Genomic DNA, 72,089 nt, shown 5'->3' on the forward strand with positions numbered 1-72,089 from the left:
TACGGTAGTGTTGGTGCTCATGGTAGTGATGCGTAAGATGGTGGGGTGTGCTCATGATAGTGATAAGTAAGATGGTCGTTGTGCTCATGATGGTGATAAGTACGATGTTGGTTGTGCTTATGATGGTGATGTACAATGGTGGTTGTGCTCATGATGAAGATAAGTACGATTATGGTTGTGCTTATGATGGTGATACGTAAGATGGTGGGATGTGCTCATGATGGTGATACGTAAGAGGGTGGGATGTGCTCATGATGTTGATAAGTAGTAGGGTGGTTGTGCTCATTATGGTGATAAGTACGATGATGGTTGTACTCATGATGGTGATACGTAAGACGGTGGGATGTGCTCATGATGGTGATAAGTACAATGGTGCGATGTGCTCATGATTGTGATACTTAAGGTGGTGGTTGTGCTCATAACGGTGATAGGTATGATGGTGGTATGTGCTCATGATGGTGATACGTAAGATGGTGGGATGTGCTCATGATGGTGATACGTAAGATGATGTGATGTGCTCATGGTTTTGATACTTAAGATGGTGGGATGTGCTCATGATGGTGATACGTAAGATGGTGGTTGTGCTCATGATGGTGATAAGTACGATGGTGGTGAGCACGGTGGTGATGGTGGATGTGCTGATGGTAGTGAGCATGGTGGTAGTGGATGTGCTGATGCTGGGCAGCACGGTGGTGGTGGTGGATTTGCTGATAGTGGTGATACGTAAGACGGTGGTCGTGCTAATGATGGTGATAAGTGTCATGGTGGGATGTGCTCATGATGGTGATAAGTACGGTGATGGTGGTTGTGCTCATGATGGTGATAAGAAAGACAGTGGGATGTGCTCATGATGGTGATACGTAAGATGGTGCTTTTGCTCATGATGGTGATAAGTACGATGGTGGGATGTGCTCATGATTGTGATACTTAAGATGGTGGTTGTGCTCATGATGGTGATAAGTACGATGGTGGTGAGCACGGTGGTGATGGTGGATGTGCTGATGGTTGTGAGCATGGTGGTAGTGGATATGCTGATGCTGGGCAGCACGTTGGTGGTGGTGGATGTACTGATGGTGGAGATACGTAAGACGGTGGTTGTGCTCATGATGGTGATAAGAAAGACATTGGGATGTGCTCATGATGGTGATACGTAAGATGGTGGTTTTGCTCATGATGGTGATAAGTACGATGGTGGGATGTGCTCATGTTGGTGATACTTAAAATGGTGGTTGTGCTCATGATGGTGATAAGAACGATGGTGGTGAGCACGGTGGTGATGGTGGATGTGCTGATGGTAGTGAGCATGGTGGTAGTGGATGTGCTGATGCTGGGCAGCACGGTGGTGGTGGTGGATGTGCTGACGATGGTGATACGTAAGACGGTGGTTGTGCTCATGATGGTGATAAGTATGATGGTGGGATGTGCTCATGATGGTGATTAATACGGTGATGGTGGATGTGCTCAGATTGGTGATAAGAAAGACAGTGGGATGTGCTCATTATGGTGATACATAAGATGGTGGTTTTGCTTATGATGGTGATAAGTACGCTGATGGTGGATTTGCTCATGATGGTGATAAGTACGGTAGTGGTGGTGCTCATGGTAGTGATACGTAAGATGGTGGGATGTGCTCATGATGGTGATAAGTAAGATGGTGTTTGTGCTTATGATGGTGATAAGTACGATGTTGGTTGTGCTTATGATGGTGATAAGTACAATGGTGGTTGTGTTCATGATGAAGATATGTACGATTATGGTTGTGCTTATGATGGTTAAACGTAAGATGGTGGGATGTGCTCATGATTGTGATACGTAAGATGGTGGGATGTTCTGATGATGGTGATACGTAAGAGGGTGGGATGTGCTCATGATGGTGATAAGTACGATGATGGTTGTACTCATGATGGTGATACTAAAACGGTGGGATGTGCTGATGATGGTGATACGTAAGATGGTGGTTGTGCTGATGATTGTGATAAGTACGATGGTGGGATATGCTCATGATTGTGATACTTAAAATGGTGGTTGTGCTCATGATTGTGATACTTAAGATGGTGGTTGTGCTCATGATGGTGATAAGTACGATGGTGGTGAGCACGCTGGTGATGGTGAATGTGCTGATGGTAGTGAGCATGGTAGTAGTGGATGTGCTGATGCTGGGCTGCACGATGGTGGTGGTGGATGTGCTGATAGTGGTGATACGTAAGACGGTGGTTGTGCTCATGATGGTGATCAGTACGATGGCGGTTGTGCTCATATTGGTGATAAATATGGTGATGGGATGTGCTCATGATTGTGATACGCAAGATGGTGAGATTTGCTCATGATGGTGATACGTAAGATGATGTATGTGCTCATGATTGTGATAAGTACAATGGTGGAATGTGCTCATGATGGTGATACGTAAGATGGTGGGATGTGCTCATGATGGTGATAATTACGCTGATGGGGGATTTGCTCATGATGGTGATAAGTACGGTAGTGGTGGTGCTCATGGTAGTGATACGTAAGATCGTGGGATGTGCTCATGATAGTGATAAGTACGATGGTGGTTGTGCTCATGATGGTGATAAATAAGGTGATGGAATGTGCTCATGATCGTGATACGTAAGATGGTGGGATGTGCTCATGATGGTGATACGTAAGATGATGTATGTGTTCATGATGGTGATAAGTACAATGGTGGAATGTGCTCATGATGGTGATACGTAAGATGGTGGGATGTGCTCATGATGGTGATGCATAAGATGGTGTTTGTGCTCATGATGGTGATAAGTACGATGTTGGTTGTGCTTATGATGATGATAAGTACAATGGTGGTTGTGCTCATGATGAAGATATGTACGATTATGGTTGTGCTTATGATGGTGAAACGTAAGATGGTGGGATGTGCTCACGATTGTGATACGTAAGATGGTGGGATGTTCTGATGGTGGTGATACGTAAGAGGGTGGGATGTGCTCATGATGGTGATAAATACGATGATGGTTGTACTCATGATGGTGATACTAAGACGGTGGGATGTGCTCATGATGGTGATACGTAAGATGGTGGTTGTGCTGATGATTGTGATAAGTACGATGGTGGGATGTGCTCATGATTGTGATACTTAATATGGTGGTTTTGCTCATGATTGTGATACTTAAGATGGTGGTTGTGCTCATGATGGTGACAACTACGATGGTGTTGAGCACGGTGGTGATGGTTGATGTGCTGATGGTAGTGAGCATGGTGGTAGTGGATGTGCTGATACTGGGCAGCACGGTGGTGTTGGTGGATGTGCTGATGGTGGTGATACGTAAGACGGTGGTTGTGCTCATGATGGTGATAAGTACGATGGTGGGATGTGCTCATGATGTTGATAAGTATGGTGATGGTGGATGTGCTCATGATGGTGATAAGAAAGACAGTTGGATGTGCTCATAATGGTGATACGTAAGATGGTGGTTTTGCTCATGATGGTGATAAGTACGATGGTGGAATGTGCTTATGATTGTGATACTTAAGATGATGGTTGTGCTCATGATGGTGATAAGTACGATGGTGGTGAGCACGGTGGTGATGGTGGATGTGCTGATGGTAGTGAGCATGGTGATAGTGGATGTGCTGATGCTGGGCAGCACGGTGGTGGTGGTGAATGTACTGTTGGTGGTGATATGTAAGACGGTGGTTGTGCTCATGATGGTGATAAGTACGATAGTGGGATATGCTCATGATGGTGATAAGTATGGTGATGGTGGATGTGCTCATGATGGTGATAAGAAATACAGTTAGATGTGCTCATGATGGTGATACGTAAGATGGTGCTTTTGCTCATGATGGTGATAAGTACGATGGTGGGATGTGCTCATGATTGTGATACTTAAGATGGTGGTTGTGCTCATGATGGTGATAAGTACGATGGTGGTGAGCACGGTGGTGATGGTGGATGTGCTGATGGTAGTGAGCATGGTGGTAGTGGATGTGCTGATGCTGGGCAGCACGGTGGTGGTGGTGGATGTGCTGATGGTGGTGATATGTAAGACGGTGGTTGTGCTCATGATGGTGATCAGTACGATGGCGGTTGTGCTCATGATGGTGATAAATACGGTGATGGGATGTGTTCATGATGGTGATACGTAAGATGATGTATGTGCTCATGATGGTGATAAGTACAATGTTGGGATGTGCTCATGATGGTGATACGTAAGATGGTGGGATGTGCTCATGATGGTGATAAGTACGCTGATGGTGGATTTGCTCATGATGGTGATAAGTACGGTAGTGGTGGTGCTCATGGTAGTGATACGTAAGATGGTGGGATGTGCTCATGGAAGTGATAAGTACGATGGTGGTTGTTCTCATGATGGTGATAAATACGGTGATGGAATGTGCTCATGATTGTGATACGTAAGATGGTGGGATGTGCTCATAATGGTGATAAGTACGGTAGTGGTGGTGCTCATGGTAGTGATACGTAAGATGGTGGGATGTGCTCATGATGGTGATAAATATGTTGGTGTTTGTGCTCATGATGGTGATAAGTACGATGTTGGTTGTGCTTATGATGGTGATAAATACAATGGTGGTTGTGCTCTTGATGAAGATATGTACGATTATGGTTGTGCTTATGATTGTGAAACGTAAGATGGTGGGATGTGCTCATGATTGTGATGCATAAGATGGTGGGATGTTCTCATGATGGTGATACGTAAGAGGGTGGGATGTGCTCATGATGGCGATAAGTAGTATGGTGGTTGTGCTCATTATGGTGAAAAGTACGATGATGGTTGTTCTCATGATGGTGATACTAAGACGGTGGGGTGTGCTCATGATGGTGATACGAAAGATGGTGTTGTGCTCATGATTGTGATAAGTACGATGGTGCGATGTGCTCATGATAGTGATACATAAGATGGTGGTTTTGCTCATAATGGTGATAAGTAAGAAGGTTGTTGTGCTAATGATAGTGATACTTAAGATGGTGGGATGTGCTCATGATAGTGATACATAAGATAGTGGTTGTACTCATGACGGTGATACGTAAGATTGAGGGATGTGCTCATGATGGTGATAAGTATGATGTTGGGATGTTCTCATGATGGTGATAAGTAAGATGGTGGTTGTGCTCATGATGGTGATAAGAAAGACAGTGGGATGTGCTCATGATGGTGATACGTAAGATGGTGGTTTTGCTCATGATGGTGATAAGTACGATGGTGGGATATGCTCATGATGGTAATACTTAAGATGGTGGTTGTGCTCATGATGGTGATAAGTACGATGGTGGTGAGCACGGTGGTGATGGTGTATGTGCTGATGGTAGTGATCATGGTGGTAGTGATGTGCTGATTCTGGGCAGCACAGTGTTGGTGGTGGATGTGCTGATGGTGGTGATACGTAAGACGGTGGTTGTGCTCATGATGGTGATCAGTACGATGGTGGTTGTGCTCATGATGGTGATGAATACGGTGATTGGATGTGGTCATGATTGTGATACGCAAGATGGTGTGATATGCTCATGATGGTGATACGTAAGATGGTGGGATGTGCTCATGATGGTGATAAGTACGCTGATGGTGGATTTGCTCATGATGGTGATAAGTACGGTAGTGGTGGTGCTCATGGTAGTGATACGTAATATGGTGGGATGTGCTCATGATAGTGATAAGTAAGATGGTGGTTGTGCTCATGATGGTGATAAGTACGATGTTGGGATGTGCTCATGATGGTGATACGTAAGATGGTGGCATGTGCTCATGATGGTAATAAGTACGCTGATGGTGGATTTGCTCATGATGGTGATAAGTACGGTAGTGGTGGTGCTCATGGTAGTGATACGTAATATGGTGGGATGTGCTCATGATAGTGATAAGTAGGATGGTGGTTGTGCTCATGATGGTGATAAGTACGATGTTGGTTGTGCTTATGATGGTGATAAGTACAATGGTGGTTGAGCTCATGATGAAGATAAGTACGATTATGGTTGTGCTTATGATGGTGAAACGTAAGATAGTGGTTGTGCTCATGATTGTGATACATAAGTTGGTGGGATGTACTCATGATGGTGATGCGTAAGAGGGTAGGATGTGCTCATGATGTTGATAAGTAGTATGGTGGTTGTGCTCATTATGGTGAGAAGTACGATGGTGTTTGTACTCATGATGGTGATACGTAAGATGGTGGGATGTGCTCATGATTGTGATACCTAAGATGGTGGTTGTGCTCATGATTGTGATAAGTACGATGGTGGGATGTGCGCATGATGGTGGTACGTACGATGTTGGGATGTGCTCATGATGGTGATAAATACGTTGATGGGATTTGCTCATGGTTGTGATACGTAAGATGGGGGGATTTGCTCATGATGGTGATAAGTACGATGGTGATGAGCACGGTGGTGATGGTTAATGTGCTGATGGTAGTGAGCATGGTAGTAGTGGATGTGCTGATGCTGGGCAGCACGGTGGTGTTGGTGGATGTGCTGATGGTGGTGATACGTAAGACGGTGGTGGTGCTCATGATGGTGATAAGTACGGTGGTGGGATGTGCTCATGATGGTGATAAGTACGGTGATGGTGGATGTTCTCATGATGGTGATAACTACGATGGTGGTTGTGCTCATGATGGTGATAAGTACGATGGTGGTTTTGCTCATGATGGTGATAAGTACGATGGTGGTTGTGCTCATTATGATGATACGTAAGATGGTGGTTGTGCTCATGATGGTGATAAGTACGATGATGGTTGTGCTCATGATGGTGATAAGTAAGATAGTGGTTGTGCTCATGATGGTGATAAGTACGATGGTGGTTGTGCTCCTAATGGTGATAAGTATGATGGTTGTTGTGCTCATGATGGTGATAAGTACGATGGTGGTTGTGCTCATGATGGTGATACATAAGATGGTGGGATGTGCTCATGATGGTGATACGTAAGATTGTTGTTGTGCTCATGATGGTTATTAGTACGATGGTGATGGTGATTGATGTGCAGAAGGAAATGGTTGATGTGCTGGAGGTGGTGGTGATGATGATGGATGTGTTGGTGTTGGTGGAGGTGGAGGTTTTAATGATGGTGATGGTAATGGTGAAGGTGGAGGTGGAAGTGATTATGGTGTTGGTGATTGAGGTGATGGTGAAGGTGATAGTGCTGCTGGTGGTGATGGTGATTAAGGTGAAGGTTGTTGTGATGAAGGTGGAGGTGATAATCGAGGTGGAGGTGATGATTCTGGTGGTAGTGATGGTAATGGTGATAGAGGTGATGGTGATGGAGGTGGAGGAAATGGTGGAGCAGGAGATGATAATACTGGTTGTGGTGATGGTGACTGAGGTGGAGGTGATTGTGGAGGTGGAAGTGATGATGGTAATGGTAATGGTTTTTGATGTGCAGTTGGAAATGGTGATTGAGGTGGAAGTGATGGAGGTGATGATGCTGGTGGTGGTGATGGTGATTGAGGGTGTGGTGATTTTGGAGGTGGTTGTGATGATGATGATTGATGTTGAGGCGGAGTTGGAAATGGTGGTGATTGAGGAGGTATTGATGCTGGTTGTGATGTTGATTTATGTGGAGGTGGAGTTGGAAATGGTGGTGAGGGTGGTAATCGAGTTGGAGATGATGGTGGAGGTGATGCTGATTGATGTTCAGTTGGAAATGGTGCAGGTGATGCTGGTGGTGATGATGATTGAGGTGGGGGTAATGATGGTGGTGGTGATGGAGATAGAGGTGATGGTGGATGCTGAGGTAATGGTGCTGGTGGTGGTGGTGGTGATTAATGTTGTGGTGGAGATGATGGAGGCGGTGGTGATGATGGTGATGGTGATTGAGGCTGAGGTGATAATGGTAATGGTGGTGTAGGTGATGATTATGATGGTGATTGATTTGGAGGTGGTGGTGATGGAGGTGGAGAAAATGGTGGAGGTGATGGAGGTTTATATTGTGGTGATGTAGGTGGTGGTGATTGTGGAAGTGGAGGTGATGCTTGTGATGGTGATTGTGTTTGAGGTGGATTTGATTGTGATGGAGGTTGTGGTGATTATAGAGGTGGAGGTGATAATGCTGGTGGTTGTGATGTTGATGGTGATTGAGGAGGAGGTGATGGTAGAGGTGGAAGTGATGATGATGGATGTGGGGGTGATTGTGTAGATGGAATGGATGATGGTGATGTTGATTTAGTGATTGAGGTTGAGGTGATTGATGTGCAGTTGGAAATGGTGGAAGTGATGGAGGTGGTGATGCTGGTGGTGACGGTTATTTAGTTGGAGGTGATGATGTAGGAGGAGATGATGGTGTATGTGATAATGCTGGTGTTGGTGATGCTGATGCTGATTGAGGTTGAAGTGATTGTGGAAGTTATGATGGTGATGGTGATTGATGTGCAGTTGGAAATGGTGATTGAGGTGTTGTCATGGAGGTGGAGGTGATGATGTTGTAGTTGGTGATGGTGATGGTGCTTATGATGATGGTGATGGTAATAGGTGATGGTGGTTATGCTATTAGTGATTGAGGTTGAGGTGATGGAGGTGGAGTTGTTGGTGATGGAGTTGGAGTTGATGATGTTGGTGGTGTTGATGATGATGTGGTTTGAGAAGGATCTGATGGTGATGGAGTTGATGGTGGAGGTGGGGTGTTGATGCTTTTGGTGGTTATTGAGGTGGAGGTGGGGGTGATGGAGGTGATGGTGAAGGTTGAGGTGTCGATGTTGATTTTGATTGATTTGCAGTCAGAAATGGTGGAGGATATCATGGTGTAGGTGATGTAGCTGGAGGTGCTGTTGGAGGTGATGATGCTGGTGGTGATAATGGGGATGGTGATTGAGGCTGAGGTGATGGGTGGAGATTGAGGTGATGATGGTGATGGTGGTGGAGTTGATGGTTATGGTGATTGAGGTGGAGGTGGTGGTGATGAAAGTGTAGTTGATGGTGGAGGTGATAATGGTGTGCAGTTGGAAATGGTTGAGGTGATGGAAGTGGATATTGTGGTGATGTAGGTGATGGTGATGGAGGTAGAAGTCGAGGTGATGATGCTAGTGGTGATGATGGTATTTGAGGTGGAGATGATGGTGATGGAGGTTGTGGTGATGATATAGGTGGAAGTGATCGTGGAGGTGGAGATGATGATGGTGATGGTGATTGATGTGCAGTTGGAAATGGGTGAAGTGATGAAGGTGGATATTGTGGTGATGTAGGTGGTGGTGATGGAGTCCACGGTGATGCTGGAAGTGGAGGTGATGATGCTTGTGGTGGTGATGGTGATGGAGATTGAGAAGGATGTGATGGAGATGATATAGGTGGAGGTGATGGTGAAGGTGGAGGTGGTAATGCTGGTGATGGCGATTGAGGTCGAGGTAATACTGGAGTTGTATGTGATAATGGTGATGGTGATTGATGTGCAGTAGGAAATGGTTTAGGTGATGAAGGTGGAGGTCATGATGATGGATGTGGGGATGATGGTGGAGGTTGAGGTTTTAATGATGGTGATAGTGATGGAGATAGAGGTGATGGTGAAGGTTGAGGTAATGATGATGGTGGTTGTGATGGGGATGGTGATTGAGGTTGAGGTGGAGATGATGGATGCGGAGGTGATGATGGTGATGGTTATTGAGGTGATGATGGTAATGGTGGTGTAGGTGATGATTGTGATGGTGATTGAGGTGGAGGTGGTGGTGATGGAGGTGGAGATAATGGTGGAGGTGGACGTGGTGGTGATGGTAATTGAGGTGGATTTGATGGTGATGGAGGTGGTGGTGATGATATAAGTGGTGGTTATGTTGGAGGTGGAGGTGATAATGCTGGTAGTTGTGGTGGTGATTGAGCTCGAGGTAATGTGGGAGTTGTAAGTGATAATGGTGATGGTCATGGTGATTGATGTGCAGTAGGAAATTCTTGAGGTGATGGAGGTGAAAGTGATGATGATGAATGTGGGGGTTACGGTGTAGGTGGAGGTGATAATGATGGTGGTGTTGATGGTTATGGTGATTGAGGTGGAGGTAATGGTAGAGGTGGAAGTGATGATGGTGATGGTGATTGAAGTGAGAGTGGAGTTGAAGGTGATAATGCTGCTGGTGTTGATGGTGATGGTGATTAAGGTGGATGTGATGGAGGTGGAGGTGATGATTCTGGTGATGGTAATGGTGATGGTGGTGGTGGAGGTGGAGGTGATGTTGATTGAGGTGGTGGTGATTGATTGAAATTGTGGAGGTGATGCTGGTGGTGATGATGATTGAGGTAGAGGTAATGATGATTGTGGTGATGGAGATAGAGGTGATGGTTGAGGTGGAGGTTATGATGCTTGTGGTGGTGATTGGGATGGTGATTGAGGTTGAGATTGAGCTGATGGAGGCAGAGGTGATAATGGTGACGGTGATTGAGGCTGAGGTGATGATGGTAATGGTGGTGAAGGTGATGATTGTGATTGACGTGGTGGTGATGGAGGTGGAGATAATGGTGGGGGTGGAGGAGATAATGGTAATGGTGATTAATATGCATTTCGAAATGGTTGAGTTGATGCAGGTGGAGGTGGTGATGTTTATAGTGATTAAGGTGGAAGTGGAGGTGGGGTGATGGTGATTGAGGTGATGGTGCTAGTGATTAAGGAGGTGATGGTGATGAAGTTGGTGGTTACGGAGGTGGTGGAGATGATGGAGGTGGAGGTTATGGTGAAGGTGGAAGTGATATTGCTGGTGGTGGTAATTGAGGTCGAGGTGGTGGAGATGATAAAGGTGGAGGTGATGGTTGAAGTGGAGGTGGTTATGCTGGTGGTTGTGATGGTGATTGAGCTCGAGGTATTAGTGGAGTTGTAAGTGATAATGGTGATGGTCATGGTGATTGATGTGCATTAGGAAATGGTTGAGGTGTTGGAGGTGGAGGTGATGATGTTGGATGTGGGGTTAATGGTGTAGGTGGAGGTGATAATGATGATGGTGGGGGTGATGGTGATTGAGGTGGAGGTGATGGTGATGATGGAGGTGGATGTGATGATTCTGGTGGTGGTGATGGTAATGGTGATAGATGTGGAGGTAATGGTAATGGAGGTGAAGGTGATGGTGGAGGTGGAGCTGATTATGCTGGTGGTTGTGATGGTGATTGAGCTCAAGGTAATGGTGGAATTGTAAGTAATAATGGTGATGGTCATTGTTATTGATGTGCAGTAGGAAATGGTTTAGGTAATGGAGGTGGAGTTGATGGTAATTGAGGTGATGTTGATTGTTAGAAATGGTGGAGGCAATGCTTGGTGGTGATGATGATTGAGGTGGAGATAATGATGATAGTGGTGATGGAGATAGAGGTGATGGTGGAGGTGGAGGTAATGATGCTGGTGGTGGTGATGGGGATGGTGATTGAGGTGGAGATGGAGGCGGAGGTGATGATGGTGATGGTGATTGAGGCTGAGGTGATGATGGTAATGGTGGTGAAGGTGATGATTGTGATGGTGATTGAGCTCGAGGTGATGATGATTGAGGTGGAGATAATGGTGGTGATTGATATGCAGTTGGAAATGGTTGAGGTTATGGTGATGAAGATGGTGGTTATGGAGGTGGAGGTGATTATGCTGATTGTGGTGATATTTATGGTGATTAAGGTGGTAGTGGAGGTGATAATGCTGGTGGTGGTGATGGTGATTGAGGTTGAGGTGGTGGTGATGGTGATAGTGATTGAGGAGGTGGAGGTGATTGTGGTGAAGTTGGTGGTTACGGAGGTGGTGGATATGATGGAGGTGGAGATAATGGTAAAGGTGGAGGTGATGTTGCTAGTGGTGGTAATTGTAGTGCAGGTGGTGGTAGTGATAAAGGTGGAGGTGATGGTGGATGTGGAGGTGATGATGGTTATTGATGTGCAGTTGGAAATGGTGGAGGTTATTGATGTGGTGATTATTGTGATAAAGGTTAAGGTGATGATGTTGCTGATGATGATGATGGAGTTGGTGATGCTGGTGGTGATGGTGAATGATGTGGAAGTGGTGATGTTGGAGGTAGTGATGCTGGTGGTGATGGTGATTGATGTGGAGGTGATGATGGTGTAGTTAATAAAGGTGGGGGGATGGTAGGGGTGATGATGCTGTTGGTGGTGGTGGGGATTTTGATTGAGGTGATTAAGGTGGAGGTCATGATAATGATGTTTATGGTGATTGAGGTGGAGGTGGGGGTGATGTTGGAAATAGAGATGGTGATGGTGATTGATTTTTCAGTTGGAAATGGTTTAGGTGATGGAGGTGATGGTGATGGAGGTGTTGGTAATGGAGGTGGAGGTGATGATGATGGTGGTTGTGATTGAGCTGGAGGTGGTGGTGAAGGTTGAGATGGTGATTGATTTGCAGTTGTAAACGGTGGAGGTGGTGATGCTGTTGTTGATGGTGATTGAGGTTGAGGTGATGATGGCTGTCGTGATGGAGGTGGAGGTGATGGTTTAGGTTGAGGTGATAATGCTGGTGGTGGTGATGGTGATGGTGGCGGTGTTTGTGGTAGTGGTCATGATGGTGATGAGCACGGTGGTGGTGGACATGATTGTGGTGAGCACGGTGGTGGATTGTGATGATCATGATGGTTATAAGCACGGTGATGGTGGTCATGAAGGTCATGATGTTGATTAGCACGGTGGTGGTAGTGGTCATGGTGGTCATGTTGATGATGAGCACTGTGGGGAAGGTGATGGTCATGGTGGTGGTGGTGGTGGTGGTGGTGATGGTCATGATGGTGATAAGCACAGTGATGGTTGCGTTGGTGATGGTGAGGGTGATGGTGGTCATGATGATGATGAACACGGTAATTGATGGTGATGGTCATGATGGTGATAAGCACGCGGGTGAGGTGGTGGTGATGATCACGATGGTGGTAAGCACGGTGGTGGTGGTTGGATGGCCATGATGGTGATAAGCACAGTGGTGGTGTTGGTGAAGGTCATAATGGTGAAGAGCACGGTGGAGATGGTGGTCATGATGGTTGTGGTGATGATGGTGGTGAGCACGATGGTTGTGATGTTGATGAGCACCGTAGAGGTGGAGGTCATGGTCATGATCACGGTGGAGGTGGTGGTCATGATTGGTGTGGTTAGATGAGGATGAGCATGGTGGAGATGGTGATCATAAGTGTGGTGGTCATGACTGTGGTAGTCAGATGGAGATGAGGACGTTGGAGGTGGTGGTCATGATGGTGATGAGCACGGTGAAGATGGTGATCGTAATTGTGGTGGTGAAATGAAGATAAGCACCTTGGAGGTGGTGGTCATGATTGTGGTGGTCATGATGGGAATGAGCACGGTGAAGGTGGTGGTCGTGGTTGTTATGGTCAGGATGGTGATGACCACGGTGGAGGTGGCGGTCATGATTGTGGTGGTCATGATTGTGATGAGCACCGTGGAGGTGGTGGTCATGATTGTGGTGGTCATGATAGTGATAAGCACGGTGAAGCTGGTGGTCATGGTGGTTATGCGCTCAATGAAGGTGGTGGTCATGATTTTGGTGGTAATGATGGTGATGAGCACGGTGGAGTTGGTGGTTATGATTGTGGTGGTCAGATGCGGATGAGCATGGTGGAGTTGGTGTTCATGACAATGGTGGTCATGATGGTGATGCGCACGGTGGAGTTGGTGGTTATGATTGTGGTGGTCAGATGCGGATGGGCATGGTGGAGTTGGTGTCCATGATAGTGATGGTCATGATGGTAATGAGCACCGTGTAACTGGTGATCTTGATAGTGGCTGTCATGATGGTTATGAGCACAGTGGATGTGGTGGTCATGATTGTGGTGGTCATGATGATGATGATGAGCACGGTGGAGGTGGTGGTCATGTTAGGTGGACATGATGGTGATGAGCACGATGGGGATGGTGGACTTGATATTGGTGGTCGTGATGGTGTGTTGATGAGCAAGGTGGAGGTGGTGGTCATGAGTGTGGTGATTATGATGGGGATGAGCAAGGTGGAGATGGTGGTCATGATTGTGGTGGACATGATGGTGATGAGCACGGTGGAGGTGGTGGTCATGATTGTGGTGTCATGATGGAGGTGGTGGTCATGGTGTTGATGAGCACGGTGGAGGTGGTGGTCAAGATTGTGGTGGTCATGATAGTGATGAGCTCGGTGGTGGTGGTGGTGGTCATGAGTGTGGTGGTCATGATGGTGATGAGCACGGTGGTGGTGGTGGTGGTGGTGGTCATGATGGTGATGAGCACAGTGGAGGTGTTGGTCATGATTGTGGTGGTCAGATGGGGATGAGCGCGGTGGAGATGGTGGTCATGATGGTATTGAGCACGATGGAGGTGACGGTTCTGATTGTGGTTGTCAGATGGGGATGAGCACGATGGAGGTGGTGGTCATGATGGTGATGAACATGGTGGAGGTGGTGTTCATGATTGTGGTTGTCATGATGGTGATGAGCACGGTGGAACTGGTGGTCTTGATAGTGGCTCTCATTAAGGTGATGAGCACTGTGGATGCGGTGGGCATAATTGTAGTGGGCATGATGATGATGAGCGCGGTGGAGGTGGTGGTCATGATTGTGGTGGACATGATGGTGATGAGCAAGGTGGAGGTGGTGGGCTTGATAGTGTTGGTCATGATGGTGATGAGCAAGGTGGAGGTGGTGGTCATGATTATGGTGGTCATGATGGGGATGAGCACGGTGGAGATGGTGGTCATGATTGTGGTGGGTATGATGGTGATGAGCACGGTGGAGGTGGTGGTCATGATTGTGGTTTCATGATGGGGATGAGCACGGGGGAGATGGTGGTCATGATTATGGTGGTCATGATGGAGATGAGCACGTTGGAGGCGGTGGTTATAATTGTGGAGGTCATGATGGTGATAAACACGGTGGAATTGTTAATCATGATTGTGGTGGTTATGATGGTAATGAGCACGATGGATGTGGTGGTCATGATTGTGGTGGTCATGATGATGATGAGCACGTTGGAAGTGGTGGTCATGTTTGTAGTGGTCATGATGGTGATGAGCACGGTGGAGGTGGTGGTCATGATTGTGGTGGTCATGATGGTGATGAGCAAGGAGGAGATGATGGTCATGATTGTGGTGGTCATGATGTTGATGAGCACAGTGATTGTGGTGATTGTCATGTTGTTGATAAGCACGGTAGTGATTGTGATAGTCATGATGGTCGTGGTCATGATGGTGGTGAACACGTTTTTGTGGTATTGGTCATGATGGCGATGAACACGATGGTGGTGGTGATGGAGGTGGAGGTGATGGTCATGGTGGTGATAAACACGGTGTTGTTGTTGGTGGTGGTGGTCATGATGGTGATGACAAAAAATAAATAACGGAAATAGGTATCTGCGATACTAGTTACCATTTTCTACCTACTTTTTTATAGACAAAGTGAGTCTGTGGCGTTATGCCTATAAAATACCAGTGTGGCCCCGTAGAAATTTTCCGAGAGGCCCAGTACTACTCCTCGCTAGGACCTCTACAGTAGATAACCCGCCTGGGAGGGCTCTTAAGGGTGCTGGCAGAGTAATGGTGTGTAACATTTCTCCTTTGTCAAGTGTTTAACCTGACCTAAGCCAGTCACAAGTCTGGTTGAAAAACAGGGAGTGACCACTTTCATGGCAAAAACAGTTCTTTATAGAACAAGAGCTGTCGAAAGACAGCGCGCTCGACAATGCCGCTTTGACTTAGAAATGAATACAATTACGATGTAATATGTGCCTCTCAAAAGCAATAAAAAAAATCAAAATTAAAAAAGTGAACAAGATCGTGATGTGGCAAAACCGGGTTTTTACTGATTGGTAGTAGAGATTCAGTTTCAACTGCCTTCTTCTATTTTGCAACAGTGACCTTGAACATAAAGGACCCCAATCAAACACCCATGGAAGTCCTTCATAAACTCATCATACTTATCAAGTTTTGTCACAGTATGTCAACCATAACTAAATTTATTCAGTACCAAACAGTAACCTATTTAACAGTGACCTTGACCCTAGGGGAGCAAAAGCCAATCCAATCTGCATAAACTTGTCTTATCTACCAAGTTACCTAGACCATAACTCTTGGGGCCCAAAACACAATCTCAGGAAAGGTCTCTATAAACTCTTCCTATATATATATTGGTCCCAATTTCTAGACCCTTAATTAAGTTCTTCAATACCAACCATTTTTCTATTAAATAGTTACTTTGACCTTGACCTTGATCCTAGGGGCATCAAATGCATTCCCATGAAAGGTATCCATAAACTCTTCGTATATACCAAGTTTGGTCACTTTATGTCAAACCTAGCTTAAATTTTTCAATACATCAGTTGACTTTGACGCTGCCCTCCCACACATTATCCGTATAAAGAATGATATGGAGATCTCATTATGTAATGGCCCGGAACAACTGTGTGAAGTATTAAGTGAATTGAATGAAGGGTATTGAAGTTATAGGTGAAAATCCTGACTTGCTCTAAAACTTGAACCGGACGCTGACGTTGGGACGAGTGTTAAAGACCTCTTTATTCTTCGAATAGTCTAGCTTAAAACTATTCTCATATTTATTTGCTTTGAAATTTTGTCATTTTAGCTCTTGTATTTGTTTGCTTTTGATTGTGTTTCATGAATCAAATTTCTTATACAAATGTATGTTATGTTTCTATTGATTATGCATATTTGTACTTTGTCATCTGTTGTCTTCTTTTAAATAAATCTGAAACTGGAATGAGTTGTACATGTATATGAGAAATAATCAATTGTTATCCAACAACCGAGTGAAACAAAGTTCTAAACATCATGAAAACTTTTGTCCTTTCAAATGGGAGTGATCACTTCACTTTAGCGAGAAAAGCAAAACAGAAACGAAAGATATCGGCGTTCCTATTGCATTATGTGTTTTAATTCTCAGTGCTTGTGTCTCATTAATTCATTAATTCAGTAGATAACAGATGTATTTTATACAACTTTAACCCATTTCATTCAGGAAACTACGGTGAAATAGGGGCCTCAAGTTAGTTACTTGTGGCCACAACTTAGTGAAGTTTTTGCCACAATTTACTAAGTTATGGCTATAACATAAATAAAGTATTCTTTGTCATCTCTGTTCCACCGTAGGAAACACATTTTGGATTATTATAAAAGTTTGAGCGTTTGGGGAACAAAACTATTATATAAGATAACACGAAAAGAAAACAATAGTAGAAATGAATTGAAAACGATATGATACATTCATCTTTTTGGATGCGGCTAATGAAAAACAACAATATGTGACTCTATGGAGAAGAATTAAAAGAATGATATACAAAGTGACAAAAGTATCCTTCCTAAAAAGAATTGAACGTGCACAGGCGACTAGAATCGGAGGTCATGCAGTAGTGTTTGACCACTTATACAGTCGGTATAAATATTTATATGAATAACTACAGAAACAAATCCAGCTTAAAAGGTACGGACAATAAGGGTTTTTCATTAATTTAGGAACATGCTATTACCATTTTCTATATAGCATGATGTTGATGTATTTTCACAGCTTTAACGAATTTTAAGAAAGAATTACCAAAAAGTAGGGAAAAATAGGAGACCTTTCAAGTGGGAAGAAAGTGGGAAAAAGAAGGAAATGTAGGAGCGCTAGAAAGCACACTATTCAATCTAGTTCCATGCACTAGATTTTATTTCAGACTCATTCACAACTTCACACCATATCAGTTTTATTCCAAATAGTGATTTTATAAATTACAAACAGTTTCCAGGCATGTAATGGAAGTTCAAAAGGCACACATCAACAATGTTGCAGAATGCGAAAGAGAAGCAAACACGTTAAAAAAAATCTAACAGAATCTGTTCGTTCACATTTCATAGTTTATTCCAAAAACATTTCTCATTTGAAAGGCAAACATTATGCTTATACCAATGATGAAATATCATCAAAAGTTAAATAAGAGCTCTTTTGTTGTCAGCTATAAAAATTGATAAAATAAATAAAATATTACAGAGGACATTTTGCTGTCAAGCATGAGTTACGCTATGATTAACACATTTCTTTTTACATGAGTATCTGCATGCTGTTGGCAAGTGATCGATAAAAAGTATGTATGTATGTAAAATAAAATAAATGAACAGATTTTGAAACAAATGCTAACAATCTTAGTGTTCCTTTAAAAATAAAATATTTATAATTATTAGCAATAAGAACATATTTAATGTGAACTAAAAATGTTTGAATTCCGTACAACTGTAGGCCTACATAATTACAAAATAAATAAAAGCCAAAATAAGCAGCCAGTTTATTGATATTTTTAAAGGGCAAAAACAACATTTGGGTTTTAATTTGTCAATGACCCTATAAACACGTGTGTTTCTAGTATGTCACTGTCCCTTTTCAAATATTCATGCTTTTCAAAACAACTCATTCTGGCCACGAGTTATAAGCACAATACATGTACACAAATTTAGATTTGAAATGTAGACATATTCAGTATTGTTTTTTTTCAAGAGTTCCTCTTCAAACACATATTCACATGTATATAAATTTCAAGCTATGTCATGACAGAACACTTTCTAAATAAGTTTAAATATAATATTGCACAACAGTTTAGTATGTTCAATATCCTGAAACATTAATTACATTGATTTAAAAAAATAAAGTATATATTATGTAAGCGGCAACTTCAAAAGGCTTCAAACATGTTGGACTTTAAAGCAGCATTTTGGTTAGGTCAAATCAAATAGTTTTGGTTAGGGTTTAAAACAACATTTTTTAAAAACAGGTAGGGTAGGCAGGCATTAGGCTTTTTATAAGAACTTTATTGTCATAATTGGAGAATTGGTGTTGAAGTAATCTTCTGTACAAAGCTTTAAGGTTGTAAACTATATATTCATATATACACTGATTACCAACCGACTATAACCAAATGTTTTTTAGGCCTTATCGGGATATCTCAATGTTGAAACCATTGTAATATTCAAATACATTAACGTAGCATGCTGTTAAAATGTTTCTATTTTAATTGCCATGATGACTTTTGCATTATATCCAGATTAACAATTCAAACATTATATTGTTTCCTTTCAGTGTTAATTAACATTTAAACATGAAAACCTAACAAGTTAACATTACAAAATGTCAAAACATCAGCATACATGTAGAAATAATTAAGGTTAATACATGTGTATTCTATAACTTGACTAAACTCACTAAATAAGAAAACATTTCACGTAAAAACAAAAAGTCCCTCGGATTCCCTTGCGAAAATAAACTCAGAAAATTATTTTAGAATTGCCACCATTTTTTTCATAATGAAAATAGTTTATACGGCTCAATGTATCATCAAGAGTCTGAACCACCAAGCACATCTTTCCCATTACAAACATTATCAGATTCTACCAGATCATTTACGTTGACCTCAATCGTTGTAGTGTTTGCTGAACTTTCAATGTCAGCATTGTCTAAAACATGCATTGATTTATCTTGTATTGCATCACCTGTTTCCACTACAGCTTTTGTTTCAACACTTGAACAATTATTATTAGTGGCAAGACCAGTGTCTATTTTATTTTCTGCAAACTCTGTCTCATCATTTTCTACCGTTACCATTTCACTATCAAGTGCCTTTGAATTAACATATATCTCAACATCTTGCTTAACATCATCTGTCCTTTCTTTACCATCAGATCTAGACGCGGTACCTTCACTTGCTTCATTACTTTGTGCATCAGATTCACCATCATTATCACCAGCCCTTTCCAATACAATGGCTTCAACCCCTTCCCTTTCTCACCTTCATACCCTTCCACTTTAGGATATTTCTCTAAACCATTATTTACATCCGTGCCCTCACTCTCTTTTAAAACGTCATCAGCCCCTTTCTTATCTCAAGTTTCGTCAGCTTGTTGCTTGTCCTCAATATCATTGGTAACTAAGTATCCACTTTTACTGAAACTATGCCCACTCTTGTCAGTTATTTTCTGGTCCTATAACATTGGTTCCCGTTCTCCGGGCCAGTTCTGTCCGATGTTTCTGGAAGGTCATGGCTGCAAGCTTGGACTTCCTTTCCATGAACAGATTTTTCACATGCGCATTGCTCACTGGTTTCCAGTTAGCAGGCAAGAAAGATTTGGACTAAAATGTAAGAAATGGGTACAGTTATACAATCTCATTGCAGACATTTTCCAATCTGAAAAAGACATTTGATAAAAAAAGCAAAGATGGTAGAATCTAGGAAAGTGAGGAAGTTGACATAATATTAAGTTGATTTATCCAGCCAAAAGAATTATTGAAGAAACAGGGTTGAAATTCAGTTCCAGTTTGACTACCAATAATCGGTTCCAGTAACCGATTATCACTTCAATGTGTACTATTTGAAGAAATCAAAAAGAGGAACTGTATAGTATTTGAGAAACCGGTACTGACTATCGAACCATTTTATGTTGAAATGAACCATACAGAATCATTGATTCAAAATTATTTTATTACATAATTATCCAATAAATGACAAAAAAATGTATTAAAATAAATAGCTTAATGTTAGCATTACAGGCAGGTTTGTAGGTTGACGCTGGCTTGGAGACAGCTTTGAATGTCTGTAGGGGTGGTGTTGACAATATTTATCTCTTTGTGAATGTCGATGGCTGTCTTGAGTATATCCTTCATCTGGTCAGACCTGGCCCTCTCCAGGGCCGTTTCACCTCTCTGAAACAGAAAATATAAAGAGTCTATTTTAGCATTGGAAGGACTGTGGTAAAGACTGTGTCTCTTTTTGACCGATAACAAAAATAAATCATCACAAAAATTATGCTTGTTGCCGATTTTTAGCACCGATTTTGGCAAATTTCCACTGCGTTCTATCTTTGGTATAAAGCGTTTTTACCCGTTTTTTCACCAATTGTTTTGCCTTCACCTTATGTATGCTAGCATCCTATACAAAATATGGTAACATCAGAACAGAAAATATAGATTTCAACACATAGAGATCTACTGTCATAAATAAAATAGCTTATTTTGCTTTACATGTATGAAGACTTTAAATCGGTGTTCATATATAAAGGATACATGTCAAGTTATTAACACCTACATTTAAACGCCGCTATTCTGAGCAAGGTTAATTCCAAATTTTTGCTATTTCGAATTTATTTTTTGGTCCCAATTTGATTCCTTCATTGTTTAATTATTGTTTTAATCAATAATCTGAGATCACCATCTCGAAATAATCGCTATTTCGAGGTAAAAATTACAATCCCTATTTGGTATTTCACACCTATTTATCAATCCTTGTTTCAACATGAATATTTCATAGTTTTCACACGATACTACAATGTCAAATGTAAATAATGTAAATGAGAACCAGCCTAAACATATCAGGATCCCTGACTGTTGGGTTTATCCCTGCCTCCAGAAGAATGTACACGAGCTCATCATTGTCTCCGTCAGCCGCCCAGTGAAGTGATGTCCAGACCGTCTGAAGAAATAACAAGTATGAGGTCCCTCGGTCAAAGCGTTCTCAAGTTATTGATCGGAAACCATTTGGTATTCCGACCGACCGACAGACAGACAGACCGACCGACCGACCGACCGACCGACATGTGCAAAACAATATACCCCACTTTTTTCAAAAGGGGGCATAAATATCAATATATCATTAATTTTGTTGTCCAGTTAGCCCAGTGGTTAGTACTCTCACTTTTTACTCATGCAATCGGGATTTCGAGTCCGGGGGTCTGGGCCAAACTGGTTGGTGGTCGCTAAGCTGGACAAGTGGGTTTTCTCCGGGTTCTCTGGATTCCACCAAAACAGAAGAGCACACTCTCGCGCAACATCGTGCCAAGCAGAGTGACTTAGTATAAGTTAATGTAACTTTCATCACATCACAACCGTTGTAAGATATATAAAGTTTAAATTTTATCATTAATTTACTGCTTAAAAAGTAAAGTGAAATTACTTGCTTAATATATAAGTATCAGGATTATTATATGTAAAGCTAAAGCCATATGCAACACAGACCGGACTGAATGGTCAGGATAATTTGATAAAAGAAATGTCACTAACTTTGGTGACCAAATAGTTTTTTGCAATAACAAAACAGTGAGGTCATTTTTGGGAAGAAATTTATACAATTTTTTCTTCAAAAATAAATAAAATGCTTCAATATGTAATAAAACATATCGTTTATAAGATGTGTTTGTAATAATCGAAAGACGTTCAACTCACACGGCCAACAGCGTTGAGTTCAAAGCCAGCATCAATGAGGGCCATAGCAACCTCAGGATGATTATGGAACGCAGCATACATCAGCCCTGTCCGGTCGGCCTGCAAACATCAGAGTGAGACATTCAGAATTCAAGCTCCATACAGAATTTCTATTTTCTATATAAATGAAATCTCAATTACCATATATTTTTATGTTATGATACGACACATGGTATGATAGATTGTTGACTTGTTTTTACAAAATCAAAACTGTACCCAAGGGAAATGTTTTAAAATGCAAGTAGCTATTAAAATTTATTTTATAGACATCCACCAGCCTACACAAAAACAGTATTGTCTGAGGAGCAATAAGCAATGTAATTAAAAGCAGGAATTTTTCAACAGTGTTAATGTAATATGTATTTTTATTTTACGTTATGAAATATTCTTTTTTGCAGTTCATTTTTGAACTTAATAAATCCTTTCTGTATAATATTTATATTGATAACTACATGTATACAATAATGATAATACTCGTTCAAAAAGGTTAACCAAAATACTTTTACTTATACTTATACGTTATGAAAATTGAACACTAAAGAGAGTCTCATTACTCAGGTCTGTCAAGGATATACACACTTGTTTTGTATTCCTTCTCCAAGATTTGTGAAAATTGCACAAGCATGCACAATTAAGTCAACACTCGCTGTTACACCATTACCTGATTCTGATATTTTAGAATTGACTAAATGTAATGGCACTGTTCCTTGCAATATCGCAGATCTGTTCTTTATAATTCCTATGATACGTTCTACCAAAATTCAAAAATCTAGGATTTTGTCTAAGCTTCACTAAGGTGAGAAAAAACTGTTCTTTGTTAGGCATGCTGCCAACATTGGCAGGTCTAAGTCCATCATTTATAAAGATAAATGTCTGTAAAAACATTGCCCATGTAAATCCAGTATACAATCTTGACTTTCCGTCTTCATCCTCAATCACATTTGTACAAAGTTTATGACTCTGTTCTTGTACAAGTCTGTCTTTCAATGCATCCCGTTCTTCTCTAAGATTGTGAATTTCTGTGAAGAGGCTGGAGCGCTCCTTGTTTGACATCGGCGTAGGAGGAATGCAGTTGGCTATGTGAGATAACACTGTCTCAACATGTGGCGAGCCGGCCTCCTTAGTAGCCTGAAGTCTAGTTGCATTAAGCATCCCTGTGTTCTCGATTTCGTCTATAGGCTCTGAGACTGGTCTGGCATTGCTGTACAGCCATCGTCTCTTTGAACTGTTGAACCGATCCATGCGTTTCTGGCCCTTAACTGAAGACCTAGGTGTTCTTGTAAATATAGACGGGATGAAATCTGGGTGATCAGGATCTTTGCTGTTTGCCTGAAGAGAAACATTTACTAATTTATTTCAAAAATAATAACCAGTTTCCGTTGAACATATACAGTATTATATAAATTATGGAAGCAAAATAACCCAATATGTTTTGGCATCTTCTAAAACAAAAAAGAGTAGAGAAACTCAGAATGAACATTTAAAAGTATACCTCAATCGGTAAATTAATGAATAGTTATCATAGTGAAATAACTCAATAACTGCATATGAAAAAAGAAGCAGATACGGAGTTTTTGCACTAAGGTGTTGTAAGCTTGTTAAATTTTTCAGCTAAAGACAGAAAAAAAATGATAGTCATTATTTTTAATACATTTGTATAAATAAACATTTATGATAATCGGCACTTGCTTTGTCCTTCTTCTCTCTATTCAAAATGGCGATTGTTTTCAGCTTCTTATGGTGTCGGCTCACAACGAAATGCTTTCAGGGTCGTAGTACCCATTCAAGTAGTTGCTAAAAAATGTTTCTCCCCACTCAGGTAGTATTTAATGATGTGTACATTGTATTATTGTGTGCATTTTCAAGTTTACTCGTGATTTATATCATATTTGAAGACAATTAAGTGTTTTTAATGTTATTTTTCAAGATCTCTTTCTTGGGTGGATGGATTTAGAGATGACCCCAGAGATGCGGCCATGACTATGGCACATGGCCGTTATAGATAGTGACTGTAAAGAAATGATGATAGCAGAAAAACAAAACTATCTTGACATGGTTTTCTGGAGTTAAATCAACAGACAAAGTGTTCATTATTTGTGAAAAAAATAGTGTCATAGCTCAAATCTAGTCTGCAAATTCATAATAAAGTGGTGAACTGGAGTGATTTTACATAGAACAAGAAAGGCATTTTCGTTGTGATCCGTGTCCTCGAAGTGAAAACCAGATTTTGGAATAACTCAGCTTATATGCAGTGTACAGTGATGAAATTTCACTCAAAAGTTCCTGGGGGTATAGGCACCTAGTTTCTAAAAGGATTTTATCAAGGTTTGTGTAATTTGCATTTTATTTATATTTTGACATTTTTTTCAAGATTTGTCTGCTCTTGACTATATACATGATTTCTTGGAATATTGATTGTCGTCTGCAGGTATAAGAACTACATGACACATTTTTCTGACATTTCAGCCAATTTTACTTATAATCTTTTATTTTAGTTTTATTTATCATTTATTTAGTTTTTGTGGGTTTTTTTTGCATATATTTCCTGGTAGATATTTGTTCATTTGTTATAGTCAAGGATAAGTTTATTGAAAAGTGTCATAGAAAGCTTAAAGCATTCAGTGCACATCATGCAAATGAAGAATACATTGTTTGGACCGGCTGTGTGAGCAAAAAAGGCTATGGTCAGTTTTGTTTCAGAGATCCTTGGGACCCCCAATCCGCCGGTCATAAGACACGCACTGCACATCGCATGGCGCTGATGGTCCATTTGGGGGATTTCGATGTACCCGCTAGTCAACAGGCTTCACACTTATGCAATATTAAGCTTTGTATAAATGTAAACCATCTCCATTTTGAGTCAAACAGTGTTAACAACTTAAGAAAGAATTGTTTTTCTAACTGCAGTTGTTGTTCGGGACATATCAGTACAGACAGCACCAGACTACCGGACTGCAAGATTCATCTCTTCAACAGGATGACATAGCTTTGGAGGTGAGTGTGCATGTTGATTGATTGATTGATTGATTGATTGATTGATTTATTGATTGATTGATTGATTGATTGATTGATTGATTGATTGATGGATTGATTGTTTGAATGATTGATTGATTGAATGGTTGATTTAGTGCGAGTGTGTGCCATAAATGCCAATTTGATTAACTCCGCCGTGTTACCAGTAACACTTTAAATTAGGCTAGGCCCAAATCATCAAGCTGACCCTTGGCATATTCTTGGACATACTTTCCAGATTTCTTTACTGCCCAATAATTTCGCTCCATTTTTGCCCGCCTCATTTATCGCTTTGTGCGGAAATTAAAATGTGTTTGATACTTTTTGTGACTTGCAGACCTTTCTGAGGCTGCTGACAAGTAACTAGATGCTTTGGGTGACAAAGGCTGTCCAGTAATAGTTGTTACTTTTTTCTGAACAGACATTTCTAGTGAGTTGTTCAGTTGCAGTGTCCTTAAAGCCAGAGAACCAGCAAAGTTTCTAGACAGATTTACATGTTTCGGCATTGTTGACAGTACTCCAGTATTGAACGCCTCACACTTTTGTGTAGAAGTGTCATCCGATACGCTCATAACTACCTGTTCACTGAGTTGTATTTCCAGTATAGTTTCCATGAGCGCATGGTCATTCTCTGTCATTTGCAAGTACTCGATGTCATGTGTGGGCAGAAATGCAGAGTGGTACCACCAGTCACCTAAGCAAGCCTTCCCCTCACAGACTAGAGACTTATGCGGACAGTGACTGCAGTTTCCAGAATAGTACTCAATTGTAGCCTTACGAACTTCAGGTAAGCGGGAAATCTGGCCTATAATGTTGCCACCACCAATCCCTCGCAGTCTTTCAATAATTCTTGAACAGCGAGCCTTCATGTCCTTGGCTAGTGCGGAAACAGCTTCTTGTTTAGACAGTTTGGTGCGCAATTTTGGAAACATATTTGGGCTCCAATTAGCACCCCTTGCTTTTTTAATTTGCCGAGATCCCAGATGTTGTGGGTCTGCTTTCACACAGACATTCCAGGTAAAGTCAAGTTCCTCATAGAAATCCTACACTCCAAGGTGAGTTTTTGCATCACCATCAGTCGTCAGTGTGCGAACCAGTAAATCTTCCTTTGATAACTCTTCTGCAATTGCATGAGCCATCTTTCTCTCTGAATGAGGCTCCATGTATTGCAGATTTTCTGTACAGCCGGCATGGCCACCTGGACATTCAACTTCGAAGTTATTGTTTCGCAGGTAAGCACAAGTCCAGCACAACTTGTTTTGGACTGCAAGTGTCACCACATACTTGTGACTAGTGTGATATTCAATAGCCACACTATAGACCTGAGAAGCAGCTTGTTCAGGTTTGTATGAAGAAACCATGCAGTTGGAATTATAGCGGACATCCACTGACAGACTGAAGTGATTAGGATTTTCGGAGCCACATTTACGGTTGTGCTCAATGACAAGCTTGCGCTTAGCTGCCATGTCCTCCTCATTGAGTTAAATAGTGTTTCTACTGGCTTTATCAACAAGTCTCTGCATATGACTTCTTGCAGGAGCTAGAATATCCATAGATGTGAGAAGCACATTTGCCTTGGTAATTCCAGCAGGTATATCCTGAAGCCCAGAAGCAAGCAACATGTTTATTGCAGCTCCTTTGCCATCCTTACATTCGTTATAAGTGCGCACTTGTTTTGATCGAAACTCACAGTTTCGGCATCTAAATTCACGTTCAGATCCTAAACCAAACATTGTCTCTTTCAGAATACAGTGTTTTCTAAGGTATATTCGTTTTTTTTATTTTATCACCATTTTGAAGGTAATGATTGTTTATCTACAATGTATGCTAAAAATAGTTCAATTTTCACAACTTTCATTCATGATTCAAATTAGCAAATGCATGATTTTATTAGTGAATACTCCAGGTTTTTCTGTAATAAAGCTCTCAAAATCACATTTCTAATGGTGTAAGAGGACCAAATCATGGATTAGGAACAAGAATAACACAAACACTGGACAATGATGAATATTCAATGAGCGGGCAATGACAATAATGAGGGGACAATGATGAGCGGACAATGACAATGATGAACGGACAATGATGAACGGACAATGGTGAACGGAAAATGATGAACGGACAAGGATGAGCGGACAATGATGAACGGACAATGATGAACGGACAATGATGAACGGAAAATGATGAACGGACAAGGATGAGCGGAAAACGATTGGCGGGCAATCGTAGGCGGACAATGATAAGCGGACAATGGTAATGATGAACGGATAATGATGAACGGACAATGATAAGCGGGCAATGATGAGCGGACAATGATAATGGTGAGCGGACAATGATAAACGTTAACTGATGAGGGGGCATAATGAGCGTACAACGAAAATGGTGAGCGGGAAATGATGAGCGGACAATGATGAGCGAACAATGATGAGCAGGAAATGTTGAGCGGGCAATGATGAGCCGGCAATGATGAGCGGACAATGATGAGCGGGCAATGATGAGCGGGCAATGACAATGGTAAACAAGCAATGATGAGCAGGCAAAAACGGGCGGACAATGATGAGCGAGTAATGACAATGGTTAATGAGCAATCGAATGCGGGCAATGATGAGCGAACAATTATGAACGAGCAATGGCAATGATGAACGAACAATGATGAGCGGACAACGATGAGCGGACAATGATTATTGGACATTGATGAGCGGATAATGCTGGGCGGGTAATGACAATGACGAGCGAACAATGATGATAGAATAATGTAAGTGGGAAATGGCAACGATGAGCGGAAAATGCGGGCAATGGTAAGTGGACAAAGATAAGCAAAGTCGAACAGACAATGATGACCGGACAATGATATTTGGGCAATAATCAGTTGAGAATTGGGGTTACCATACTGTCTAATAGTTTAAAGATATCGAATGCGAAAAATAGCCGAGCCGAGGTATTGTTTTATGGAAAAGGCCGCTTTGCGTGCCTGTGACACAAATTTAGTGTAAGCCGTTGTCCAGGAAAGTTTCGGGGTAAACAATAATCCCATATATTTGTATACGATACGGTGTTAATTGGATGGCCATTTAGAAACCGTTTCTCATAGTTACATAATTTACCACCGTTTCGAAATACTATTATTAGAGAATAAATGCAACAAATATCAAAAGTTATAGTCAAATATCAATATATATACAACTCTGTCGTACTTGCATGTAACTTGTTCAATACTAATAATAAAGTAATATCTTTTTTTCTAAGGATAGTAACTTAGGTTGGCCTAAACCAATGAAACACCTTTAGACTTTGGTTAAACATGACTCAGACACGAGAAAAGGAAATTAAATCCCACACGCAGTCATATATAGGAATTTGTCGTACTTGCATGTAACATGTGCCAACAATAATCTCATTTCTTTCTGTGAAAATGATAGTAACTAAGGAAGGCCTAGACCAATGAAACGTTGGTTATATATGAATCAGACTTTACGAGTTGGAAAATAAAAACATACAGTCCTGGATAATTTTTAGAAAGTGGACCAGGAAACTAAACAAGAGGGCCATGATGGCCCTAAATCGATCACCTGAGTAAAAGAGTTTAACCTTTGTTATTAATATAGCTTGTTTCTCAAAGAATATTGAACAAGAGCTGTCAAAGTATGTGACAAATGCCCCCCAATGTGACATTGATCTATGAACAAGTACATAAAAAGTTGATCTTGCCTTTATGTGTCAAATACATATTGCAAGTTATATTAAAGTGCCTCTGAGCATAGAAAAAACAACCAATCATACTAAATGACAGCCAACACTCTTTATGTCCTCATATTCAGCATTCCATTGTGAATAAACACTTAGTGTATCTTTCACCTTAGAGGTAGGATCATGGGTCTTGCACACGACACGTTGTCTTGGTATGTCGAAAACATATGGCAAGTCATTTTAAAATCTGTCCATATAAGAGTAAGTCACAGCGCGGACACGACAGCCTATATTTTCCTTCAGGTTGCCATGGCAACCAGAGTTCTGCATGGAATTATTTTTTTTGAACAATTTTGAAAAAGCACCAACCAAGGATCATTCCTATGATGTTTCATCAAAATTGTCAAAGCGGTTTAGAAGAAGAAGATGATTATAACCAATTGTTTTCCTTTAGGTTGCCATGGCAACCGGGCCAAACAAAATTATGTGAACAAATTTAAGAGAGGTCCATGCAAGGACACTTCAAACCAAATTTGCTGAAGATCTATCAAGGGGTTCATGCGAAGAAAATGTTAAGTTTTTTTTACTAATTTTAGCTCTGGTGGCCCTTAACAGGGGCCAAACAAAATTATTTGAAAAGACCTGACAGAGGCCCATGCTAGGATGCTTCAGACTTGAAGATCCATCAAGCAGTTAATAAGATCAAGTTGTTTAAAGGTTTTTCTATTTTTTGCTCTGGTGACCCCTAAAAGGGGCCAAACAAAAGCATTTGAACAAGGTGTAAGGATGCTACATATCAAGTATGGAGTCATTCTGACCTTTAACTTTCAGAGGAAAAGATGTTTAAGTGACAAGACAATGTAAAAACAAATGACCCCTGAGCAAGGCCAATTTGACCCCGGGACAATAATTTGAATACCTTTGGTGTAGGTCCACTAGGTAACACTATATACCAAATATGAAAGCTCTAGGTCTTATATTTTGGAGAAGAGGATTTTTAAAGTTTTATTATATAAGACTATATAAAAATATTGAAAACCTAAGCCTATGAACACGGGGCGTGGCCAATTTTGACCCCAGGGCTAAAGTTTGAACAATTTTAATAGTGGTCCGATAAACAATGCTTCATACCAAATATCTAAGGCCTTCGCCTTTTGGTTTCGGAGAAGAAGATTTTATAAGTTTTCATCATATACATATATAAGGAAACCCATGACCGCCCGGGTGGGACCATTTTTTGACCCCAGGGCCAAAGATTGAACAATATTGGTACAAGTCAACTGGATGATATATCATGCCAAATATCTAAGCTCTTGTCACTACTTGATTTTACGTGTGTATCTATATATGTATATTTGTTATTAATTGTTGTATGTAGCCCATATTGAAAATTGGTATGTGTACTAAATATGTTATCCAGTTTAATTTAAGACGTTACTTGTCTGTGAGTTCGGAGAAGATTTTTTAAGTTTTCACTATAACACATATAGAGAAAACCCATCAGCCCCGGGGTGTGGCCAATTTTGACCCCAGGGCCATAATTTGAACAAACTTTGTAGAGGTCCACTAGACGATGAATCATGCCAAATATCTAAGCTCTAAGCCACGTAAGTTCAGAGAAGATGATTTTTGAAGTTTTCACTATAAACATATAGAGAAAACCCATGACCCCCGAAGGGGGTGGGGCCAATTTTGACCCCAAGGCCATAATTTGAACAATCTTTGTAGAGGTCCACTAGACGATGAATCATGCCAAATATCTAAGCTCTAGTCCAAGTAAGTTCAGAGGAGAAGATTTTTGAAGTTTTAACTATAAACATATAGAGAATACCCTAACCCCCCTGGGCGGGGCCAATTTTGACCCCAAGGCCATAATTTGAACAATCTTTGTAGAGGTCCACTAGACGATGAATCAAGCCAAATATCTAAGCTCTAAGCAACGTAAGTTCAGAGGAGATTTTTGATTTTTTTTAATATAAACATAAAGAGAAAACCCATGACCACCCAGGGGTGGGGCCAATTTTGACCACAGGGCCATAATTTGAACAATCTTTGTAGAGGTCCACCAGATGATGAATCATGACAAATATCTAAGCTCTAGGCCAAGTAAGTTCAGAGGAGAAGATTTTTGAAGTTGTAACTATAAACATATCAAGTATACCCATGACCCCCCGGGGCGGGGCCAATTTTGACCCAAGGGCCATAATTTGAACAATCTTTGTAGAGGTCCACTTGACGATGAATCATGCCAAATATCTAAGCTCTAGTCCAAGTAAGTTCAAAGGAGAAGATTTTTGAAGTTTTAACTATAAACATATAGAGAAAACCCATGACCCCCCGGGGCGGGGCCAATTTTGACCCCAGGGCCATAATTTGAACAAACTTTGTAGAGGTCCACTAGGCGATGAATCATGCCAAATATCTAAGCTCTAAGCCACGTAAGTTCAGAGGAGATGATTTTTGAAGTTTTCACTATAAACATATAGAGAAAACCCATGACCCCCGAAGGGGGTGGGGCCAATTTTGACCCCAAGGCCATAATTTGAACAATCTTTGTAGAGGTCCACTAGACGATGAATCATGCCAAATATCTAAGCTCTAGTCCAAGTAAGTTCAGAGGAGAAGATTTTTGAAGTTTTAACTATAAACATATAGAGAATACCCTAACCCCCCTGGGCGGGGCCAATTTTGACCCCAAGGCCATAATTTGAACAATCTTTGTAGAGTTCCACTAGACGATGAATCAAGCCAAATATTTAAGCTCTAAGCAACGTAAGTTCAGAGGAGATTTTTGATTTTTTTTAATATAAACATAAAGAGAAAACCCATGACCACCCAGGGGTGGGGCCAATTTTGACCACAGGGCCATAATTTGAACAATCTTTGTAGAGGTCCACCAGATGATGAATCATGCCAAATATCTAAGCTCTAGTCCAAGTAAGTTAAAAGGAGAAGATTTTTGAAGTTGTAACTATAAACATATCAAGTATACCCATGACCCCCCGGGGCGGGGCCAATTTTGACCCCAAGGCCATAATTTGAACAATCTTTGTAGAGGTCCACTTGACGATGAATCATGCCAAATATCTAAGCTCTAGTCCAAGTAAGTTCAAAGGAGAAGAATTTTGAAGTTTTAACTATAAACATATAGAGAAAACCCATGACCCCCCGGGGCGGGGCCAATTTTGACCCCAGGGTCATAATTTGAACAATCTTTGTAGAGGTCCACTAGACGATGAATCATGACAAATATCTAAGCTCTAGGCCAAGTAAGTTCAAAGGAGAAGAATTTTTAAGTTTTCACTATAAACATATAGAGAAAACCCATGACCCCCCGGGGCGGGGCCAATTTTGACCCAAGGGCCATAATTTGAACAATCTTGGTAGAGGACCATTTGGTGATCCTACCTACCATATATCAACGGTCTAAGCCTTGTGGTTTGGGAGAAGAAGATTTTTAAAGTTTTTCCTTTCCATTGCCATGGCAATCAGAGTTCTGCATGGAATTCAATTCTTTGAACAATTTTCAAAGGGGAACACCCAAGGAACATTCCTGTGAAGTTTAGATGAAATTGGCTAAGCGGTTTATGAGGAGATGTCGTTTAAAGTAAAAGTTTACGGACGGACGGACGGACGGACGACGGACGGACGACGGGCGGACGCCGGACAAATTGTGATCACAAAAGCTCACCTTGTCACTATGTGACAGGTGAGCTAAAAACCAACGTTGTATATTGTTAAAAATATAAGGTGAAGGGATATCGTTACTGGATTTGGTTGGTAGGTAGGGATTGACTCAATCTCAGCAACTCCAACATGTATGTACATTAATGCTTTTGATAACCTGAGTTACACTACAACTAATGTAATGATAATAAAATACATCCTTTGACAATTAAGTACCATAGCCAGATAAATTCTGAATTAAATCTTATTGTAGTTTAGTTTTCTCCACAAATGTTTACGATATTTATCACGATCATAAAAAAGTGCATGCATTTATTTCTGTATATAATGCGTCTCATGGTTTGTCTGTATTGTTGTATATATTTTAAATAAGCGTCTCAAAAGTTTAATGACATTCAAATCATCCACGGGTTGAAATAAAGAGTATAAAACTATGATACAACATGGCGTGTTTTTAGTTCAAACCTTGAAAAAAAAGACATTCATAAAGGACATAAATTGGAACTCGGTGTAACTCGAAGCAACGGATTACTAGAAGTTTAAGATAGAGTCCCGACGTCCTCGCGTTATCGCAGTTTCACTGTATATTAACAACATCCTCGTTTTGCTTGGCCATTGAAGTGAAAAATATCCTGCCCAATGATATAGTTAAACGCCATTGTTTTGCTTATTTGCCTGATAATTTGACTTAACGCCGTTTAATACTGGTAGGGTTGGTATAACTAAAACATTGGGATTTGCAAAGGTACAGATTTAAATCTTTGAGAAGAGGTTACTTGAATATGTATGTAAGGTAGATGTTTCTAAAACAAATTGTGAGTGCCCCAATACCCTGATAATTCATATCATATTATATCTTAACCATGACAGGGAAAATGCAATTCATAAAAGTGTTACCTTTTAACATAAGTATTTATATTATTTCTCTCTTATCAGCCTGACTTCCACATTGCCCTCCTTAGCAACTTGGAGATGCGGAACACAAAACGATCGAGGATGTTTGCCTAGTTTGTCATCAGAACAAACAACGCATGATAAAACATGACATTAGCACCTGAAATGAATAATTCCTAACAAAACAACGCTCATTTTGGAACATTTTTGAGAACACATTTTTGCATTGAAATACAAACGCACTGGCCGGCTTATGATGCTGAATGAAAATAATTTATGTCTTATCACATTGATGTATTAAAGTGGCACTCTTATTTAAAACCAATGCATACACATGTATAACAAACATCAATTTTAACTACTTACTATATTATGCATTTATGGAAACTATGAATTACTGATAACATGATTGTAGCCGTGTATTCAATAGCAAAAAGGGCAAAAATATTAAATGATTGGTGAATGCTAAAAGATTTACTGTGGTCGACTATAGTCTCATAAGGTAGAAATACCGTGTTTTATGCTCATTTCTTTCAAATTAAACTCGGTATCCTTCACAAGAACCATTGCTTTCGACATTTATTCATCATTTTTGGAATATTAAAACAATATTATTAATTTTGGTAAGTTGCATCTTTATGTAAATAATGTTTATTTCGAGGACCAGACTGAATTTGTTTTTAGTTGATGGTGTTCTTGAAGCACGTGTGACGTAACTTGTGGTAACGGAACGCGTATGCTCAGCAGAGAGTGTGATAGCCCCACCCCACGAAATGGCAGCGACGTCTTTCAGGGAAGAACACTTAACACATTAAATGCATATTAAACCTTGCCCGTGTATGATGTATATTACAAACCGTTGTATATAAAACACATATGCAACCATTGATTTATATTTATACCTAACTTAGATGAATAAATCATGTAAATAAACTAAATGTTGGTCACGTAATATCATTACTAGAGAAGATACAACCAGAGGTATTCTATAAATACTCAGCGCATTGCAGTTGGAGCGGTTTAAGTGAAAGGCCGTTATGCAGCGTGATATGTGGTTTTGGTCTTAATAGAAGGGACCTTTACTGCGACAATCCATATACGTCTTTAGATGGTAACCACTGCTTCCGAGACGGACAACTACGACTTTTACTCATGACCATCTTGTTCCGGTTATAGCTTTAAATATGTTGAGTGATATTGTTTTAGGATTATTAACCCCAACATAATTGAATGTCCTTTTAGTCATAAAAATATGGTGGCTGATTCCTTCATTTAGTGTATTCATGGGGAAATGGCGAGAATACGATAACCCACCACATGACTGTGAACAAATCGTTAAGTGTCGGCGCGAAAATGCGCCAAGTACCGGGGCGAAAAAAACTCCCAAGTGTCGGGGCAAAAAATCGTAACTATGAAGCGGTTCATTTTCGCTCCGACACTTGAAATATGCTCACATTATCGTCCCGCTCCATAGCGCGTTGACAACCCGCCATGTGGCAGGCTTTCATATTTTAGCCCTTTCGCCGAACAAAGGCGAAACACGATATTGCAGAAATCAACAACCATAGATAAATAACCATTGTCTGTAAAAATGATATGTGTTGTTGATTTCTTAACTGGTGCCTATCAAATTACAAAGTACTACCCTCAAATGCCGGCGCCATGCAAAGGAGCAACTGCTACCCATGTTTAACATTTTTCGGTATGACACGATCGGGGATTGAACCCGGGAACTAACTCATGCGATGCGGCCGATCTACCACTGAGCTATCGTGCAGGGTTGTTGAAGTTAAGTACTTTTGCTTCAGATGAGACCAATTCTGAGAAAAGAGTCACAAAAGCCACAGAAAAGGATATTATACATGTATAGTGTATGCCTAGCGAATCAGTCTCATTGTCCTTGTTTCGAAAGTACGACATTGATACTAACATACATACATGTATGTTTAAAATGTGAACTATAGTTCGTTATACAAACATAGCAACATTATAACATTGTCAACCAAGTAAGACTTTATAATAATAAATGTCCGTAAGGAACAATTATCATTAAACTTTCAGTTTGCTAGTGGTTATCAAATAGTTTATGTCCTTAAAATTGTGGAGTGATATCAAATACGCGTTCATATTTTTGCAGTCTGTTACACGGTCAGCGTTTCTTTATCAAACGGTGAGTAAACACTACGATCTAAACAATCCAAACACAGGCTTGAAAATTCATAATGAAATTATAACGAGGTCTTTTTCAGAATAAATCGTTTTTGGTTCTGTTGATGGAAATTCTGATTTGCCTGGTAACACAAACATGACCGAGATATTTAAGTATAAAAGTCAACTGCAGCCTTGTAGAAGTTAAAACGGTCACCACCATTTGAAGAACAATATTCTAGTATTGTTCACTGCAAATAAAATGTATCATGTTTTGTCTGCGAATATATCTTGTGATTTTCCTTTTGGAATTAGCCTCAGGTAAACAGTTGTTTTTTATTGAATAGAAATAATAATGTGTCTATTTCAGGGTTGTTTTCAAATAAAAGGATATATGTTCGCTACGAAATCTTAATTTTGATAACAAATGACTTGTTTGTGTCGCACGTAAGAAACAGAATACAACTGTGTATCATATGTATACATGGCAATGATGACTGAAAAATGCGATATGACTTTAGCCGACATTAAATGTCGACATATTCGTATGGCGTTTGTCCTTTCCAGTCGGTTGTATCTACAAACGAGTCGTAATGACGTTCGTTGAAATCTTAGAGACGTATAACACACCACTGAAAGCATGAAAGTAGTCCCGCATAGTTAACACATTCGATATCAACGGAAAGCGGACGCTTCTTAACCAGTTTGCATTTGAAATGAACCATGTCTTGTTGGAATTAAGCGATAGCTATATGCAGTAATATAATATAATAATTAACCTTTAACTAATTTTAGCTTGTTTTTTAAAAATACAATGAATTTACACGAAACATATCCGCAAATTCACCCCGTTTCAATAAGATATCCTCGTCGTTTAACTTACGATATTTAAGAGTGATCAGATACACCAATGAAGTAAGCGGCAGATTCTATGAATTCATGATTCGTGATCCGAACATATCCAAAGTTGTTGCTTCCATCGGAAAATATTTACAATTGCCGACAGGGCGTTCATTGAAAAAAAATGGAAAATGAGGTGTAAATTGTGTACGAACAAACTTATTATATTACTAGAATTGAAACTGGAGAATGCATTAAGTTTTGTTTTTATTCTTTTAAGGGTTCCTGTTAGATAACAATGGATCGACCGCCATCCCAAGTAAGTATTATCTATTTTAATGCAGGCATGTAGACGCCTACCAGACCGTTGTGGTTGTTGTTGTTGAGTTTATTAAGGTCTGCCCGTGACCTATAACTGCTGTATTACGGCTTGACCCCGGCACATCCCCAAGTATGACTTAAACCAAACTTTGAAGCCAAAGGAGGAGTGTGATAGTGGTGATGGGTTAACTTTGACATTTTTGACAACATAGTTTGGGTTGGGTGGGTAGAATGCATTACTTCCCAACGACAATAGAGCAATCTGAAGACAAAACATGGTGTTCACTACGAGAGTAATAAGCGTCCAGTTTGGGCCCATCTTTTTGTGATGTTTACAGATTATTGCAGATATATTATGTACATTCTGATATTGATACCTTTCAAGCCCATGAACACTGGTAGATTATCGTGTATTGAAATCAAATATCGGCATGTGACTTGAATGTACTAACATGACTCAAATCTAATTATAGCCAATCTAAGGGTTGGAAAGCTTCAGAAATCTCGACAACTAGTTTTGCTATACCCTTATGTTAAACACCATGTATTACAGGCTCCTTAAGTTCAGCTGTTGTTTGTTTATGAAGTTTTCATTAAACTGTACATCTTTAATTAAAAAATAGAAGTGTTCATATTGAACGATGGAGAAAATAAAACAACATTTTACAAACTACTGGTAAAATATAATATGGTTTTATATATTATTCCAGATGTTTGTAAGGACGCTCAACAGAATTGCGATCTTCTTAATCAAACTTTAGATGTGTGCCATGACGTTCACAATGGGGAACTATTGTGTAAACATTACTGTGGATTCTGTGACGTCGGTAAGTCAAAGCGCAGCAGTAATCATATCATTTCATTGTTTACAAAGGCGATGCAGTTTTGTCACATTTCTGCAAATATTTTCCACCGTTTTACCAATTTTTAACTTGTCAAAGTGGTATTGCTTTCATAACATTAGAAATGAGGCTAAAAGTAACGATTTACTATGCAAAAGCTCGGTGGGAACAAATACATCGCCCATCCGTGCTATTTACGGAGTACATTATTTATTGTTTTAGCCCTAATCGTATTGATGTATGAAGAAAATCATGTTTTACATAACCAACTCATTGAATGTATTTTAGTTCACGGTGGATGGTCAATTTGGGGTTCTTGGGGTCAGTGTGACGTGTCGTGTGGTAACGGAACGCGCATGCGCAGAAGACAGTGTGATAATCCATCCCCGAAAAATGGCGGAGATGATTGTCTAGGGGAGAGGACCGAACAAATTATGTGCTTAGTAAACCCATGTCCAGGTCTGATATAGATTACAAATATTTTGTTTATAAAATAAATATGCAACAAGAAATATCCCTTTTTATTTATTTAAATATTAGTGGGTTAAATACGAAAAACTGGGAGCAGAAATACTTCACGATCCACCAACTGTTAGAAACTTAAATTCAACGAAAACAAATTTATATTTAAACTTCTGTATATAGTTCTATAAATCCTTTGTAGTGAAGTATGCTATTTTGTCAATATTGCTACAAGCGTTATTGTCAGAATGTCGTCATTTCATATTTTAGAAATATTTTGTACTTAAAATAATCATATGTAAATATTTCTATGTCAACACTTGTAGGTTAAGTGCACAATTTACGGACCGCAGAAGCATTTCACCGTCTTAATGTTAAAAAAGCTTCAACTCAAATGTTTGCTCTTTTTCTATTTAAACAAAACAGAACTTTATCCGCAAATAAGATCATTCTAAGATGCTGACTTGATAAATTAGCCTCCATTTCCTCTCTTACTAGCATCCTTGTGTTGTCCTCTTCCGTGACCTTCGTGTTTAGCTAGCTCTTGCTTTGTCATATTGATTTCCTACAATCGTTATATACAGAATGTCATATTATAACTAGAGAAGGTGGAACCAAAGCCTATTTATCATATATTTATATATATTCAGTGCATGGAAGTTGGGGTGGATGGAGTGTGTGGGGTTCCTGTAGTGTCACATGTGGTGTTGGTCTGAGGAGAAGGGACCGTTACTGCGATAGCCCGTACCCTTCTAAGGACGGTAATCACTGCTTCAGAGACGGAATCAACTATGATATCTGCACTGGACCATCCTGTTCAGGTTATACCTTTAAATATGCTGGAGGATTAACTTTCAGGCTAATTTGCTACTTTAAATGAGTAGAATAAACTGAAGAATAGTCTAGTTTAAGACATACTCGTAGTGTTGATAAAGCAATTACCTAAAACATGAAAGTAATTCATGTGTTTCCCCCTGTTAATATTCAGTGCATGGCGGTTGGGGCGGATGGAGTGCATGGGGTCATGCAGTGTCACATGCGGTGTTGGTCTGAGGAAGAGGGATCGCAACTGCGACAGCCCATACCCCGCCATAGATGGTAACTACTGTATCGGAGACGGAATCAACCATGATATCTGCGCAGGACCATCTTGTTCAGGTAACTGCTTTAAACATGTCGCATGATATTCCTTCAGAATAATTTATCACTATATGTGCTGTCTTCTGAAGAAGCTGAACTATGTCACACACCAAAACTTAGGTAGGGGTTGAACCTAAATCTAAATGAAAAATTGAAACGTTTAAAGGTACTCGCTCATGTTTTCGGGAAAAAAAAATATTTTCCCGTTAATTTATCTGTTTTATTATCATTTTTTACTCTATGATGTCGAAAATTCAGAAAAAAAAGTTATAGTATAAAAACAATTGGTTTTAGTGGGGTGCGAACCCAGTCCGGTAAAGTCAAGAAAACATTAGAAAACTTCTTTACAATACATTGATAACATCACGTGATAATGTCATTCAACCAATCACGCAACAGCAAAGCTGTTATTAAGTGATTATTAGCGTTGTTAACGCCAATGAAAATTGTGGTTTTCAAAGACGATATTTGTACAAATATCAACATTTGATTAAAGGGTTCCAGTTTTTGGTATTTTAGTCTAAACAATCCTTATGATTTGCCACACTTTAATACAAACGAACATTTTACAAAAAACATGAGCGAGTATCTTTTAGGTGTTGACTTTCCCAGCCAACTTTGAATTTATGAATACATTTTATATGTCCGTTATTTATAGAATACACGATCGCGAAGCTAAGTTATACCGCTCTTATTGCGAGAGTTTTGGGTCTTGTAACTTTTGTTTACCGTATTTACAAGGACAGTGTTCAGTTAGTAGCATGCTTATAAGTCAATATTGTTGTAAATACACTCCAATATGATTCAATGTCAATTAGCTTACAATCATTGTTCAAATGATAGCAAAACTATAAAGGGACACCAGGCACAAATTTTGCCATAACAAACTTATGTGTACATCACTTGTATCAATCAAATGTCATTTGTATCTATTACAAGCGTGGGTTTTGAAGTATCATATTCCGATTATGTTGTGTGCATTATCATATGATAAAGCGATTTTTAAACTAAAAAGTTGTTTAACTAAATATCCTACTCTGTCAATTAAGCACAGATTAGACCTGTTTGATAAACTCATTTTTCCAATATGGTTCGGAAGTATGGGGACTACAAAATAGTATACAATTAGAAAGAGTACACCTGAGTTTTTGTAAGGATTTATTATGTGTTAGAACACAGACTCAAAACAATTTTGTATATGGAGAGCTTGGTAGAACAACATTGTTAGCTAAACGTTGTACAAGTGTAATATGATATTGGATGAAAATTATTCAAATGGAGACTATTAGATACGTTAGGATAGTGTATGATCAAATGTATTGTGATTTATATGATAATCCAAATTTTAAATCATGGGCTTTTTTGGTGAGGCATTTACTCCAAACCTTGGGCTTTAATCATGTTTGGATGTACCAAGGTGTTGGAGATGTTAACTTATTTATGTCTACAGTCAAACAACGAATAACTGATATATTTATACAAACGTGGATATCCGAGTTAAATAATTCTACTAGAGCTAGATCATACATATTGTTTGCAGATTTTAAACTTCAATCTTATTTGTCAAATGTAAATATAGTAAAATATAGGTCTGCTTTAACGAGAATAAGAGTATCTGCACATAGATTAGAAATAGAAACCGGTAGATGGCACAAACCAGTAGCAAAACATCACTGTGATAGAAAATGTCTTGAAGACGAATTTCAATTTATTCTTGAATGTCAACTGTATAAAGAACTAAGAAAACAATACCTGAAAACATATTATTATACTGCACCGAATATACCTAAATTTATTAAATTATTTAAATCGCAAAATGTAACTGTAAACAGAAACCTTGCCATTTATGTGTATAAGGCAATGGAACTAAGAGAAAGATATTTATTGTATTACGGGTAATTTTATTTGTTAACATTAACTACTTCACGCTTAAATGTAAGTTTATTGATGATATATCATTTGGTCGCATGATTTGATGTATTTATAATGTTGATCAGTTGCTTATATGAATGTATTGGACCTTGACTATGTTTAGAAACATGTTTCGTAATTATATTATGTATACGCATGGGCATTTTTGTCTAGATGTATTTGGAAATAAACTGTAAACTATGAAAGCAATTGAAGGAATAGGCTACGCTCATTGAAAGGGAAAATAAGGGAAAATAAAAAAGAGGGAATAGATATTATATTAAAGTATAATATACCTAAAGTTAAGAAGTATTTCGTAAAATGTGAGTTTTAAGGTAAAATGTTTTAAAATAAAAAATAAAATTAAAATTTCTGGAATTTTCATTTAGTGTAAAAAGTTTGAAAAATCAAATAAAATTAAAATTTTAGGAATTTGCCGAAATCTGTGTTATTTATTTGCAATACAATTATCTGTATTACACTATTATAAAATTCTGCTCGAAACAGTGAAAGATTATTTTTATTTCACTGGAAAAGCTCTATAAATCTTAGGAAAGCATAATATATATTATTTTGTAATAAATGGATTTTCTAATTTGAAAAAAAAATAATCAAACTGTAAAATTGCTATATTCTTATTTATTATTTGACATCAGCTGAGATTTCAAATAACATTTCAAATATAAAGGTATGCAAGATAAAAAAAAATCAATCATGTGATTCCGCTACGGGTGAGAAAATCCGACCCTTGGGCACGTCTCGTTGCCTGCATTCACCCCTACCCTCGTCTCAAGGTTTGCCCTTCGCGACGAAAACACATGAAAAATACTTGATACAAGCTACAAGAGTTCTATCTGCATGGTATCTTCGGCCATTGATGTTACATTATGTTCGTATTTGTGTTGAGCAAAAAACGGCCCTGTAAACTGATAGGGTTTAATGAGCAATACAATTATACATATCAACAATGGCTCGATAACACGTGAATGCATCATAAACGTTAATAAAAAAAGAATTGTTGAACATGAGTATTGCCTTTTGCAGCTTGGGGTACCTGGAATTCTTGGAGCTCCTGTTCCAACACATGTGGACAGGGTCTCATGCAGCGTAGTCGAGACTGCACCGGGGTCACTGGACCGTCGCCGAACATGTGTCTAGGAGAGCCACTACAGTACAAAACATGTAAAACGTCATGCTCTGCGCATTACCGTAAGTGTTTATATTCATACGATTGTATTGTATACTGAATCTGATTTCGTGGATTTTAGGAGTGACCTGCATCATTTTGATCTGAATTTCTTTTATTCTATTCATTATTTTGAAGACACGAAAGAGATTTCAAAACCATCAAAGGATCTGTTTAGTGTCAACTACCTTTTTCATAAGCTCTTTCGGCCTTCTTTTAGATCGGCTACTAGTAGTGATATGTCATTTTTTTAATCAGTATATTACTCTCAAATCTAAAACGAAAGGATTGGTAAAAATTAAATTCACATTCAGCAGAGAACATCATTATCTTTGTGAGTTTGGAAATTGAGGGGGAATACTTCTATTAAAGATGATGGAGTATATTGACCACATTGTAAAAGTTCTTGCGTAAGGGATTTTGCAAAGTGTAGCGTCTTAAAGGAATACACAACAAATATGTGAATTTTCGATTCCTTGTGACCCCATCAATTTTGGTATTATTTTAAAGTGACACTCTTATTCAAAATCTAAATATATACATGTATATCAAACATACATTTTGACTAATAAACCTTTAACTTCTTACTAAATAATGCATTTATGGAAAATACTAATTACTGATAACAAGATTGTAACCGTGTATTTAATAGCTGAAAATGCAAAAATATTAAATGATTGGTAAATGCTCAAAGTTTTACTGTGATCTACTATAGTCTCATAAGGTAGACATTCCGTGTTTTATGCACATTTCTTTCAAATTACACTCGGTATCCTTCATAAGAACCATTGTTTTCGATATTTATTCATCCTTTTTGGAAAATTAAAACAATAACATTTAATGTGGTAGGAACTTATGTTGAAGTACGAGTGCATCTTTAAAAGTGTGTTTATGCTGAAAATGTAAACAAGGCAGAACATAGCACACAAAACAAGCCTTGAACATTTCAAAATATGAGTTAGGACCATTTTTAACTCCGATTACAATTGGAAAATAGATAAAACTAAAATAGCTATATGTTTGATGAAGTTTGGTTCCGCTATGTTACAACAGCTACATATTAGTTATCAGCAAGTCATACCCCTTCAAATGACACCAGAATTACATGGAGGCACCAGACATGAAAATTTAACATTATGGATAATGGAGCTCATTTGTGGGTCGAGTTCCTTAATTATATCAGACTACGAAATAGTTAGATGACATGAAGTAATATTTTAATGATTAAGAATGGGTCCAGTCTGCGTAGCGAACGGGCCCCTCTTAATCATTAAAATATTACTTCAGGTCATCTAACTGTCTTAATATACAACCTCATTGGCTTACACATTGTCAACGCAACACATGACGCGGGGATTGTGTATCGGATGAGTGACAGTAGGCGGATCTTTAAACAACCGCAAAAAGTTCTTAATTATTAAGCCTTGTAATTAATGATTGCCTGTCTGCCCAAAGTATTTTGGGGCTGAAAATATAGGTTGTTTTCTAAATTTGCTTTGTTTTTAGATGCGACAACTTCTGCGTTTGCTGCGCACAACCTTGCCCATACTTCTTTCACGACACTGGTATTCCAGTCGACGTTTTTAAACGAGGGATCAGACTACAACAACTCTACCGGTATTTTTACTTGCCGGATACCGGGCATCTACTTCTTTGCCGTAACGTTGACAAAAATTAGGGGAAGTGGAGTGGACTTTGTGAGGTTTTTTATTCAATTTCCAGGTGATCAATTACTCATGCAGGTGGATCCCTATGATGACCCGAAAACTGATTATGGCAGCTACATTATTTCGTCATCAACGACTCTTAAACTTAAACAATCTGACACAGTTCGAATCGGTGGGGGATCAGAAGCAAACAAATTCGTTCCTACTACAGCATCATTTACCGGGTTTCTTGTAAGAGCTGATGCTGACTAAAATCATTGAATTTGAATTGACATTGGCAGACATTTGAATCCTTCATTTTTTAATAGACTTTTACACAATAAACTGTCAGACAAATAGCAGTGTAATTTTAATAACCAATATCTAACATGATGTATTATGTTAAAGTAATCCAAATAAAAGGAATGAATTTACACAAGGAATTATAAACCAGCTTGTCGAGGTTCTGATTTGTGCCTGAGTAGCATAAGAACACCTTAGTCCAACTTGGTGTACCTATTTACATTTGTATGTGTCCATGAATGGTAATTTCGCTGAGTACAGAGTTCAGCCTTATAAGGACTACCAGAATGCGGAAGATTTCTCAATTTTAAGGCGCACAATATAGGTTGATGCAAAAACAAAAATAATGCATTATCATGTATAACTTATATGGCTTAAATGATCAAAACAAAAAGGCATATGATTTGCATACTGAACTAAAAACAGCGATTTTTTGGCTCTTTTAATTGGGGGGGGGGATTTTTGGCCACGTAGGTATTAATTAAAAATATATAAAATTATCTGTACACAAATCATATGCTTTATTTGTTTTGATCATTTCTGGCACGTCAGATTTTTGTCGATAAACTAAACCTGTGTACCTTGGACGTGTTCGTTTATTTTTAATTATATACCCAGCGTAAATCCCTAACAAGTTGTCCTTGATGGAAAAATAAACTGAAATATACTCTATGAAACTATTTTTTGGTGAATTAGTTTGAATCGATCTACGTAATATAAGTGAACATATGTTGGGTTTTTTATCTCGTTAAAATGGCTTGCGTATCTCGTTAACACAACTTAGTATTCGTTTAAACGACAAACATATCTCGTCAAAACGACTTCGTAACTTGTTAAAACGACTCAGTAAAACGTGGAAACGAATAAGAATCTCGTTAAAACGATTTAGTAACTAGAACAAGTATCATGTATTGTTGTCTGAATTGTTAGAATATCATTTTATGAAAGGCCTTCTTGAAATTATTTTGTATTGAGATCATCACTTGACTTAGCCATGTTAACAATGTCGTAAATTCGAGTGATATTATAACGCGATTCTGAATTGTCAATATGTCGTTTTAACGAGACACATAAGTCGTATTTACGACATGCGAAAATCGTTTAAATGAGATACTAAGTCGTTTAAAGACATAAGTTATCCGTTGTAACGAGACGAGAAAATAACTCGTTTTAACGAGATACGTTAGTCGTTGTAACGAGACGAGATAATAACTCGTTTTAACGAGATAAGTTAGCCGTTGTAACGAGACGAGAAAATAACTCGTTTTAACGAGATACGTTAGTCGTTGTAACGAAATGAGATACTAAGTCGTTTCAGGGAGATAAGTTAGCCGTTGTTAAGTTACGAGTCGAATAACTTGGTCGTTTGAACGAGTTACTAAGTCTTTTAAAGAAGATACGTTAAGTGTTATAACGAAACGATATACTAAGTAGTTCAAACGAGATACGTAAGTCGGGTTAAAACGATATAAAATAACATGTATCTCACCTCTATACAATCGTAAGTTCCTTATTGTACCTAAAGAACTTTTCCCCTGTCTTTGTATAACATGCGGGGGGTATTATTGCCATGACTTCAGTATATTTAAAGTGGTACCGATTGCCATGAAAGATGTTGAGCGATCGTCATTTTTAATGATTTAAGAATTAAAAATATATTTTATTTACTCGAGCATGTCTTGTCGCATTCGAATCTGATCGGCCATTGTCCATAAAAAAATAGGATGTATATGGACGGTTTACAATGTCAGAACTCTTTGCATTTAAGTACGCTGGAAATAGACACGTAGTGATTTCAATGAAGCAGCTAAACTTAATGACTCTACTCTTGGGAATCTCAATTATTAATGCAAAAATACACTTCACTGGCAATAAATTTAAACTTGGCCGAGGTGCTCCGAATGGTGTTGTCGAAAGGTTGCGTTGGTTAAAATGAATGAACAACTGATTTGAAAGACGAAATATGCTTACTTAACTGAACTATTGATATTTTAATGTGGGCTGCAGGGACATAATTGTATTTAGCTGCACAAGGATGAAAAGCCAGGCCCCATTTTAAAAAAATACTTAATACATTAAGTCACATCTCAATCTCATTCTCAACTCTATCACCACAAAACTTGAAAAATATTAAAACTCGTACATGTTTTTGACACCTTTTAATAAATACCCGAGGATATTTTTGCTCTAGTCTTCCCTGAAAAGTCTACAAAAGAATTTTAATAAGACATTCTACGAGAAAATACGTTTGAAAAAAGAGTAAAGTCATGCAAGAATTTAAATCATACTATGCTCTTATGATATAAAATGTAATGAGATTGAGACTAAACTTGAGTATTTTTGCGATATTTGCGCCTCGGGAAAGACGAAAATACAGTTTACAAGAAACACCTTTCAAAAATGTTTTGAAATCCCGCTTCTGAACGGTCAGCGAAAACGGAGGAGTGCTTTTATGAGTTTGACCGGTTTTCGACGACTCTTTTCGTCCCCGTCTGTTTATTTTTTTCTTCCAGCGTCACAATACAGTTTGAACATGTCGCCCCATAAACTAAAGTGGAAATGAACTGGTTATAAACAAATATAGGATTACCGCACACAGCCGTTATTGGTTTTAATCAAGTGAATTGGTAGATTTAAACAGAGGCTGGATAGGTAGAAAAATAAAATCGCGAACACAAGGCTGGCTCAAGTGTAAGTATAATACATTTGCCAAAATAAAATGGTAACACTACTAAATAATATATTTGATAACATGTCAAATGTCGAACAATATTATCAACCCTTAATAGTGTTGATAAAATGGCCAAAATGGTCTCCCCTACCACCATTGATATACTATATATAGAGATGTACCTTAACGAACGGAAAAACGTGTATGCTGCGTACGTCGACAACTCTAAGTGTTTTGACAGGATATATAGGGATGGACTCTGGTTTAAGTTGATTAAGGAGGGAATAGACGGTAAAATATTAAAGATTGTCCGGTCTATGTACAGCCTGGTCAAATCGTGCATAAAACACACAAATAACCTCTCGGAATTCTTTGACAGTGGAGTAGGCCTTTTCCAGGGGGAGATAACCTCGCCGATAATGTTTTGCCTATTCGTAAATGACATCGAGATACAGATGCAACAGAATATTAACGCAGGACTTACGCTAGATGAACTGACAATTTTTCTCATTATGTTTGCAGACGATTGTGTCTTATTAAGTGAAACTGCAGAAGGATTACAATGCCATTTAGACTGCTTAAGGGATTACTGCGATAAATAGAGGCTTAAAGTAAATGTTGACAAAACAAAGATCATGATCTTTAAACGAGGTGGTCGAGGTCGAAATAATACTGACTTTGTGTATAACGGTGAACTGATTAAGATTGTTGGCACTTTTTGCTACCTAGGAATTAATATTAGCTCAAACGGTAAATTTCGAAAAGGAATAGACGCTATAGCTAATAAAGCGATAAAATCGGTGATGTCACTTAAAAGCATTACGGCTGGAGGTTATATACCAGTCAATATACATTTTGATTTATTTGATGCATATGTATTGCCTGTACTTGAATACTGCTCTGAATTGTGGGGGTTTGCCACGGCTGACAATCTTGAACGTATTCACAGAAAATATTTAAAGCAGATACTTAATGTTAAAATTACAACCAATAATCTTTCATTGTATGGAGAAACTGGTCGTTTCCCTTTGATGATACATAGGAAATTGAGAATTGTTAAATATTGGTTTAAACTGATGAATAGTTACAACACTAATTGTATATTATATGCAACATATTGTAAATTAATGAATGATTGTGTTAAAGGGCGAACGAACTGGTTGAGTAATGTGAGACTGCTGTTACAATCAACGGGTTTCAATGAGATATGGCTATATAGAGATTCTGTTGTTAATATACCATGTTTTATAAACCAATTCAAATTGAGACTTAATGATATTTATGTTTCGCAGTGGTTAGAAGGTTTAAATAATTCATCAAGTCTTGTGTTATTTAGTGCTATGAAAACAACATTTGCAATGTCTCCATATTTATGTTTAGTTGACAATGTAAAACACAGACATGCTTTCAAGACTTTCATCACACAGACTCAGGATCGAGGACGGACGTTACCGAAATATACCAAGAAATGAGAGGAAATGTGAACTCTGTACCTCTAATGACATTGAGGACGAATACCACTTTGTGTTAATATGTGACAAATATGTACACTTACGGGAACAATATATACCGCGCTTTTATTTTAATAGACCAAGTGTGTATAAACTTGTGCAACTATTGAACACTACCAAGAAGACTTTGCTACACAGATTAGCGATATTTATTCTTAAAGCAAATGAACATAGAGATGCTTATTTAAACGTTCCGGGATAAGAAATTTACTCTCATGAAAATTATGTTAAAATATGTACTCTAACTTTGCTAATAGTTGCTCAATTGCTTTTTGTTTACTCCATTTATGTTATCATATGTATTGTATGTGCATGCATTACTAAATATTCCTAATGTTTATGATTATAAGCTGTATATGCTTGTATCTAAATAAATATTCTGTTCTGTTCTATAATAGTGTTTGTATGAAGTTTCGTATATAAGGGTAGTTCTGGTTGTTGTTGTTTTTAATACATGTTCAAGTCTTGTAGTAATCATAGGAAATAAACTTGTTAAAATATTTACTTTTTGAGGATTCGACACGTTGATTGCCATGTGGTTGTCTAGGGCCTTAATGTTTATATGTTTATATGTTATAAGGCCTGAGATCAGATTGCAGAAGTAAAAAATAACTTGACGATTTCATAACCGCAATTTTGTGGGTAATCGCATTCTCGTCATCCCCCACCCCCTGAAAACTCGAAATGGTTGGAATTAGCAAGCATTTTTATATGAACTAAACATTCATCTAAGTAGGGTTTATTTGTCATTAAGGATATTGTTCAACATATTGAATGCTATAACCGGATGGTCATGTGCAAACATCGTAGTCAAATCCGTCTCCAAAGCAATGGGTACCATCCTTAGACGGGTACGGAGTGTCGCAGTAACGATCCCTTCTATTAAGACCAACACCACTTATCACGCGGCATAAGCCCCATTCACAACCGCCCTAACTACCATACACTGAATATTTATAGAATACCTCTGGTTTTATCTTTTCTAGTAATGATTTTACGTGACCAACATTAAAGTATATTTTAATGATTTATTGATCTATGTTTTGTATATTTATAAAATCATATTCGTTTTTGACTGCGTGTATATGTTATAAACAACCATTTGTATCCTACATCATATCTGGACAAGGGTTCAATAAGGACGTTTCTTGCACATAATTAAAGCGTATGGTTTAAGACGCACACGAACAGTGTCATGCTTCCAAAAACCATCATTGTTCAAGCAAGAAACGGAATCTATGGTATATACTGGCAATATAGACAATCATTTGAAATGGCGGCAAAATAAACAACGCTTAAAAAACATGCTTTTTCACAAAACAGCGTAGAAGAAATGATTATAAACAATGGGCAAACTGTTGCTTTTCCTCCATTGTATGAAAACACATGAATTTCAGAAGTTATTTATAACATTTTCCACGACTCTGAGTTTGACCAAAACTTCATTGCGGGAAATTGTGTATTTTATAAATAGCATACCGGTATTTTGACACATTTACTTATTTCTATACACGAGATAGACAAAACCATCCTTCAAACTCTACCAGTGTTCTTGAACTTAATCAGAATAGACACACGAATGTACTGTCTAAGTAAATTGTGAACGTATTAGTTACAATGCACTGAGCCATAACTGAACGAATTTGTGCAAACATGCATAACAACAAAAGGTTTAAAGCTAAAACTGCACTTAAACAAAATACTGAAAGCGTTGCTAATAAAAAGGATTTTGGCGTAGAACTGGCGGGGTAGTATGGACATTGCATCAAAAACTATACTCCCAGAAATGGATGGACATGTTACACCATTATTTGCCTGGGTCATATGAATGAGCTTACCTTAGTTTGTAATCAGTTTAGGTAAACAAATTGAAAAGATTGATAAAGAACTAAGATAACTATTAATTGATTCATTAAATATTTCAAAAGTAGTAAATCAAAACTCAAAGTGTGTACACATGTGGAGGTTTTGAGCCTCATTCGATTTAAAGCCAAGTTTGATGTCATACATTTTTTATTAAAGTTACTGCTCACACAACCCGAGTGATGTAACAGTAACTACAACCACAACCCGAGTGATGTAACAGTTACTACAACCACAACCCGAGTGATGTAACAGTTACTACAACCACAACCCGAGTGATGTAACAGTTACTACAACCACAACCCGAGTGATGTAACAGTTACTACAACCACAACCCGAGTGATGTAACAGTTACTACAACCACAACCCGAGTGATGTAATAGTTACTACAACCACAACCCGAGTGATGTAACAGTTACTACAACCACAACCCGAGTGATGTAACAGTTACTACAACCATAACCCGAGTGATGTAACAGTTACAACAGCCACAACCCGAGTCTTTGAAATACATGATACACGAGCGCTTCAGCGCGAGAGTATAAGATTCAATCACGAGGTTAGTGGATGAAGTAATTGTTTCGTACAGATTGTCAAGGACAACGTTCAAAAACTAGAGTGAAAAATACGTTGTAAGTTATCCGCATTCTAGTTACTGAACGGTAAGCTCCGCCTTCTTGTTATCGTTCCGGTATGGTACAAACAGGGTATAAACATTCTTATGTATTTGAAATACATATCTGAAATAGTTCATTCTGCGCTGAAAATGTTGAGTGCAACCTCAAACATGGAGTATGTCTACAATGAGATCAGATGTCACAAGTCGGCGCGATAAAAGATTGGAGAAAAAAACGTGCACGTAGATCGCCCAAAAGTTGTTATTTACTTCGATTATAACATGTTAAGTATACATATGTTCGAAAGACATTATTTTTGATTAAAGCTGCTCGCCAAGGAAGATTACTGCGTAGGAGATTGAGAAACTTATAGGAAGTTGTTATATTACCATGTAACCTTATTTCCTACAATTATAACAGCTTAAGTACATATATGTTCAAAAGACATTATTGTTGATTATGCTGTAACAGTTGTATATGGTTTAGTGAACACACTTGACTGTTTTAAGAAAAATGAACGGGGATAATAAACTATACATTATGAGAAATGGTCTGGATTTTTAGTCTTTTGAATGGCATTTGCAAAACAAACAATTTAGCTTAATGTTAGTTTTTCAAAAAAAACAATGTCAGTGCTCGCCAAGAACGATTACTGCGAAGGAGATTGAGAAACATAAAGAAAATTGTTATAGTACCATGTAACCTTATTTACTTCAATTATAACATGTAATGTACACATATGTTCGAAAGATATTATTGTTGATAATACTGTAACACTAGCATTTGTTTTTGTAAACATACTTGACTGTTATGAGTAAATTGAATGAACTGTGATAAAAAGACTATACAGTATAAGGAACTAATCTGGAAAAAAATGAATGGCTTTTACAAAGAAAAAAACAATTTAGCTTAACGTTAGCTTTTAGAAACTCCCTGTGTCGCTGCCCGCCAAGGGAGATTACTGAGATACATAACAGAAATTGTAATGGTACCGTGTAACCTTCATCTATTCGGGGAAATGTTGTTATTCACAATCCATTTCTGTCCAAGGCTTTTCTGTGCACAGACGTCAATAATATTGCATTGGTAGACCGTGAATAGATGAGCAACTGTCTAAAAAGTTCGACGAGATTCTCCAATAATCAATGCAATAATCAATATTTGAGTCGAACATTTCAGCGGTATAATAAATTTGGCTGTTACAAATTCAAATACATGAAAAAAATCGTTATTAACAAAACCAATGCCGGGTAAAAGAACGGTAACGAAATCTGTGAACGAATGGCATACGACCATTCCCAAATAACAAAAGTAAGCATATGTGTTTCTAACTGTTTTACATCCACTGTCGTGTTGTTACATAACAATTCACAAACATTTAATAATGGATTTCCAGTGGTATTTTCTTTGTAATACAATTATATCTCGTTATCAAAACGGCTAAAATTGTCTATATATGATGAAACAAAAATGATAAATTCAACCCAACTAATGTTAATTTTGTGAAAGTGTTTTTGCTGATGACAAACCTGGTAAAACACTATCGTTTTGTGTTCCACATCTCCAAATTGCCAAGGAGGGCAATGGGGAAGTCAAGCTGATAAGAGGTGATCAATCAGATAGTTACAATTTAAAAATATATGTTAAATGTTACTTCTGTTATAAATGGCATTTTCTTGATATGGTAAAGATATAAAATGGTATGAATTATCAGGATCTTGATTCACTCACAATTTGTGTCAGAAACATCTATCATACGTACAGATTAAATGTTAATGTTTAATGTGAACCTCTCAAGTCTTACCGCCAGACTGACCATGACAGAAAGGTCATTCCCTAACAAAACCTGTCCCCAAAGATTTAAACCCTTACTTTTGCAAATCTCCATGTATAGTAATACGAACCATATCAGTATTAAAGGTGGTATTGTCGAGTTTATATGCAAATAAGCGGTCGGGGCATGTACCACTTTATTGAACAACCAATAGAGGATTTCCACCCGATTGTGATATGAATGTTTAAGATGCACTCTAACTTCCAAATAAGATTTACCACAATTAATACAATTGCTTTAATTTACTAAAGAGGATGAATAAATGTCAAAAGCAATGGCTCTTATGAAGGATACCGAGTTTACTTTGAAAGAAAGGGGCAGAAAAACACGGAATTTATACCTTATGAGACGACAGTAGATCTCAGTAAATCTTTTAACACTCACCAATCATTTAATATTTTTGCGTTTACAGCTATTAAATACACGGTTATAATCATGTTATCAGTGATTATAACTGTCCCCAAATGCCTTATTTAGTAAGTAGTAAAAGGTTTATTTCTCAACATTTATATTTGTTATACAAATGTATGTATTGATTTTGAATAAATGTGTCACTTTAAACATTTGAAACGACCATTTGAAGTATATACAACAATAAAAACAAATCATGAGACTCATCATGCACAGAAATAAATGCATGCACTATTTCATGATCGTGATATCTTCAGCAAACATGTTTACGGTGAGATTTTATTTTATTATCATAACATAACTTGCAGTGTGACTGCGGCGGTTATCAAACTCAGTAATGTACACAAATGTTGTTGTTGCTGTGATTGAATCCCTACCTACGGCCAACCAAATTCAGTGACGTTATCCCTTACATTATATCTTTAACAATATACAAGGTTGGCTTCCTAGTTTCCTTGTCCACTATCTAAAAAAATATCAAGGAAAATGACAGAAATTCTTGTCGGTTCTGATTCCTTTATAACCAAAGTATAAAGGAGTTTCATTGGTCCAGGCCATCCTAAGTTACTATCCTTTTCACAGAATGAAACGGAATGAGATCATTACTGTACATGCTACATGCATGTATGATAGATTCCTATATAATTATATCTTCAGTCACATAAGACAGTGGAGAAAGACCGACATACCAATATGATGTCGCCTGTTATTTTCGTCCTTGTGACTCTGTTGATAACCATTTCAGCTGAACCTGGAGGTATGTCTAATCAAGATTTCTGTGTTATATCGCAACGGATTTACTCTCCGTATGATATCATTTCTGATATTGGTGTGTGTTTATTTGTTTCCAATTTGTCGTGTAGACCGTTACAAATAATATTAAATTTAGTTCGGGCAATATACTCTAAATTTACTTTAATGACCTGTGTTTAATGATTCTTTTATTATGTTTTACACCGCAATATGATTTTCTTTCAAGTTGCTTCTTCTGCCATCTTCTTGTTTTCGATGAGTATTTTAATCATATATTACATTTGGTAAAAAATATATGTAATCGTGGCTATTGTCAACTGTTCAAAAATGGTTCCGAAAATATATAAAATTTGAAGTACACATAGGAATAAATTAAAGCATTTCTTTTGTATCAAGAACCTAACCATGAACCGGTGACAGTTCATCTAGAAGATTGGAGTGATAGAAGTGCCAACAACATTCAGGAAACGCTTACAATGAACGTCCGTACAAAAAGCAGAGGAAACGTCATGCTGTCTTTGCGACGAAACCATGACGTCAACACTAACGTGCCTATTACTGTGGAACGGGACTGAACAATACTTCGCCAACATGTCGATGACAAAAGTGTGAATATGAATTTCATTATAATTGTCTTTGAATAGTACAAAAAATGTTTGAATATTATACAGATTAGGTAGACTACCCTCTGTGCTACGACTTCATTGAATGTGTAACGTGAACGCCTACCATGGTAGGACAAACGTCAAACACCCTCAAATTTACTAATACATTATCCTTTGGAATTAGTATTATTATCATTTGGATTAACGGTAATGATTGGCGAGAAGTGTAGATGGAATCAAAGCATTGAAATAACATTTATGCTACATTAATAGCTCATTAAAAGGATGTATTAAAATGCCATTTATGAACAATTTCAGCAGCTAATATTATAAAACATTGTTAAGTTGTCCGAATGGCACCATCGGCTAGTTTGTACATATAAATAATTTGCTCGGTTAACAGTTAGTATGAGATAAGTTTTGTCTAGTCAATACTCATATTGATCCTTAGACGGGTACGGAGTGTCGCAGTAACGATCCCTTCTATTAAGACCAACACCACTTATCACGCGGCATAAGCCCCATTCACAACCGCCCTAACTACCATACACTGAATATTTATAGAATACCTCTGGTTTTATCTTTTCTAGTAATGATTTTACGTGACCAACATTAAAGTATATTTTAATGATTTATTGATCTATGTTTTGTATATTTATAAAATCATATTCGTTTTTGACTGCGTGTATATGTTATAAACAACCATTTGTATCCTACATCATATCTGGACAAGGGTTCAATAAGGACGTTTCTTGCACATAATTAAAGCGTATGGTTTAAGACGCACACGAACAGTGTCATGCTTCCAAAAACCATCATTGTTCAAGCAAGAAACGGAATCTATGGTATATACTGGCAATATAGACAATCATTTGAAATGGCGGCAAAATAAACAACGCTTAAAAAACATGCTTTTTCACAAAACAGCGTAGAAGAAATGATTATAAACAATGGGCAAACTGTTGCTTTTCCTCCATTGTATGAAAACACATGAATTTCAGAAGTTATTTATAACATTTTCCACGACTCTGAGTTTGACCAAAACTTCATTGCGGGAAATTGTGTATTTTATAAATAGCATACCGGTATTTTGACACATTTACTTATTTCTATACAAGAGATAGACAAAACCATCCTTCAAACTCTACCAGTGTTCTTGAACTTAATCAGAATAGACACACGAATGTACTGTCTAAGTAAATTGTGAACGTATTAGTTACAATGCACTGAGCCATAACTGAACGAATTTGTGCAAACATGCATAACAACAAAAGGTTCAAAGCTAAAACTGCACTTAAACAAAATACTGAAAGCGTTGCTAATAAAAAGGATTTTGGCGTAGAACTGGCGGGGTAGTATGGACATTGCATCAAAAACTATACTCCCAGAAATGGATGGACATGTTACACCATTATTTGCCTGGGTCATATGAATGAGCTTACCTTAGTTTGTAATCAGTTTAGGTAAACAAATTGAAAAGATTGATAAAGAACTAAGATAACTATTAATTGATTCATTAAATATTTCAAAAGTAGTAAATCAAAACTCAAAGTGTGTACACATGTGGAGGTTTTGAGCCTCATTCGATTTAAAGCCAAGTTTGATGTCATACATTTTTTATTAAAGTTACTGCTCACACAACCCGAGTGATGTAACAGTAACTACAACCACAACCCGAGTGATGTAACAGTTACTACAACCACAACCCGAGTGATGTAACAGTTACTACAACCACAACCCGAGTGATGTAACAGTTACTACAACCACAACCCGAGTGATGTAACAGTTACTACAACCACAACCCGAGTGATGTAACAGTTACTACAACCACAACCCGAGTGATGTAATAGTTACTACAACCACAACCCGAGTGATGTAACAGTTACTACAACCACAACCCGAGTGATGTAACAGTTACTACAACCATAACCCGAGTGATGTAACAGTTACAACAGCCACAACCCGAGTCTTTGAAATACATGATACACGAGCGCTTCAGCGCGAGAGTATAAGATTCAATCACGAGGTTAGTGGATGAAGTAATTGTTTCGTACAGATTGTCAAGGACAACGTTCAAAAACTAGAGTGAAAAATACGTTGTAAGTTATCCGCATTCTAGTTAAACAGGGTATAAACATTCTTATGTATTTGAAATACATATCTGAAATAGTTCATTCTGCGCTGAAAATGTTGAGTGCAACCTCAAACATGGAGTATGTCTACAATGAGATCAGATGTCACAAGTCGGCGCGATAAAAGATTGGAGAAAAAAACGTGCACGTAGATCGCCCAAAAGTTGTTATTTACTTCGATTATAACATGTTAAGTATACATATGTTCGAAAGACATTATTTTTGATTAAAGCTGCTCGCCAAGGAAGATTACTGCGTAGGAGATTGAGAAACTTATAGGAAGTTGTTATATTACCATGTAACCTTATTTCCTACAATTATAACAGCTTAAGTACATATATGTTCAAAAGACATTATTGTTGATTATGCTGTAACAGTTGTATATGGTTTAGTGAACACACTTGACTGTTTTAAGAAAAATGAACGGGGATAATAAACTATACATTATGAGAAATGGTCTGGATTTTTAGTCTTTTGAATGGCATTTGCAAAACAAACAATTTAGCTTAATGTTAGTTTTTCAAAAAAAACAATGTCAGTGCTCGCCAAGAACGATTACTGCGAAGGAGATTGAGAAACATAAAGAAAATTGTTATAGTACCATGTAACCTTATTTACTTCAATTATAACATGTAATGTACACATATGTTCGAAAGATATTATTGTTGATAATACTGTAACACTAGCATTTGTTTTTGTAAACATACTTGACTGTTATGAGTAAATTGAATGAACTGTGATAAAAAGACTATACAGTATAAGGAACTAATCTGGAAAAAAATGAATGGCTTTTACAAAGAAAAAAACAATTTAGCTTAACGTTAGCTTTTAGAAACTCCCTGTGTCGCTGCCCGCCAAGGGAGATTACTGAGATACATAACAGAAATTGTAATGGTACCGTGTAACCTTCATCTATTCGGGGAAATGTTGTTATTCACAATCCATTTCTGTCCAAGGCTTTTCTGTGCACAGACGTCAATAATATTGCATTGGTAGACCGTGAATAGATGAGCAACTGTCTAAAAAGTTCGACGAGATTCTCCAATAATCAATGCAATAATCAATATTTGAGTCGAACATTTCAGCGGTATAATAAATTTGGCTGTTACAAATTCAAATACATGAAAAAAATCGTTATTAACAAAACCAATGCCGGGTAAAAGAACGGTAACGAAATCTGTGAACGAATGGCATACGACCATTCCCAAATAACAAAAGTAAGCATATGTGTTTCTAACTGTTTTACATCCACTGTCGTGTTGTTACATAACAATTCACAAACATTTAATAATGGATTTCCAGTGGTATTTTCTTTGTAATACAATTATATCTCGTTATCAAAACGGCTAAAATTGTCTATATATGATGAAACAAAAATGATAAATTCAACCCAACTAATGTTAATTTTGTGAAAGTGTTTTTGCTGATGACAAACCTGGTAAAACACTATCGTTTTGTGTTCCACATCTCCAAATTGCCAAGGAGGGCAATGGGGAAGTCAAGCTGATAAGAGGTGATCAATCAGATAGTTACAATTTAAAAATATATGTTAAATGTTACTTCTGTTATAAATGGCATTTTCTTGATATGGTAAAGATATAAAATGGTATGAATTATCAGGATCTTGATTCACTCACAATTTGTGTCAGAAACATCTATCATACGTACAGATTAAATGTTAATGTTTAATGTGAACCTCTCAAGTCTTACCGCCAGACTGACCATGACAGAAAGGTCATTCCCTAACAAAACCTGTCCCCAAAGATTTAAACCCTTACTTTTGCAAATCTCCATGTATAGTAATACGAACCATATCAGTATTAAAGGTGGTATTGTCGAGTTTATATGCAAATAAGCGGTCGGGGCATGTACCACTTTATTGAACAACCAATAGAGGATTTCCACCCGATTGTGATATGAATGTTTAAGATGCACTCTAACTTCCAAATAAGATTTACCACAATTAATACAATTGCTTTAATTTACTAAAGAGGATGAATAAATGTCAAAAGCAATGGCTCTTATGAAGGATACCGAGTTTACTTTGAAAGAAAGGGGCAGAAAAACACGGAATTTATACCTTATGAGACGACAGTAGATCTCAGTAAATCTTTTAACACTCACCAATCATTTAATATTTTTGCGTTTACAGCTATTAAATACACGGTTATAATCATGTTATCAGTGATTATAACTGTCCCCAAATGCCTTATTTAGTAAGTAGTAAAAGGTTTATTTCTCAACATTTATATTTGTTATACAAATGTATGTATTGATTTTGAATAAATGTGTCACTTTAAACATTTGAAACGACCATTTGAAGTATATACAACAATAAAAACAAATCATGAGACTCATCATGCACAGAAATAAATGCATGCACTATTTCATGATCGTGATATCTTCAGCAAACATGTTTACGGTGAGATTTTATTTTATTATCATAACATAACTTGCAGTGTGACTGCGGCGGTTATCAAACTCAGTAATGTACACAAATGTTGTTGTTGCTGTGATTGAATCCCTACCTACGGCCAACCAAATTCAGTGACGTTATCCCTTACATTATATCTTTAACAATATACAAGGTTGGCTTCCTAGTTTCCTTGTCCACTATCTAAAAAAATATCAAGGAAAATGACAGAAATTCTTGTCGGTTCTGATTCCTTTATAACCAAAGTATAAAGGAGTTTCATTGGTCCAGGCCATCCTAAGTTACTATCCTTTTCACAGAATGAAACGGAATGAGATCATTACTGTACATGCTACATGCATGTATGATAGATTCCTATATAATTATATCTTCAGTCACATAAGACAGTGGAGAAAGACCGACATACCAATATGATGTCGCCTGTTATTTTCGTCCTTGTGACTCTGTTGATAACCATTTCAGCTGAACCTGGAGGTATGTCTAATCAAGATTTCTGTGTTATATCGCAACGGATTTACTCTCCGTATGATATCATTTCTGATATTGGTGTGTGTTTATTTGTTTCCAATTTGTCGTGTAGACCGTTACAAATAATATTAAATTTAGTTCGGGCAATATACTCTAAATTTACTTTAATGACCTGTGTTTAATGATTCTTTTATTATGTTTTACACCGCAATATGATTTTCTTTCAAGTTGCTTCTTCTGCCATCTTCTTGTTTTCGATGAGTATTTTAATCATATATTACATTTGGTAAAAAATATATGTAATCGTGGCTATTGTCAACTGTTCAAAAATGGTTCCGAAAATATATAAAATTTGAAGTACACATAGGAATAAATTAAAGCATTTCTTTTGTATCAAGAACCTAACCATGAACCGGTGACAGTTCATCTAGAAGATTGGAGTGATAGAAGTGCCAACAACATTCAGGAAACGCTTACAATGAACGTCCGTACAAAAAGCAGAGGAAACGTCATGCTGTCTTTGCGACGAAACCATGACGTCAACACTAACGTGCCTATTACTGTGGAACGGGACTGAACAATACTTCGCCAACATGTCGATGACAAAAGTGTGAATATGAATTTCATTATAATTGTCTTTGAATAGTACAAAAAATGTTTGAATATTATACAGATTAGGTAGACTACCCTCTGTGCTACGACTTCATTGAATGTGTAACGTGAACGCCTACCATGGTAGGACAAACGTCAAACACCCTCAAATCTACTAATACATTATCCTTTGGAATTAGTATTATTATCATTTGGATTAACGGTAATGATTGGCGAGAAGTGTAGATGGAATCAAAGCATTGAAATAACATTTATGCTACATTAATAGCTCATTAAAAGGATGTATTAAAATGCCATTTATGAACAATTTCAGCAGCTAATATTATAAAACATTGTTAAGTTGTCCGAATGGCACCATCGGCTAGTTTGTACATATAAATAATTTGCTCGGTTAACAGTTAGTATGAGATAAGTTTTGTCTAGTCAATACTCATATTGGTTAACATAACAAACAAAGGTAAAAACCAGTTTTATACAGAACACAAAAAAGAACATTTTAACTTGAAGACATGTTGTGTCATGTATAGATTATTTTCATCAGCGTTGAATGTGTTGATTGCAGGACACTGTCTTCTACCAGTCAATGTCTCCATTTGCCTCGATCATGATAGTCAAGCCGACAACAAATTTAACAGAAGTCGTAAGTATTATTATTTTCGTTCTTCTGGTTATGGTGTAATAGCAAGCACAGGGACAGGCTGAGTGGCATAACTCTTCTAAATCAACTTATCAACAAAGGTTTACAGGGGTTACGCTATATAACGGTCGTAGAAACCTCAAATCATAGTGCGGTGAGGATAAGTGCGAGATGTTATTTGAATAAGACCAAAATACCCAAACTGTTATCTGTGTATCCTGTATGCACTATGTAAACATATTGGTTTTGATAAAGAGGAAAATGTGCATTATTTTTTTAGTTTTTGTTTCAAACGGTGTTCTTTGTTCCGGATGTGTTATGGATTATAATAAGTATAAAAAGTATTTTTGATCAAAAGAATATAAGATTGATGGAATTTAACAAAACACGATGATATATATATATATATAAACTGAAAGTGACTTCGTAAATTAAAAAAACACAAATACAATTGGATATCAGAATTAAGAATGATAAAAAGGAGTATTCCTAAACAACTTTTTACAAACTATGGGGGGGGGATGTTGGAATCAACACAGAATTTTTACCTAAGAAATGATTCGGCTATTCTCGAAATACTATACAAAATAAATAAAGACATTCAAGGTACTGAACATAATTTATAATTAAACAATTTAATCTTCAACGACAAAGAAAGAAAAACCAAGCGAAATAAAATTGAACGCAAGTTCAAACAATGCAAATCTAAATTGAAACAAACTGTGGGAATAAATTTGTAGCTTAAATGCAAATCAAATTTGTAGCTCAAGTGCATCTCTTGGTGCACGGCAATTGGCAGTACTAATTAAACATTATTTTCACAGAGCATCGCCTTGTCCTATAAATGAAAGTATCAAGAAATGGGTTATGTAATCTCTGCCATCAGAATAGAGAGACATTAGTTCACGAATCGGGAACAATTTTTAAAAAAAAAATAGCAAAATAGTAAAACTACTGAAATATAATAATGAAAAACAGTACTCAATTGAACTATGATTGTATTGTTTTAGTGGTCGAAAATTATCAAAAAAAACATATTAATACAATTATTTAAACAGAGAAATGAATGTAAACTTAATGGGGCAATAGGATTATCAGATGAAGCTTTGTTCAAAAATATAATGGGGAATATAAGAATATTGTACATTCACAATATGTCATGTGAAATATCAAAGATTTAGGAATATATTTAATGAAGAATGCAAAGATTTGGTGCATTCATGATAATTCATGTGAATCATCAAAGATAAAAGTGTTTATTTAAGAATAGGATGAGGAAAAGGATGCGTGTAGAAGTTATTTCTTCAATGAAAGAATTATTTTGAAATACTCATAAAATGCATGTTTAAAGGCCCAGTTTCACTAAGCGTTAAGTATTTAGAAAAATAAATAAATAGAAGTGATTTTATAACTATAATAAAGTTTCAGATCATGTTTGATAAAACCCTAAGGTTCACGCGATCAAACAGAAATGCAAGGGTAACAAGGGTATCACTAACTTGAACACTGACTCACTATATGCTAATGAGGTTTAAAAAGGTTGGCGGACCATAATGCTGTGCAAACAGTAGGTAAGCAGTTGCGGTACTCTTTTTGAGGTTTTAGACTGAAGAATTAATATATGAAAATAACAGTGTAAGTTTGATTATTTGTTTAAAAGAATATTTAAACATTCGGCATTAATAAAGTCACATTATATGCAAATTTCGTAATGACGTTGTGCGCTCTATATGTAGATTATACTTGCGGTTTTGTGGCATGTTTGTTATTGCAACAAATGTTTATATCAAACTTGATGTTGAAGGTTCGAGTCTACATCAATGCCTTCAAAATTGTCGTTTTCGTTCCCAAGTTGATGGCAACGACTAGTACCTATACTCTATAAAGTCTTTTTACCAGTGTTTTTGTTTTAGAAAACTCAACAATGGTTAAAAGAATCAAATACTAATATCCCTTCAATTATCCTGAAAGAGAGAAAATATCAAATGAAATTTAAAAAAAAAATACATAAAATGCTGAATAGCCAACCAACTAAGCTTGTATATTGATGACATTCTGTAAATATTTAAATATCGTTTAGTGCTTGAAAAATATTAATGTATTAAATTTACATGTAGATCTACATTCTCCGTGTTAAATGTTTGTGAAGTTTCATATAACAATTTAGAGTCATTATTCACAAAGCGGATTCCATTAGAATTCTTGCATGGGAAACGAAAATAACATGTAAAACTCTACACAAAGTAAACACAACGTTATAAATTCGTACCACATGTAAATTAATAAATTCGTAGCACATAAAAATTAACATTCAAGATTCATTCAAGATTTATTTAGATCATGGGTTATTACAACCATGTGATCAGAACAATAACGCTTTAACAAACAATTAATTAAACATATATATATAAACAAAGTGGACATATATTACATACAGTTTCCTATAATAGGAAATACTAAGACAAATAAGTCGTATTGTTTTTAAAGGAGAATGACTATTTGACATTAGATAAAAGGGATTTACAAAATATAGCCAGTTTAATAAGTTCTTTTTTGTTTTTACTGTTCATTAATTGATCTAACTTAATACAATTAGAGTTACGACAAAAGTACAATTTAATATTTTTCTTTCTATCGTCTGAAAAATGTTGACATTCAAACAAGTAATGAAATTCATCACCTAAACTATTACTACTACACAAATGACATGTTCTACAAAATCTCTCAACATTTTGACCACGCCCTACTTCAATAGGAAATTTGTGATTCATAATTCTAAATTTAAGCAAATACAATGAAAGATTCTTGGGTAGTATATCAATATAGCTTTCAAACCCAAAATCTTTTTTGTATACTTTATACATTTGACATTTTGGTGAATTTGAAACAATAATATACCAATTTTGAATAAATTGGTCAGATAATCTGTTTTTAACCATATTTTTAAAAACAATAACACTATTAACCTGTTGCAAATCAAAGTACATACTTAATCCTAAATCATTTAAAGAATTCTTAACAAAGGAAAGCCATGGCAACTTTAAGCCAGGGGTAACATCATTGTGCAAAGAATATGCAGTATTATACAATAAATGACTAATTTTGCTGCTGCTCACATCAGCAGAATTTACTATTTTACTCCAAAAGGTCAAAAGCCTAGTTTTAGCTTGTATAGAAATTGGTTTTAAACCAAGTTCACCATAAATCATACAATTAGGGGTACACTGTTTTAAATTTAAAATGAGTTTACAATATTTTAACTGAAATTGGTCTAATATCTTAAGATCCTCCATAGCCCATACCTCTGAACCATATAATGATATTGGTACAATCATTGAATTAAACAAATACAATTGTAAAGAGAAAGCTAAGTTAAGTTTACGAGATTTCTTTATAAGTGCAAACATTGCTTTACGAGCTTGATCTACCAAAAGTTTTTTAGTTTTAGTAAATTTACCATTGTAGCTAAACATAACACCAAGATACACAAACTCATCAACAATATCTACTTTAGCGCCATCATAGTAGAAATCCTGTTCTTTCAGTAATGTTCTTTTAGACTTGCAAAAAACAATAACTTTAGTTTTACTAGGATTAACTTTTAAATCCCACATATTACAATATTCTAGCATGGCATTCAATGCCGCTTGCAAGTCGGCGTGAGATTCGGCGAGAATAACTGTGTCATCAGCATAAAGTAATATATAAAGACGTAGGTAAACATCTACATCATCATCACTTAAACATTCAAAGGTACTTTTAGAAAAGGTTTCAAGCCCTTCAAACCTACTTGACATAAACTGAGTCAAATCATTAAGAAACAGAGAAAATAGTATCGGGGAAAGGTTCTCACCTTGCCTAACACCAGCTTGACTACTAAAAAACTCTGATAATGAATTACCAACTTTAACACATGACTTAGCAATATCATACATACTATTAATTATCTTAATACATTTACCATCTATATTATTTTCTAAGAGTTTATGCCACAAAGCTATTCTATTAACACTATCAAATGCTTTCTTATAATCAATAAAGGCACAGTAAAGTTTTCTACCTTTCATTAAATAAAAATCAATCAAGATTTTCAAAGAAAAAACATGATCAATGGTACTATAATTTTTCCTGAAGCCAGCTTGCTCCTCACAGAGTAAATTGTGGTTAACCAGGAAAGAGTTTAATCTGTTATTTAGGACAGTCGTAAATAATTTTCCCATGCAACTTAAAATTGTAATGCCTCTATAATTATCCGGGTCATTGATGCTACCCTTGTTTTTATAAATTGGGAAAATGATGCCTCTACTCCAAACCTCTGGAAATACTCCAGAATCAAAAAATGAAATTAAATATTTGCAAACAAGTAATAAGAAAGACTCACTTCCATTATACTTAAGATATTCGTTTAAAATATTATCAAATGAAGAAGGACATTTATTGTTTTTCAAGCTGTGTACCGCTTTTCTAATTTCATCAATACTAAATACCATGTTTAATTCCTCATTATTGCCCGGGATAGAATCAAAATCAATTTCTGAATACATATCCGCATCATTGGTTGACGAAGTTTGATTTAACTTGACAAAGTGTTCATAAAATACATCTTTAGAAATGCTAGACAAGGTTTTCTTCTTTTCATCGCAATATTTATTTAATAATCCCCAAAAAGCTTTGGGATCAGAATTACGAAGACTTTTTAACTTTTTATTTACATTCCCTTTGAAAGTAATAATTTTCTTATTCATTAATTTCTTATAAGACTTACTATTGTTAGCTAAGGAAGCAAAATTTTCATTTGTTCTATTAAATCTGTACTTATTTTTACTTTTAATATAATTAGCTCTAGCAACTTTACAATCATTATCATACCATTCTCTCTTAAAGTGTTTACAAACAGGTGTTTTATTAACAATTTTCTTTTCTAACAACAATTGAGATTTATCAGCAGCATTAGTTAAAATATTAGAAACACTATTTGTCAAATGATTAACAACATCAACAGTATACTGTTTACTAATACATAAGCTATCTATTTCATCTGCCAAAGCAGTGATCTTTAACTCATCAATGTGACTTACAAATTGATTTTTTGCATTATTATCCCATATTGGTCTTATTACAACATCATCAGTGGAATCAACAACATTTTTAACATGGTCAGAACTTAAATTTAATGACATATTAATACTAATACTAAATTCTACACAAGAGTGAACATCAGAAAACAATGGATCATGTTCCTGCACCTCAAAATGTACAGTTCTGGGAAATAATTCCGGCGATAACAAAACATAATCTATAAGAGTACTGCTTATACATGTACACTGACCAATATCAATATCTTTGCCTAATCTTCCATTAGCTATGTATATGTTAGCAGACTTACATAGATCTATCAAACGATAACCATAGTTATTTGGAGCATGAGTATCACGTGAACACCTTTCAACTGAAAATCCTAAATCCAATAAATTGGCAATGGAGAGCATATTCCTAGTAGTAACATCTAAGTTTTGAGATGCAATATAAGGATCAATTTCCACAAAATCTAATAGTTTTTTAGTATGAGCATTTAAATCGCCCATTATAGCAAAGTATGCATTATCAAATTCTGAGTAAATATCGACAATATCGCGTTCTAATTTATCAAAAATATCGATAGAACTGTACTTTGAACCTTCAGGTGGTATATAAACTGTACCAACAATTACATCACTGGAAATGAATTTAAACCAGAGGCAATTTTCATTGCTACAATCAAGAATTTTATTTTGATCAGCCAAATCCTTCTTAATAAAAATTCCTACACCTCCAGATTTTCTTATAAACTTTCCTCTACATATACCTTTAAAAACATAACCATGCAAGACAGGAACATCATAACTATCTAACGAAAGTAGACGAGTTCAAGATAAGGGAAGTAATCCATGAATGAGGCTACACTACACTATATTCATTGCGCTACAGCATTACTGCTCAACAATTATATGTATATCTGAAATATTGCTTTTGTAAGTTTAACCAGAGGGTGCCCCGATCCCTTGTAGTGCATATGTTAAAAGGCACTTAAAGTGACTCGCTCATGGTTTGTAAAATGCACTTTTTAAACAAAAATACCCAAAGCTGGAATGTTTCAGCAAATTTTGATTTTTGCTCAAGTATCGTCTTTAAAGACCACAATTTCATAAGCTTTTATAACGCGATTGAAAATTAAATACGGCTGTAGTGTTGCGTGATTGGTTGATTGACATTAGCATATGCTATAACTGTATTTGTTCTGCAATTTCGATATCATAGAGTAAAATATTGATAAGATTTAAATGTTTTCAGATTCATTACCGGGAAAACTAACTTTTGGTCCAAAAACATGAGCTAGTCACTTCATACGGAGTCTAAAAAGAAAGAAAACATAGTTTTGATAAATATTGCATCGAGTTGCTTTTTAAATCATTAAATTAGTGCTAAAGAAAACTCATTTCGAATCAACCCGAATGACTTTCGATCCCTATAAAATACATTATAAACAACAAAGCATTGGCTTGCATAGATGCATTATATTTACAACGCCAAAAACACACCCGCATCACAGCAGTTCATTACATGATACACACACACAATATTATCAAGTTTTCAATATGTTCAGGTGGGGCATGTTGAGATAGGCAACGACACCTTCCAGTTGCAATTTGACGACGAGCATCATTCCTATACAATACGTAAACTGAAACGTGGACCGAGATGTGGCAGACGTCATCAGTCATTCACGGATTTTCCTGGTTGTGCGTATTTATTCCATGATATGGCTATCGACATAATCATGCGTTTTTGGCCAAATATTAAATTATCTAATGATAATTATTTATTCCAGTATTTTAAAGTGGTATGTTGGTAGCATGGTAAATGTAATAAGTTTTTATATTGGTCATGTCACTCATACTTACGAAATAATGCAGTGGAAATTCAAACAAATTTCTAAATGCAGAAACAAATGACTAAAATTGAAGCACACGTCAAAACAATAGCATAAAAGATTTGGCAATAACCCACGAGTAAAAGGTAATAACTCACATGTAACAAATTATAATTTATGTGTAATCGCATCATTGAATTGTTTTGAAAAATATATTTCTCGTCAAGTGCAGCAGACGTCACCGAACGGATCAAGGAGAAGAAATCTGACCGCCAGCGTAGAGAGGCGGATGATGTGTATGAGATAGAAGTGCTTGCAGTTGTTGACTTCTCCCTCTACCGACAGTAAGTAGGTGTTAATGTGTGACTGCTTGGTTCGTCTCTGCAGTTTCTATTACACCTTTAGATAAATTGTGAAACGCCACGTGTGTGTGTATGTGTAGACGCGAACCAGCTATTACGTGTTACGTGATTTAGGCATTACATATTTTAAGCGTATTAGTGTTTTACTACAAACAAGCACTAGTAAACTCGTGCAAAATCAACGGTAATGACATCCACAAAATCACGAGGTCAAAACGTTTTATGCGTCAGTTGGTCAGCTTAGGGGATATTTCGTAAATATCTTTTAAATCCAACATTTACTTGTGCGGGAAACTACACGTACAAGAAGTCTAAATACAAGTACGTGTGCTTAAAGCCATATTTATTTATTAACATTTCAATGTTCAAAGCAGTTTAGGACCTCGTTTCATGTATACGGTATGGGGTGTCGTTTGTTATACTATCAGACTTGAATAGTTGAATGCGCTGTAATGAGAATAATAAATGATATTATTTACACAAACAAATTTTTACAAAATGTTCGAGTTGTTAAACTTAAAATTGAAATTGCTCACTATTCAATACCCTGTCAGACCTCGTATGTTTAAAGTTCCGTTCCGAATTGTTGACCCCGCACTGTAAAAACATTGAAATCGTGTGGAGCGGTTTAGATTCGAGATAATGATTTATGAATATAATAAATGCGTACTAATTTCTAATCATAGGATATTCCTCTTTAATTTACAGCAATCTGACAGAAACCGGTCTCAATCCATATTGTTACCATAACAATTTGGTATCCATCACTCTGATATTCAATAATTTATGCTAATTTCAAACTGTGTACATTCAAAGGTCACCGCTTCCATTTATCACGACTGACTGTGCATAATACATATTTCTTTTTTTTCCATTCGTCACATAAAGCTGGTTGACAAAAGCAAGCGAGAGGGGAGCCGTCACCCGTATCCAAACAGACCAGGAGGCGAAGAGATTGATCCGGCAATATTACGCTTTGATTATTAATGGGGTAAGAATTACGTGCTTAGGTCTTCAACGTCATGAAATATCCTACTTTGCTTATGAAATTTGTAATATTTACATCTCAACTTCCACTTATTGTTTATTATTGTTTGTATTGTGTCAGCAGGTCCCGTAAAATATAAATCAAAATTTTTAGAAAGTGTTAATTTATTATATTTTAAATGTATATTGTTACCATAAGTGTTTAAATTTTACGTTTAAAGGTAATTTAGAGTAGTTGATCTTTTCCCGCGTTATTGTAACGTCATTTGAAAAAAGACCAGCCCACTTGCGTTCATACCCCGATAATGACATCAACCGCGCAATTCATTCCTTAAGACAATTTTATATACAAATAATGAAACAAGTTGTAGGTTTGCATGATGATTGAAAATTCCCATTCAAACATAAATGGACTTCAAAATGTTCAATTGACCATTTTAATCGAATTTAAAATGAGACCCATTTAATTCTGTTTGAATTTCTATGTTCTTATTTTGAAAAGTAGATTGGACATACTTCTTATGCTAAGTGAAAGAACATAGTTTTTATGAAAACTAGCTTGTTAAAGTGTAAAGGAATAATTAAGGTTATTAGCAATGCAAACACATCTTTCCTCGTCCTAACATAATACCTAGCTCATGTATCACCTCAGGTGGATTTGCGATACCGTATTACGTATGACATACCGTTATAATATGTATGTTTTTATTTTGAAAAGGAGATTGGACATACTACTCGTACTTACGCTTATTTAAAGAACATAACAGTTTTTATATGAAAACTAACCTGTTATAGAGTATAAGAATAATTAAATTTTATTGACCATGTCAACTCATCTTTCCTCTTCCTACCATAATACAGTTGATTATGTATCACCTCAGGTGGATTTGCGATACCGTAGCGTTGAAACTGTGACAGTGCGTGTTCTACTGACTGGGATTCATGTTGCGGATGTAAGTTTAATTGATATTAGTGTTTCTCTTAATTGCGATAGAATACTCGGTATTCTTGTTAAGTATTTATAAAACACAAAAATATTCAATTTAAGAACATGATACTACATACAATTGCTTGCAAGGCCTGGTTTAAAATCTGAAACCAGTCAGTGTGTTATGTCTGTAACTTTGTTAATACCTTATGGAAGGCTGATCCAACGGACACACAGCCTTCATGCAAAGTATGAGAACAACATTTTCGGCTTGATTGTTAATACTCCAACAATACACAGCAAACGTTCCCTTGCACGGCTACCGGTATTGCATTTTCAAGAGTTCAATGATCCCTTAGGCCCCCAAAAAACTGCTGTACTGCTGATTATGTAGTTTATTTGTTTCTTGTTAACTAATGTAGCAATATCTATGTATTGACGTCTAGATAATATTCTATTTACATGTTCATGAAAAAAGGGTACATTTTTAGTTGTTGTTTTTTTAAAAGTGTACCTTGTACATGGTGAACAATTCTCTTTTGTTCTGTTTTGTTCTATATCAGTTTTATATAATAGTTGTGCAGTAATAAACATGGAGTTGTTCGGGTAAGAGAGTTTTTTTAAAAGCAGGGGTGCCTTGGTCCGACTCCATTCTATTTACATACTACATACATTTCTGAGCTTTCGCTGCACATTGGAGTGTTGAAGCAATTTGTCCAACAGTGCGATATTAATTCATCCTTGCATGGAATCTCACGATGAACAATAAACACAGAATTCCGCAAGTTCTTCGTGGACAGAGCAGAGGAGAATCAACACTAAACCAATATCAGTAGATGGGGATGACGTGCTTGACGATTTCACAAAATGGTGCAAAAGGTCGGACGGCCAACTCCCAGAGCATGACCACGCCATGCTCTTTACCAGGTGTGTATGTAGGTTTAAGTTCATGGATATTCATGAATTACAGGTGCAACAAATTGATTACAAGGGACCGACATCGACCGTATGAATGTATTCGTTGAATGTTTTTATCCATGAACTTTAACCAACTTATAATAATATAACATTTTGCTCTGTTTGGCCTGTTTGGATCAATGACCTATTTCACTTGATTGAAGAGTTGGGGTTCATGATATTCGATTTCTTATTTAGACTGGATAAATATGTCTTCAATACCGAGTTCAACAGATACGAGTTTTAAATTTATATATTTAATTTGTGTATGATGGCTTGTGGTGGTGTGTGCCAGTTTGTATTCGATACTCTTGACGTTAAACATTGTATTACGAGTACAAGAACATTCTCATTCACATTCTCCCAAGGAAGTATACCATACTTGCTTCCCTCTTTCCTCTGTTTCTTGTTTATCTCCCTTGGTCATCTTCCATATCTATTCACAACTTGCTCCAACAATATCCTAATCTAAATATGATGCCTTGCATTAGTATATTTTCATAATTTAATTTTATCAACATATTTAGTTCTTATTCATACATATATTATCTTTTAAAGTTTTCATTCTATGTTAGATAGAATATGTTTACACCAAGACAGAAACACTTCAAAATGCTAAAAGATGTGCACAGTTCATGAATAATGTTGAAAACATGACAAACAGCAAGCATCACTACTATCTTCTGATAAATTAATCAAACAGAATAGTCCGGACATAATGTTTTGTTTATTTGGACTCCAGATAAAAAGTGTATTTATGAGTACTTTCTAAAAGTATGAGTTGAGTTCATTTGTTTCGAGTAATTGACAAACTAGGATGGAATTGAAAAATGTATATGGACCAAAAGTACGTAATTTAGATAAGTATTCCTCAATAATTCGCACTAGGTTATATGCGTTTTGTATTTTAGGTATAACCTGACATACATTTATGGCAAAGGTCGACTTGGAGATGGTTTAGGTATTATTTATTTAGTTTTAACTTTTTAAAAGAAAGTATATTTTTGTAAATGAAAAAAAAATAGTTACCCATATTGTTTTAACCTTCAAAATAACTAGCGCTGGTGACAAAAAATAAGAATCTGGTCTCAAACAGTACAGCGATGACGATGTAGTAACATGTGGATTGTTGTTGTTATTTTTGTTTGTTCAGGAGTAGCCCATATCTCTAAACTGT

General features: G+C 37.1%; 4 protein-coding genes and 1 long non-coding RNA gene across 5 annotated transcripts; 4 read left to right on the top strand and 1 right to left on the bottom strand.

Moving 5' to 3' along the window:
• The first annotated feature begins 626 nt into the window (after window positions 1–626).
• LOC128208567 (uncharacterized) lies at window positions 627–2,327 on the top strand. Its single transcript, XM_052912123.1, has 2 exons — window positions 627–764; window positions 2,052–2,327. The coding sequence occupies exons 1-2, from the start codon at window positions 627–629 to the stop codon at window positions 2,325–2,327; spliced, it is 414 nt and encodes a 137-aa protein (XP_052768083.1).
• A 4,034-nt stretch (window positions 2,328–6,361) lies between these two features.
• On the top strand, window positions 6,362–9,268 carry LOC128208568 (uncharacterized). The gene is made up of 7 exons (XM_052912124.1): window positions 6,362–6,505; window positions 7,075–7,200; window positions 7,456–7,821; window positions 7,930–8,112; window positions 8,457–8,600; window positions 8,969–9,055; window positions 9,167–9,268. The coding sequence occupies exons 1-7, from the start codon at window positions 6,362–6,364 to the stop codon at window positions 9,266–9,268; spliced, it is 1,152 nt and encodes a 383-aa protein (XP_052768084.1).
• A 116-nt stretch (window positions 9,269–9,384) lies between these two features.
• On the bottom strand, window positions 9,385–9,837 carry LOC128208569 (uncharacterized). Its single transcript, XM_052912125.1, has one exon. The coding sequence runs from the start codon at window positions 9,835–9,837 to the stop codon at window positions 9,385–9,387; it is 453 nt and encodes a 150-aa protein (XP_052768085.1).
• Window positions 9,838–35,812: 25,975 nt separating this feature from the next.
• Window positions 35,813–38,042, top strand: LOC128208570 (ectin-like). The gene is made up of 4 exons (XM_052912126.1): window positions 35,813–35,890; window positions 36,690–36,728; window positions 37,441–37,557; window positions 37,861–38,042. The coding sequence occupies exons 1-4, from the start codon at window positions 35,839–35,841 to the stop codon at window positions 38,040–38,042; spliced, it is 390 nt and encodes a 129-aa protein (XP_052768086.1). The 5' UTR covers window positions 35,813–35,838.
• A 660-nt stretch (window positions 38,043–38,702) lies between these two features.
• LOC128207915 (uncharacterized) lies at window positions 38,703–42,194 on the top strand. Its single transcript, XR_008256776.1, has 3 exons — window positions 38,703–38,855; window positions 39,023–39,192; window positions 42,130–42,194. It is a non-coding gene; the product is annotated as an uncharacterized LOC128207915 (long non-coding RNA).
• The last annotated feature ends 29,895 nt before the right edge of the window (window positions 42,195–72,089 follow it).

Source organism: Mya arenaria, chromosome 11, assembly GCF_026914265.1.
Source record: "Mya arenaria isolate MELC-2E11 chromosome 11, ASM2691426v1".
Taxonomy (NCBI): Eukaryota; Metazoa; Mollusca; class Bivalvia; order Myida; family Myidae; genus Mya; species Mya arenaria.

Excerpts from the sequence above, each read along its gene's own strand:
- LOC128208570 (XM_052912126.1), top strand. The coding sequence starts at position 35,839 with ATGTTTTGTCTGCGAATATATCTTGTGATTTTCCTTTTGGAATTAGCC. Across the intron at positions 35,891-36,689 it reads CCTTTTGGAATTAGCCTCAG|GGTTCCTGTTAGATAACAAT; the intron begins GTAAACAGTTGT and ends TATTCTTTTAAG. Across the intron at positions 37,558-37,860 it reads CTGTGGATTCTGTGACGTCG|TTCACGGTGGATGGTCAATT; the intron begins GTAAGTCAAAGC and ends AATGTATTTTAG.
- LOC128208568 (XM_052912124.1), top strand. The coding sequence starts at position 6,362 with ATGGTGATGAGCACGGTGGTGATGGTTAATGTGCTGATGGTAGTGAGC. Across the intron at positions 7,201-7,455 it reads AGGTGATAATCGAGGTGGAG|GTGGTTGTGATGATGATGAT; the intron begins GTGATGATTCTG and ends GTGATTTTGGAG. Across the intron at positions 8,601-8,968 it reads TGATGGAGTTGATGGTGGAG|GTGATGGTGATGGAGGTAGA; the intron begins GTGGGGTGTTGA and ends GTGGTGATGTAG.
- LOC128208567 (XM_052912123.1), top strand. The coding sequence starts at position 627 with ATGGTGGATGTGCTGATGGTAGTGAGCATGGTGGTAGTGGATGTGCTG. Across the intron at positions 765-2,051 it reads TGATGGTGATAAGTGTCATG|ATGGTGGTTGTGCTCATGAT; the intron begins GTGGGATGTGCT and ends GTGATACTTAAG.
- LOC128208569 (XM_052912125.1), bottom strand. The coding sequence starts at position 9,837 with ATGACCATCACCATTATCACTTACAACTCCCACATTACCTCGAGCTCA.